This window comes from Brachyhypopomus gauderio, chromosome 1 (assembly GCF_052324685.1).
Source record: "Brachyhypopomus gauderio isolate BG-103 chromosome 1, BGAUD_0.2, whole genome shotgun sequence".
Lineage (NCBI taxonomy): Eukaryota > Metazoa > Chordata > Actinopteri > Gymnotiformes > Hypopomidae > Brachyhypopomus > Brachyhypopomus gauderio.
The window spans coordinates 45,343,482-45,415,570 of NC_135211.1; the positions used below are offsets into that span (position 1 = coordinate 45,343,482).

At 46.3% G+C, this 72,089-nt stretch overlaps 3 protein-coding genes across 3 annotated transcripts in view; 1 reads left to right on the forward strand and 2 right to left on the reverse strand.

Moving 5' to 3' along the window:
- Positions 1 to 10,664, reverse strand: part of smox (spermine oxidase) — a 12,769-nt gene extending 2,105 nt beyond the window's left edge. Inside the window, exons 1-5 of the mRNA XM_077015604.1 lie at positions 10,514 to 10,664; positions 6,382 to 6,616; positions 5,729 to 5,955; positions 4,195 to 4,368; positions 1,831 to 2,536 (exon numbers count right to left, since the gene is read on the reverse strand). Of these exons, the coding sequence (XP_076871719.1) occupies positions 1,831 to 2,536; positions 4,195 to 4,368; positions 5,729 to 5,955; positions 6,382 to 6,589 (1,315 nt within the window). The 5' untranslated portion in view covers positions 6,590 to 6,616; positions 10,514 to 10,664. The remainder of the gene's footprint in view (positions 1 to 1,830; positions 2,537 to 4,194; positions 4,369 to 5,728; positions 5,956 to 6,381; positions 6,617 to 10,513) is intronic.
- Positions 10,665 to 29,452: 18,788 nt separating this feature from the next.
- rnf24 (ring finger protein 24) lies at positions 29,453 to 60,170 on the forward strand. The gene is made up of 6 exons (XM_077015617.1): positions 29,453 to 29,908; positions 41,601 to 41,750; positions 46,765 to 46,807; positions 49,658 to 49,699; positions 53,653 to 53,732; positions 55,141 to 60,170. The coding sequence occupies exons 2-6, from the start codon at positions 41,608 to 41,610 to the stop codon at positions 55,283 to 55,285; spliced, it is 453 nt and encodes a 150-aa protein (XP_076871732.1). The 5' UTR covers positions 29,453 to 29,908; positions 41,601 to 41,607; the 3' UTR covers positions 55,286 to 60,170.
- Positions 60,171 to 65,704: 5,534 nt separating this feature from the next.
- fbxo41 (F-box protein 41) overlaps positions 65,705 to 72,089 on the reverse strand; it is a 46,044-nt gene continuing 39,659 nt past the window's right edge. Inside the window, 1 exon segment of the mRNA XM_077015629.1 lies at positions 65,705 to 70,946. Coding sequence (XP_076871744.1) covers positions 70,884 to 70,946 — 63 coding nt within the window. The 3' untranslated portion in view covers positions 65,705 to 70,883.

A 72,089-nucleotide genomic window follows, 5' to 3' on the forward strand; every position in this document is an offset into this window, starting at 1 on the left:
CCACCATCCACACACACCGTGTAATGACCACCACCATCCACACACATCGTGTAACTAACACCATCACTGATCAGACTACCACCACCATCCACACACACCGTGTAACTAACACCATCATTGATCAGACTACCACCACCATTCACACACACCGTGTAACTAACACCATCACTAATCACGGTCCCCAACACTTCTGTATTTGTGCATAAATGTTGTAATGCCCGAGCGGTTATCAGTCTAGGACTGAAAGATCATTCAGGTTTGAGATTTTGCATGGGAAATTGCGATGACCTAGTCACCTGAAAAGCAACAAAGCAAACATCAAAGCAAACAAATACTCTGAACTCCTCATTACGACACGGCGAGCGCAAATATCCAAGGGGCACTTGAACGCTGCATAAACACTGCGGCGACTGGGCACTGAGCCAGACATCCAAACATCTGGAGTCCTGCTTGTAGTCCCCTTTTCCACATGACTGTTTTCCACGTGAGGGTTTTGCGCTACTGTGTGGAACTCCCTCACTGATGCGTGAGCTGTAAAACTGCCTCTGAACCTTCCAGTCCTATCAGTCAGAAGAATGCCAGGATTAAAACCAATCTGACCTACGTCGACGCGACCACGGCACACGCAGGCTGTGGGAATGAGTGTGTGCAGTGAGGGACCCTTTGAACTGATTGCGTGATCTCTCCGAGAGACACCGTTGATGGAACGCGAGAGGTGTGTACTTGTGAGCCTCGACTGACGGACCTTTTTTCTCTCATTCCAAAATTCGCTCAAGCCGCCTTCATAAAAGACGTTGAGAGATCCAAACATGTGAAGATACGTCTCGTACATAAACCAAGGCTTGCTCCAACCACGTCTCTACAGCAAAGCTCTTCATCTCCGAATGGGTGGCGTTATTCGTGACAAAAGGCGGAGCTCGGTAGTCATTCGTGAAAAGAGGCGGAGCTCTATAGTCATTCATGAACAGAGGCGGAGCTCTATAGTCATTCATGAACAGAGGCGGAGCTCTGTAGTTATTAGTGGAAGACAAAACCTGCAAACACTAGGCACACGCAGGTGAATACTCTTAATATGTGTACGCATGTACAAAACTGCATTTGATGGCTGTCAACTCTGGTCAGCCCAACAGTGCTGTAAGTGTTGCCACTGTAAGCCTAATCAGCCTTTTTAACAGCCTTGAGTAAAGTCTCTTCTACACAGCAGCAGCTCTCAATACCTTCCATTACTGCGCCACTTATGCCCACAAATCACGGCTTATACAACGTATATCAGAGGTGAGCGGTGGGCGGAGCCCTGTGCTGACCGGCCGATGAGAAGATGATCGGGGCCCCGCCCCCTAATACAATGGGTGAGTCACTGTGCAGTAATGGCAGCTCAGGTAAGCGTGAAGGCCCTACAGGGAGTAAACTGTGAGCTCACACCCGCATCACCGGCCAAGGTGAAAGGAGAAGGAGTGACGTGTGGTGAGTCACCGTGTGCTGGCGGGGGAGCGGGGAGTGAAGCGGGGTGATTAGCAGCGGAGTCATATTAATGTAACGCAGTAATGCAGTAATTAACGCTGCCTCATATCTTAATAACGGAGGATGCTCTTCACAGTACATTTATGAATGTGTGCTAAACACTCCACACTCCACTCTAATCCTGACAGACACACACACACCCAAAGACACACACAGCCCAAAGACACACACACCTACACCTATCCCTGTTTTGTGCATAAACACAGCATAAACATTAGATAAAGTGTCCTATAAACACAACACAACACACACACACACACACACACACACACACACACACACACACACACACACACACAGTATTCGGACCTGTGAACTTGCGCAGCAGTTCGGCGCACGTCTCCGCCACGGTCTCGTCGTCGCAGCGCTCCATGTGCAGGGCCTCGTCACCGCAGATCCATCCGCTCAGCACGTGGCCGTAGCGCTCGGGCGGGTACAGCACGTCGAAGCTGCACACCTTGCGGTACCAGAGCTCGCCGGGGTACGCCGGGCTCTCCAGCTGCGCCTCGTCCTCCCACACGAACTGGATGCTGTTGCACTCGGTGCTCCAGAAGGGCTCGGCAAACTCCAGGAAGATCTTGTCGGTGGTGCTGATGCCGAGCTTCTCCACCGCCTGCGCCTTGTCGCGGGGCAGGCCCGGCGAGAACAGGCCCTCGTGCGCCTTCTTCAGCACGCCCAGCGAGGCGGTCACCACCACGTGCTCGGCGGCCAGCCACTCGCCGTCCTCGCACTCCACCCGCACCGGCGCCACCCACCGCCGCTCCTGGTTGTGGTCGGCACGGCGGGGGCCGTTGTCCTCCCCCTCGGCCTCCTGGGAGCTGTAGTTCCAGTGCACCCGGCGCACGGCCTTGCCCAATCGCAGCACGTGCCCGGGCAGGCCCTGTGCCAGCAGCTCCACCACCCTGATGAAGCCCCCCGGGATGATGTGGTGCGCTCCAGGGATCTCCGTCCACTCCCCGAACTCACTCAGGGACACCTCGTCCATGCTGGGAGAGCTACTCTCACAGCTCTCCACCTGAGACCCCCCCCCACACACACACACACACATATGGGTATATACCGATACATTCTGTTACAATGGCACATGTCTACAAGCCGACACCCACACATGGTGAATACAAACACTGGACTGTTTAACTTAGATCTATTAATAATGTCACCACTATTCCTCTGCCATGACTGCAGACAATGGACTACACAGTTGCAGAAAAGCATGAGAAGAACCAGTGGACACAAGTCTGCTTTCCTCTGCCTCTCTTCGCTCTGTCACGGGCACCATCACAAGGCCTTGTCTCCTCTGTTTTACGTCTATTATACATTTCATGAAATCTGTCATGCGTGACAGTTAAATGAATTGGCAAAGCGTACAAAGCAGAGAGGAGTGTTAGGAGAAGAGGAGAAAGATGAGGGAATGGGAGGATGACTGTGTGTGTGTGTGTGTGTGTGTGTGTGTGTGTGTGTGTGTGTGTGTGCATACTCCTGCATGTCTCAGGAATGAGAACAAACTCGTAATATCTCGACAGCCCCGGTGATTTGGCAATTACATTAATTCATAAATGGCCATTAAACAGCTTCAGCAGATCCAGAATACAGCTGTTTTCACATGGAGTCCTTTCACCAGGAGCAGAAGAAACAAACTCAACACCTCCGTTCTTAAACCCACTTACACACTTGACTTCAAGCTATTATTACTAGGCTCTAAATTGTTTAATAGTGTAGAACCAGTGTATGTATCTGGTATGCGATAGTGTTATGGGCCGAACAGAATTCTCAGAGTCCGTAAGTGCAGGCCCCGGTGAAGGGACGGCATTTAGCTAAACCTGATGTCGGAAAATATTAAAAAGGGCACAAATCTAGTTTTTAATTGTAAAGTGTAAGTGTTCTCATTCAGCTCAGTTTAAACCCTGCTCCCGCAGCTCGGCTCTGTTACCTTAAGAGTCCTTGCATTTCTTCATTTTATGCCATTTTTAAATAATATTTGTTTAAATGTATTTTATCCTTATATATATTTAAATTTTCATTGCATTTATTTGAATAGCTTTAGTAATTTTTTTTTTTTTACTTCATTTTAGTGCATTTCTTTATGAGTGTTTTTTTTTCTACAAAAACCCTCCTAAGGTGACAGGAATCAGGATGTAATAACATTTATTATTCTTCTATGACTATTTAAAGAACTTTAGCCTGATGCTGTGTATAAAAAGTGCTACACAAATAAACCGTCTTGCCTTGCCTAGCCTAAAACACAGCAGGAGGTCACATAATTTTATTCTCCCTAAATCAGCCCCAAACCAGTTCAAACCAGTCTGAACCAGTTCAGGCCATAGCCATTTTCTGAGAGCTCGCGGGGAACAGGCAGGAGATGTGAGCTGTGCTTTGCTTCGTTTTAGAGGGCCACTCGGCCTTGTTTTTGCAGCCTCCCCTAAATCATCCATCTTCTGATTTAACGGGTTTGAAACAAAGCCCCCCCCACCCCACCCCCACCCATCAGAACTGTAAATCTAAGCAGTGTCAGCCGAAGGTTAGAAACAAATGTCTTGCAAGTGAAACATCTAAAACAAACGATTAAAGCGTCGTTAGGTGATCAGCCTTTGCTACACGTTCTATTGGAACGTCTTGCGGGCGGCTCCGGTGCCGTCGGGTCGGGCGGTGGTAGCGAGTGTCTGGATGACACACCTTGAGGTACTGCTGCAACATGGAGAGCTTGAGCTTCTTGGTGCTCTCCGAGTCGTCCGGATCCAGCGTGATCTTCTTGCGCACCAGGTCACGCGTGAAGATGCCCACGCTGTTCTTGCTCTCCGCGCCCACGGGCTTCCCGTTCTGGAAAAACTCTTGAGTCAGCTCATACACCTGCAGGCGGCCAGTGGGATCGAGAGAGAGAGAGAGAGAGGGAGAGAGAGGGAGAGGGAGAGAGGGAGGGGGGCAAGAGATAAGTAAATTAATAACATGGTATTTTGTTACATCATCAAGCCAAGGGTCTGTCTAAACTCCAGAAGTGGTCTTGAATTCATTATCCACTATGGATGGAATCCGTTAGCACACAGGCAATCAGCCAATTAAATCCCTAAGGGGTTCGCAGGGGACCACTGTACACTGTGATACGTAGATAATCGCAGACAGATGGAGGGAGAAAGAGAGAAAAACAAAGCGGAGGGATCACGGAGAGGTAACTCGGCAACAGACGTCGCTCGGGCGCAGGGGAGCCGGGTCTGTATGGAAAGACTCACGTGAACGAGCAGGCGCCTCACGTGAGAGCCACGCTGTCATAAGACCGACCGAGCCATACACGCAGCAGAAAAACCCGACCCGGCGCCGCTCCCCACTCTGCTGATCCGGCCGCTTCCTGTAACCGCACATATGTCTGAAGCCCACGAGCCAGCACTGCAGAGCCGTGGCGGAACGCAATCATTGGCCCCGTAAGTTTCCCAAACGAGCAGACCGCAGACTCAAACAAATCACACGGAGATCTCTGGACCCACACAATGACCTAAGATCACGCGATTACCTCACCTCCTGGACGTGAACGCAGGCCTGTGGTGTTACCCAACACGGTGTGTACGCTCACGCAGAAGGGCACTGCTCTCACTGCCTGATAACCTACGTGAACGCTGGTCACCAGGTCCTACAGATATACCGACGACATACGTGCACAGCTGAGCTGATTGCACAGCTCTCTGATGCCACGTTTAAGAGCTCAGAATCCACTTCCAGGTCCCTGCTTCGTAAGTGCCGGGGCTGACCGCTTTGAAGTGCACTATTAATCAAGCAAGGTCTGATGAAGGAAATGTGCGGAGGGGGAAAAAACAGCAGTGGCCAGCAAAACCACGCAGGCTGCCGTCAAACCCTCTGGTGACTAGGCAGGCGAAGAAAAAAACCAATGCCACGCATGTTGTCCAAACACGTATGTAACGCAGTAAAGAGCTACAGATCCCTCTGACACGTCATGGCTCAAGCTGATTTGGGCCTGGTTTGGGATTCATGTTGTACTACCTCATCTAAAAGGCACAGTACAGACTGACCCGCCAGGACTTTAGCAGAATTTCCTGGAACTTATCATGAGAATTAGACTCAGTTACTGGGAGGCACTGGTGAAACTGAATGCCTGTGCAACACCAAACTGGAAATACTGAACGCCGTTTCGACTTGGCTCAGCGTGTCAGGGAAATGGAACCTCCGCCTGAAGACCCCAGCAGATCCACCTCAACCCCACCTCGTTGTACAGGTCACTGAACTCCTCCACCAGGTCTTTGGGGATGCGCTGGCCGCTGTTGGTCTGGTAGTGGGCCACACCGTTCCTGGTGTAGAGGCTGATGCGACCCACGCTGCGCTCCTCCTCCGTGGTCTGCTCCAGGAGACCACTGTCCTCCGCCAAGTGGTAGATAGGGTTACCGTTGGCGCCATGGATCCAGGTAGCTCCAAGCTCTAAGGTGGCTTTACCTGGGGGGGGGGGGGGGGGGGGGGGGGGGGGGGGGGGGGGGGTTGGGGGGATGGGTGAAGAGAAAGGACTATTACATGCAGACAAGGGCTTTCAGACACAATCACCCTCCAAAGTAAGATGCAATCAGAGGGTGTATCAGTGTATTCTCTGAGGATTTTAATTGATCTGTAGTTAAACACCAAACAAATTGATGCAATCACCACAAAACACACAGTCTACAAATTCAGACTGCTTATGTAATAATAAAACACATTCATCATTATAAGTGGCCTCAATACATTAGCTGTGCTAATTTACTAGTTGAATGAATATACGCAAAAAAAATATTTAAACCTAACTAACTTGGATTCATTACAACAACAATAATCCCTTCTGCTGAATGTCTGTGTTGGGTGAACCGGCTGTAGGTGCTGGGGGGGGCTCACCAAACTGGACGCTTTGCACTCTGCCTCCGATGCGATCCGAGGCCTCTAGGACCGTGACATTGGTGAAGCCGTTCTCCAGGAGGGTTTTGGCAGCAGCCAGTCCAGCCAAGCCCGCCCCGATCACTACTATTCGCGGTTGTCCGTGCCTTCGTAAGCCACTACTAAGCGGATCATCAGTGCTGTCTGACGATATTTCACAACTTTGCATGCCGTCCGAGCTCCTCTAGTGTGGGACCTGAGGGAGGAGAGGGTGAGAGAGAGACGCTGACGATGGAGGTTGCTTGGGAGTGCTAAGACAAAGTGAACCGCAGTACGTCCTCACGCCTGCGGTTCAAAACACCCCCCCCCCCCATCCAGGGCCTTTCATGACATCAAGGCATTCCGAGAATAGAAGGTCACATGTCACATCTCTCGTGTTTGGGAAGAGGGTCGTCCTGTTCCGCCGGACGAAGTGGATATCCGAATATTACCTTTGCGTTTCAGATTTTTCAGTTTAGATTTTTTGGTGCGTAACAGAGGACGGGTCTCTTTAAACAAAAAGCTTTCTGCTATTGGTGGTTTATGTGCAGAAGAAAACGCGGTGCGCTCTGGTCATGCTTACTGTATGGAATTCACAAGCGCTCCCTCCAAGATCAGCACTTGCACCGCCGTTACGCTCCCCGAGAAAACCTTTCCACCTGCCCCAAGGCAGCCGAAGGAAGGGAGGTGTCCGCAGTGGAAAGACGAAATGAGAACCATTTTCCTACGGCAGTCTCGCTGAAGGCTGTTATTGTCCAGCAGACTAATCTGAGCTGCAGGCAGAAAACTCCCCTTTCATCAGCAGGCTGGGGCCGAGCAGCAGCCCGTGATACACTCAGCCCGGCACACACACACACACACACACACACACACACACACACACACACACACACACACACACACACACGAGCTTTGCACCCAACTGTGGGAGAGGGCACAGGCGGAGTGTAGCCATTCCCTCCAGGAGCACCACATGGACGAGGGAGATGTAACTACGAGGGCCACTGTAGACCCCTCAGACGGGACGTGAATGGCTCTCAGACGCTGGATCGTACAGGCCGCATGTTTCTGCAGAGAGGCTGAAGCACTAGGGCCCTTGACACACTCGCACAGGACCACACACTCAGGAGTACTGCATCAGCACGTGGGTTACTAACCCACCAATAAAAGATATTATTACTAACCTACCAATAACCCACTTCAGTGCCTTGTTTTAAGTGAAATTTGAGCTTTGTTCTAAGTTTTTTAAAGAAAAATAAGAATTATTACTGTTTAATATATTACTGGCCCGATGCTGGTTACATAAACAGTATTAGAATGCTGTATTAGAATGTAAGGCAACCTTGACTCAGAATAAAACATTAAGATCTTTACAATGTAACTTAGACACACTGCATGCCTACAGCTATAAATATTTTATTAAATCCTTCTTTAACTATACAGAATGAACTGGTGTTAAATGGAGGCCAACCTAAAAATGAAGAAAAAATAAGAAAATAAAAACCGAAATGCTCTTTCATAGCTTGTGGCCCTGACCGACTCTTACAAAACAAACCAATCTGGGAGACCAAAGGCAGCCATTCAGTTACTGTAGAGCTGTACAACCACTATTGTAATAGCGAAGTCTTATCTGTCGTAATAAAGCTTTACTGGGCTTTACGGGGCTTTACACAAAGAGGCCAGCCAGAAATCTCTCAGCAGGTGGCCAACAGCTAACACAACAAATGGATCTGCAAAAAAAGAAATAAATAAGACAAAATTGTCTGTTTTCTACATGTCCACAAAGCCCCACTGCCCAGTGGCAGATCCCGCCGTAACTGTTGCAAGTCACTCTTTTATGTGGTTCTGAGACCAGAGTCTTTCAATGTACAGAAGTTGTAACTGGTATGGAGAACTGATCCCAGATCAAGGGCACTTTTCATTCTGCCCCTGATGGTGGGGCAGCTTCTGGAAGAGGATCTTGGCGTGGCAGGAGGGTGAGACCTCAACAGGGTGTCCGCACCTTTGTTCTGTTCGCCGAACAGCGTTTAGTCGTTTTTTTTTTCTCATTACAGAACGCACGACTTCTAAGTCCATCCCGAGGCGCCTCACGTGAGCACGGGGAAGCGAGGAGACCCGGACTGTGGTCACCATGCGCCCATAACCGGGAGGAAGGAGATCCAGGTGCTTCGGTGGTCCCAGAAGGCACGTGTCTGCGGCACACCCAGACGTGACTGATTACATCAGCACGCGGCACACGCAGGCACCTCGTTCTCATCAGAGACGTCAGAGGATGTGGTTGGAGAGCTACAACACGTTACACACACAGGATGGGGGAAAAAAACCAAACTCATTTACGCTCACACATGTTCTGTCTCCTCTTATGACGCCGGGAAGAGGAAACTCAATATAGAAAACAGCTCTCCCCGATCTTTCACCCTGGACTAGGGTAGGTGGTCCATCCTTGAACAGAGGGCGCGGGGGTGTCACATCATCCCGACCAACATCCTGCGTGCGCTGTCACTACTAGCAGGTGCGGTGAGCTCTTGGGTTCACATCTGCAGTGGTGGGTGCCCACAGACCGAGAAGGGAAGTAAACAGAGAAGTGAAACCGGACTCAACAGGCTGGGCGACCATCTGAGGTCAGGACTGCGTTTTCTATAAACAGGCTGCGTTCCGTGGGGGCCAAGCCGAAACGTCTTGAGAACAATACTTATACAAGGCACCATGTTTAAGGCAAGCGTGCCGATCTCAGATCTGAGATCTTAATCTCAAAGAGTGTTGTTGGAAACACCGTTTCTGTACAACTGCTATTCCTGGATTGTGTCCATGTTCAGTGGTCACAGATTAAGAGACAACTGAGGTGTGTGTGTGTGTGTGTGTGTGTGTGTGTGTGTGTGTGTGTGTGTGTGTGTGTGTGTGTGTGTGTGTGTGTGTGACCTCCCGCATCCTCCACACAGCTGATGCCCTTCCAGGAAGCGGCCGTGGAGAGTCTCATGGGCATTGACACCCACTCACACACCTCCCCACTCTGCTCCTGGGCCCAGGCGAAGACTCCCTCCCCGCGGCAGTTACCAGCACGCCCCGAGGAACCCTTAGTGACAAGCCATTTCCGAACTTTCAAAGCTGCCCAGTGCACTGGGACCCATGCCCACTCTCTCTCTCTCTCTCTCTCTCTCTCTCTCTCTCTCTCTATCTCCATCTCTCACTTGCACACATACACAAACATATTACCTCTGTCTCTACCCAGATGTGTAGAAGAGGAATACAGAATACTCAGTGTAAGAAGAGTGTGTATGTGAGTGAATGAGAGGAGAGAGAGAGAGAGAGAGAGAGAGAGAGAGATAAGTTGTCCTGAATGTGTACTGTGCTCCAGGTCTAGAGAGTAAAAACATGTTTCTGAATGTAATGCAAAAGTGTACAAAAGTCCAAGCAGCCACAGGAGACAGCATCTGATGTGGCTTTCGGGTTGTAATTCATTTCAGTTTATACCGATCTTACTGTACTCAAATGACAAAGAAAAATACTTCTTTTCCGGCAGTAAGACTGTGAGATGATGGGGTGAAATATTTTTGTACGTCTTGTTGGCCCCTCGTGAAACGTTTGGTGTAACTGCGGTACACACCAGTGTGAGTGTGTAGAAGTTTGGTGCTCAGACAAAAGACGCGAGCGCGAGCCCATCCAGTGGAAGTAGCAGTGCCACGTAAGAGTTCTACAGCCTGCACCAAGTGCATTTACATTACAACCAGGGGGAGTACAGGCGGAAAATACAGTACATAGTAACCTTGTTATTTAGACAAATTATATTCTATAGACAAATAGTGCATTTGCTCAAATTACAAAACAGCGCATTTTTACAGCGCACGAGATGCAGGTGAAATAATTGCCCTCAAAGAGAAACATGCACAGCGCAATAAAATTAATCAACCGAATACAACATGAAATAAAACAGTCAAAATAAATAAAAACAGACGCAGTACGGCTGACACTAAAGAACGGGAACGCGAGGACTGAGTGTAAACAGCTGCGAGTCGGTTTTGTTTACTTGTCCGGGTCTTTACCGTCCCCGTTACAGCCCCGTTACGAGGTAAACAGGGACGACACGCCGCATCGTGTGGCTGTAAAATCTCGTTACCTGACTCCGTTCGTCTTCAGCGTTGAACCGAGGAGCGCTCCTCTTTGTGCTGCCCTCGTCTCCGAGTGCGATCGGTGTTTATGTGCCAGAACCAGCAGTAGCCAGTTCCTCCGTGGCGCTGCCTCCTCGCTGAATATATATGAGTGACGGTGACGTAGCAGCGCGAGGCTGCGCGCGCTCAGCCCTGCGCACCAGTGCCCCGCGCGCCTGCAGGCGCTTTCCGTGCAGCGAGGGAGGAGGATGCGGACGCTTTAGAAGCGTGAACTTTGATATGACCAGTCGTATAACGAATGCGTTTAAATACAAAGAGAAACGTTTCTTTTTAAAGTTGCATAGCAGAAATATTATGCATTGTTGTTGGACTGATTTTTAGAAATTCACCAGTCAAACAAGTTATGCTCTTGTCATCTAGAGATATCCCTGGATATTGGTGTTAATCCAGAGGTGCAGCATGTTACTCACGTAATGAACGTGTTGGTCCTGCTGGGGTGTAACGTCTGGTATTTCTGCAATTTTTTATTGTAAGTGCGCGAATAGGCCTATTTTAAAGAGGACTACACGTTATTTGCGAATGGTATGTGAGCTCGCTCTGTGATCTGTTGCGCTTAGCGTCTTTCTTGTGGTGAAAAGGGAGGCTAACTTTATCAGAGCAGCGATTTGTTTTCTGCTGAAACCGCAAACCTACTTGTGAAACCTCTAAGAAGAAACGCCTGAAATCTGCCCCCCCCCCAGTCACATGTTGTAAGATTTAACTAAGGACATGAGGCTTAGTTGCACAGTGCATTTTGACATTATTCTGAGTGAAGAAACGTCTATAAAAATAAATAACAATAAATAAAAAGGCGACTCAAAAAATTTACCAAACCGTGTACTTGAGATATATGCTTATGCTTTTATTTAAAAAAAAATCTATTTTAAGTTAAACACAACAGCAGATCAAATGTATGGATCCAACGTCAGCTGTTCGGACCACAGAGTCTCTTGTGGTCTTCAAACGTAGACTGAAAAATCACATGTGTGTTAAGTACTTATGACCAGAGAGCACTTGTCTTTTTTCTTTAAATTGTATGTTTATTTGCACTTCTATGTATCATTTTTTAATTCCTGTTGTTTACTTGCAATACCGGGTGATGGCATTGGTTCCTGTCGTTTAGTAGTGGTCTGGTTCAAGGGTACGTTGAGTTCTGATCTATCTATGCTACTATCTAGGATACTTTTTGTGAACAGATGGCAAATCCAGAGTGACTTTATAAGTCACTCTGGATAAATGACCAAAATGTAAATTAACAATTTTAATTGGATGGGAAAACATGAGATCAGCACTTTGTAATAAACTCCTTCATTTGAATAAAAACAAGCACCCCCCTGCCCCTGCTTATGATTAGGTTATTGTTTTGCAACCTGGCTCACATTGTTGCCCTGTCGGTCTATAGCTCTGCTCATGTCCAACTCTCCACACTAACGATCAGACATTCAGGGCCCTTGATTGCTGGCTCAGGTGGACTGGGAGTTGGGAGAGAGGGAAAATGTGAACTGGATTTCAGGACCAGGTTGCAGCACCAATGATTACGGTCCTGTGGTCGTGCCTCTATTGCCTTAAGTTCTTTAAATTCCACACAATAAAATTTGATCTCAGTTCCAGTGGAGGTCATCGTTTTTACTAAAAAGGAACTACAGAAAATGTCACACTCCCATGCTGTGATGAAGTCAGCAAGTACTATTTAGCAATCAGGATGTCAACAGGGCTGCGTGTAATTTCAGATATTAGGAAAAGTGCTTGTTCACATGAGCAGAACATTTAAGTAATGTGACTTCTGAGCCAGTTGAGGTGGTACGGGCATCTGGTCCGGATGCCACCTGGGCGCCTCCCTATAGGGAGGGGCATGTCCATCTGGGAGGAGACCCCAGCGAAGACCCAGGACATGCTGGAGAGATTATATCTCTTGGCTGTCCTGGGAACACCTCGGTATTCCCCCAGGAGGTGGCTGGGGAGAGAGAAACCTGGGCCTCTTTGCTTAGACTACTGCCCCAGTGACCCGATCCCGGATAAGCGAATGAGAATGAATGGAATGACCTCTGATATTTGTACTGTGAATAGGCCAATAATTATTTCATAAGGTTCACTGTATGCCTTTACTCATATAAACCACCATCCACCGGCTGGCATCTATCACCAAAAACTCTTCTGCGTATTTTTCTGTGAATATACATGCTGCGTTCACATTGAACTGTTCAAAACCTGAAACTGCATTTTTTACATCGAAAGTCAGTCAATTTCATTGAGATAAATAAATAACAAGTTTAATGACCATTTTGACAGTTTCAAAAAGCTGCCCAAGACTCCAGCATGACCGGTTTGGCAGTGGGTCAGTAATGGTGTGGAGAGGCATTTCTTTGGAGGGCCACACAGACCTCCATGTGCTAGCCAGAGGTTCCCTGACTGCTATTAGGTAAAGGGATGAGATCCTCAGACCCATTGTGAGACCATATGCCGGTGCAGTGGGCCCTGGGTTCCTTCTGATGCATGACAATGCTAGACCTCATGTGGATGAAGTGTGTCAGCAGTTCCTGCATGACGTAAGCATTGATGCTATGGACTGGCCTGCCCGTTCCCCAGACCTGAATCCAATCGAACACATCTGGGACATCATCCACCAATGCCACATAGCACCACAGACTGTCCAGGAATTGACTAATGCTTTAATCCACGTCTGGGAGGAGATTCCTCAGGAGCCTCACCCAGGAGCAAGCCCAGACATTGTAGGGAGGTCATACAGGCACGTGAAGGCCACACACACACTACCAAACCTCATTTTAACTAGTTTTGAGAAATTGTCATTTTGAGTATGACTCCAAATCCAAAATTTAGTTATTTTGTTCTCAAGTATCTAGAGATACTCAGCTGGAATATTTAATTCATTATTCATCTAAGATGTGTTATTTTAGTGCTCCCTTTATTATTTGAGCATATAAATACATTATGTTTTATACTTAAACTTGTACTATGTGTCTGTACATAGAAACCGTGTAAATCTCACACTGTGTTGAATGATTCGTATCCACCTGTTCTACTTGTCATGCTCTATCACCATTCACGAGAGCTTCTGTGGTTTTTCACTGGAACTGATTAAACAAACACTGCAGAGTAGGTTACCAACAATGTCTAGCACCAAACCCCTAATGGGTATGAGGTTGAGTCTAAATCTGAATGAAGGTTGACATTGCCCTCGGCCTGCTGTTCAAGTTCAAATGGGCTATTCACAAACTACTGAGTCATAGACTTCAAAGAGCAATTGTACGCGATTAAATTCACCTGAACATGTGCTCAGCAGGCATTTACGTGAATGGGCTCTCACTAGTACAATGCGCCATGTTCTGGGCCAAGAGGAAGCCCTGTGTGACAACACTCGAACGAGGAAGAAACATTAGTTCACTCTGCTACAGCAAAGCCAAGCGCTGCCTCCCTCAGAGCAGACGACGGGCTAGTCTCAGCCTGCTCCTCCACGCCCATGTTGACTAACAGCGCACCGATTGTTTACAATAAACCTCTGATTGTTTCCATATGACATGACGTGTTGATATGCTCACTCACGGCAAAGGACACGCACGCATACGCACACACGCAGATATGACAACTAGACACAACCTGTGTTTGTGGAGTTTAATAATGGGTTCTGTATTTTGTGAGATTATAAGCCATGTTGAGAAGGTATTATAACACCTACTCCTTTACAGCAAGGAGAACACATTGCTGTGAACCTAAGCTATCAAAGCATCAGTCCCTTTTCTGGACATCTTCAGACCCATGACATCTACAGACCTACAGTCAACCTTCAACATATAGCTCACAAACTGAAAGTTTGGATTCGTACGCACATACACATTCACACACACGGCAAATAAGTTGCGATGCAAACTACACACACAGATTGTGACATGCAATAGGCAGCACGGAAACTCATCACTGAATCAAAAACTGAATAACATGAGTGACAAGTAATTACATGGCAAAGAGTCCCCCCACCAACACAAACATACACACACACACATACACACACACATACCTGCACACACAGATACACATTAGTATACATAGGAACATTACATACATCGTGTATCCATTGTCTAGTTACATCTAACCTCACCAACCAAAAGTAAATGGTTTTCCCTGTGTTTCTGTTCTATAGATAAGCAGAAGGAGGTCTAAGCAGTGGGAGACTATACATTATGTTTCTTTGCAGTTGCAGTGCTCCAAAATGCAGGCCTTACTGACACGCTTAAATGCATGCACACTCACACATCCGCATATCATCACACTAACAGAATGTGAAGCTGTACACATTCACTATACACTGTATGCTAATGAGATGCTAATGTATTGAAATATGAGGTCATAAGTTAAGGCCATGTTGACAGCTTATAATCCTAAAGAGCTCATGTGTTCAGCTCCCAGACGTGGCGTCATTAGTGGTTTGGCTGACGAGCTTAATAATTATGAAGTTTGCAGCGAGCAGCAAAATAATCTAATGTATAATAACGTATGTCCAATGATCCGATCTAATGAAAGGCAACTTGCTTACATCGTGGTTTCGGGAAATATATGTTGTCCGAAAGCAGAGATCGTGCAGGATTCGTTTGGTAGACTCCATAATTGCTCAAGTGTAGATGAGTAGTTTACTGATATCACAACGCCTTCTGTAAACGAATCTCCCTCATTGGCACACATACCCACAACCACAGACATACCCACAGGTGCATGGATATGCAAAGTAATACAGGTCAATGGCACAGAAGAGCTCGGCATGTCTTCAGTGAGGTAACAGGCGTCACCTCCGGCTATGTGCTCTTAACGGCAGAACATAGAGCTGCTATCCTGTAAATGTCCTTATGTTCACAGTGGCTCAGTGAATAGTTCATTCATGGGTGGCCAGTTAATTGGGGGACGTTGTAGTGATTAAACAAAGCCCTGAACTGCTATGGTATTTTAAGATTCAAGGCAGCTATCGGCAGTATCAATGGATTTTGGTCTCCTTTGGCAAGGTTATTCAATCCCCAGCCATCCACATTCTCTTTCTCTATAGTTCTCATCCTGCTGGTCACAATTCACATCCTGACATCTCCGGCATTTATCAGGGTGTCTGGGTAAAAGTGTGTTCACGTGACCTGAACGTGAGCTCTACGGTTGGGCTGGGTGATGCATGTGAGCTCATCGCAGGAGGGGCCTGGTGTGTGTGTGTGTGTGTGTGTGTGTGGGGGGGGGGGAGTTGTGTGTTAGCATTAGCCTCGTGGTGGTCTCTGATGAGAGCTTAATGCTTCCTGTGTCTACTGCTTCAGTCTGAGTCATAGACCGCACATTGTGAAGTCTGCCTGCCCCAGCCCCACTATGCACTCGAGCAGGCGATCAGAGCCAGCCAAGAACCCCCGCCAACACAAAAGAAGGAAGCAAGCACAGGAACTGGACTGGAGAACCCTCACCCAGTTCACATCCACGGTTTTTAACAGAAAGTGCCATTTAGCGCTGATCTCTGAACAGTTCTTCTACTTGTGGCTGCAGAATTTAGGACCGGCCTAAGGGGATGCTGGCCTGATATCAGTGTGAAAAGAGGCAACGTCTGATCCAGAGGGCTTGCATGAGAGCTTACACACTGGAGCTTTAACACCACATGGACAAACTGTGCGACAGCACGCAGGAGAACGAGGCCTCCAAGCTCTATGGGGCGGACTTTGATGACTCTTTAATGTTACGTAACTGGCATTTTGGCTTCAGAGAAAGGAGATAAAGGTGGTTTTGATGCTAACCTACAGCTCTCTGAGCAGACCTATGCTTTTCATAGTTAGCAGTTATACTTAACAAAATTACAAGCCCATGGTTTCTTCTCCAAGCTCTAAGCTTTGAAGTAAATGACACGTCGTAAGCATTCATACCCACAGAGCTTTCTTGAGGAAAATTCAGACTGGTCTGCTTATATTTGGCAGGAGGAGAAAGTTCAAGAATGACATGCATTTGAGCCTAAATTAAATGAGGTTCTTAAATAATGGTGTATCTGAGCACCCTTCAGTCTGAGAACCCTTGCAGAGACAAGAACCTGCTTTGTGATCTATCATTGAACTCCAACTGAACAACAGTTCTAGTGTAAACCTTTCTTTGGGGCTTGGCACCTTCTCTAGTGAAAGGCTCGGTTACAATTCAAAATAAAGTTTGAGGCTTGGGTATCTTATTTGGGGTCAAATGAAGGTGCTCCTGTTCTTTACACAGCCACCTTGTTAAAGTACAGAAAACCCGGTTTCACCTTCATGGACCCTGTGAAGATCCAGCCAGTGGTTCATTTAAGTACAAAAACGAGCTTTTGTTCATTGACGGAGGTATGTTGGCATAACGATGTCCGTCTGATGTAGATATGATGCGAAGGGAACGTCAGAAATGAGCCTCTGTGAGACGGACAGTGCTGTCCACGTGGCAGAACCGCCCGTGGTCCAGACTGACCCGCAGCACACGCACCAAGGGAGATGCGCAGACAGGGTACGGTGTCAGCGATGGACAGAGAGGGTGGGAGAGGCAGAGAGACGCGTGTGTAAGGACCAGCAGCAGAGCGCAAGTGCTCAAATAGGACGGGTCCGTGCACCAGCCTTCAGGGATCCTTCTGCTGTTTATTGCCTTTAGCCTAAACTGGCTGTTTTGTCTTGTAGCTTGTTTAGTGTTTCTTGTGGTGACTGTGTCCTGTGTTTCATGTTTAGGGCTTAAGTACAATTACTCGTGTACATTTGTACAAAAGGCCAGGAAGGAATCTTAACGTTAACCTCATCCTCACCTCAACTGTCATCCTCACCTCGGTCCTGCATTTCTGGACATGATGAGCGAGTCGCACCTGTGTCTTTGTGACTCGCTCTAGAAAACTCTAGAAACTCATTCTAGACACAAGCAGTGGGCGGAGTCATGTCACCCAAAACTGACCCCATCAAGGTTCCCCCCGGTTCTGACCCTGCCCTGATCATCAAACCCCCCCAACTGCCCCCTGCGTTCACTTCCTCTCCCTCTTCCTCTCATTTCCTCTCTCTCCTCATCCTCCTCTCCCTTCGTCTTTTGTGCCGAGGCAATCACACCACTGCTTGCGTAACAGTCCTGGCAGGACGAGGCCCTCTCTCACTGATGGCAACGGGGTGCAGTTGCCTGGCATTCTGTGGGAATCTTGCCCACAAATGCCCAGCTTGGTGCTAGGCTGTAAGTTTCTTATGTAAAGACTTGGCAAGTAAAAAATAAATAAAGAGCCAGCTATCTAATCCTTGAGAGATGTTCTCCATTTCTCCTCTCGTAGCAACACCGACGTGCTCGTGAACAAGTGATTCAGCGTATCATTGGAGCACAATCGTTTCATCTACTCCACAAGACCTCGGCCAAAATCCACCCGCGATTGTTTTAGACGTTTAATCCCAAGCCGTTTGCTCAGGTTGGGGTTTGAACAAATCTGTGAGGGATTTTAAAAATTGTTTGGGGGATTACAGCAGATCGGGTTGAACTGAAACCAAAACCGAGAGCGCTAATCTTCCACGCTGACCTCTCAGACAGGGTGCCCGCTGCAGACATCAAGCTGGGTGTTTTCTGTGAGTCGGACAAAGGTCAGTTATGCACAGAAACTCATAACATGTCTGCAGAAATGTGCAGCTATTTTTCACCCATGGCATGAGCTGTGGTGTTATATGTATATATGTATATATGTGGTGTTGTCATATATATGTATATATGTATATATGTATATATGTATATATGTGGTGTTGTCGTATATATGTATATATGTATATATGTGGTGTTGTCGTATATATGTATATATGTATATATGTGGTGTTGTCATATATATGTATATATGTATATATGTATATATGTATATATGTGGAGTTATATGTATATATGTATATATGTGGTGTTGTCTATATGTATATATGTATATATGTATATATGTATATATGTTGTCTATATGTATATATGTATATATGTGGTGTTGTCGTATATATGTATATATGTATATATGTGGTGTTATATGTATATATGTGGTGTTGTCGTATATATGTATATATGTATATATGTATATATGTGGTGTTGTCGTATATATGTATATATGTATATATGTGGTGTTATATGTATATATGTGGTGTTGTCGTATATATGTATATATGTATATATGTATATATGTGGTGTTGTCGTATATATGTATATATGTATATATGTATATATGTATATATGTGGTGTTGTCTATATGTATATATGTATATATGTATATATGTTGTCTATATGTATATATGTATATATGTGGTGTTGTCGTATATATGTATATATGTATATATGTGGTGTTATATGTATATATGTGGTGTTGTCGTATATATGTATATATGTATATATGTATATATGTATATATGTATATATGTGGTGTTGTCGTATATATGTATATATGTATATATGTATATATGTATATATGTATATATGTGGTGTTGTCTATATGTATATATGTATATATGTATATATGTTGTCTATATGTATATATGTATATATGTATATATGTGGTGTTGTCGTATATATGTATATATGTGGTGTTGTCGTATATATGTATATATGTATATATGTATATATGTATATATGTGGTGTTGTCGTATATATGTATATATGTGGTGTTGTCGTATATATGTATATATGTGGTGTTGTCGTATATATGTATATATGTATATATGTATATATGTATATATGTATATATGTGGTGTTGTCGTATATATGTATATATGTATATATGTATATATGTGGTGTTGTCGTATATATGTATATATGTATATATGTATATATGTATATATGTATATATGTATATATGTGGTGTTGTCGTATATATGTATATATGTATATATGTATATATGTATATATGTATATATGTGGTGTTGTCGTATATATGGCCACAGTGCAGAAGCATAACATGACATTTGGCATGTGAGATGAGTGCCACTTCATGTAATGTCATAAGGAAGATATTTACAAATATGTCTGTAAGTTTTTGAGGTTTTATTGATGTCATTAACCTTTACACCTTCATGCTTTTCACCCCCCTCTCTCTATCTCTCTCTGCCTCTCTCTGCCTCTCTCTGCCTCTCTCTGCCTCTCTCTGTTTCTCTCTGTGTGTCTGTCTCTCCTGTACTATCATGTCACCCCAAAATGACCCCATCACGGTTGGTTGACACATCAAATACAGTGTCATATTATGTAAACTCTCTCTCTGAGTCTTTCTCTGTCTCTCTCTCTCTCTCTCTCTCTATGTCTGTTGCTCACACTGGTATAACTGTGTGGTGCGGCTGATAATTAGAGCAACAATTACTCCTCTCTGAAGAGATGTTAGCACTTAACTAAACAGCAGAGCTCCTCCCACAGCAATTCCATTCATTAAGACAGGAAAGAGCAGCAATCAGAGGAGACAGCTAGCTATTGAGAGTAAGGAAATGCATTACACCCATTAAATCATCACATTAGCTCGCATCGTATGGGTCAGAAAGCACTGGTGGAACCTTGTACCCAAAATAGAAAAGAAAAATCATTTCATATCATGAAAATAAATTCAGCAGCAGCGGTATTGTGAAATGATGTGTGGGCTGGGAAAATGGAACAATATATCAAAACAACTCTGAACTAGTGTTTCACCTTGTAAAACGCACACACAAAATATATACATACAAACAGGCATACATATGATATGTGGACTAGGAGAATGAAAAAAAAACATGAGACAAGAATTCTGTGTTGGTGTTTCACCCTCCAACACACACACACTTTCTGCTACATGGCTGCCAAGTCCCACACAGTGGTTAATTCCTATGAATTATGTTTAAACAAGCCAGCAACAAATTAACCAATATTCCGTAACAGGCAGACTTCAATATCACTTCAAGAGAATAACAGGTCCCAACCTTTACTGTAGATAAATGATGGTGTACAGATGAGGCACTCCTCAAAAAATGTCACAAGAGCCCTCATTTTATTTCAAGGTCACATACACATTGCCTTTTTACATAATGGTTTACCACCATTATGTCCCAATTATATGAGAAATATATGAGTTTGCATTCCAGTCATTGATATTCATTATGTGATTTTGACATCCTTGTTACTTCATCTGGAACTTTACCAAATATTGTTTGTGGGGTCAACCTACATCCATAATTCCTCTGGTAGCTTGTAGAAAGGTCCGTCTCCATTAGATACTTGTGATATAATGGTTGTACATGTTATCTCTGAATTCTCAGAATTCACACACACACACACACACACACACACACACACACACACACACACACACACACACACACACACACACACACACACACACGCACACACACACACACACAGACACACACCACAGTTCTAATACATTGTCCACATGTACAATTTTACACTCTTCCCCTTCTATTCTGAGCAGTACTCCACAGTGAGACATCAGGCAGACATCCTGCCCCTAGGCGTGCCCGCAGTAACCGGGGCCACGCATCCTTCCCGCCGGGTCCCGGGAAGGAAGTCTCCAGCAGGGGATGAGCACAAACAATCAGCCCACCTCCCTTCTCTCTCCCGGTTCCTCCCTCTGGAGGCGCAGTGATGGGAAGACCTCGCGGAAGAGAGCGGATCCGATAACCTTCCCGGCTACCTCGGCCACTCGTGAGGATCTGGTGCTGGTGGCCACGCCCCTTCCCTGGCCGGGCTGAGCCCCATGGTGTAAACGTCACCCGCTAAAGGGGCATCACAGCACCGTGTTCTTGTGCATTGTCAACTAACTTCACTACATATATCTCTAGTGTCTGCACTACACTTCAGGGTTCATTATATTAGTGACTCATGACATTTAATGCCAAACCACACACTCGAGGACATTTAGGCCAAAGCCCATGATGTAGGTATTAGCTCTGTGCCAGCTTAAGTGTTTGCTAAACAGAGAGGGAACACAAATGGTGATTCTTCAAATTCTCGCAGATGAATCTGTTTGAAGTAACCAGGTTGCCTCAAAATGTACACTTCACTGAAACTTGTTCAACAAGCAAAACCATTTTGTTTGTTTTCATGAAAATAAGAGTAAAATTTACAAAAAAAATATGTGACACAACTTATGGCAATTTATTTAGAGGCAGGATTTGTTTGCTGTGAATCAGTGTACTTGGAACAAACTTAAACCATAACATGTCTTGATTATGTCCAAGGCAGTTCTGGGGAAGCTAATGCAGTCTGTATTTGAGCTCCATGTGAGACGTACCCTTAACTAGATCTATTTCCCTCACAACAGCAGGAGAGCTGTAGCTGAGATTACAGCTGAGTGTGAGCCTGTCCGAGCTGAGAATGAGACGAGGTGGTAAACGCTTTGAGTTACGCTTCTCCCATATCCTGGTGTCCTCATTCTACGAGACACACTGGAGACGAAGACAACACATGGACTTGTTAGTAGTATACAGCCAGGAATGTGTGTGTGTGTGTGTGTGTGTGTGTGTGTGTGTGTGTGTGTGTGTGTGTATATGTGTGTGTGCGCGCGCATGTGTGCGTGTGTGTGTGTGTGTGTGCGCGCGCATGTGTGCGCGTGTGTGTGTGTGTTCTCAATCTCCTCCTGCTGTAAGCGCCCTGTAAACAGACACTATAAATACTAGTCTGTTAGCTGGATCAGGCACAACGGCTGTACTGCCAGATGGACAGGTCTGCCCTGAGACATACAGTGCAGGTCGTATTACACACACACACACACACACACACACACACACACACACACACACACACACACACACACACACACACACACACACAGAGGCAAAGCAAATGAAAGACCTGTGCAAAAGTGACAACCGTGTCAGACATGGCCCGTGCTGCTGATCTCAGGCCTGCACAGTTTATTCCTGCTTTATGGACAAAGCCACTCTCTGCACAAGGAGAGCTGCTTTGAAATCAGAACGTGCACGGGTTTCTGAGACCCAGTCAAGGTCTCAGAACACAACATGCAAAGGAAAAGACAGAGCTAGGAGATTCTCCACCGCCTTCTGATGAAGGCCAGAGGTTTTTAAAAGTCACAACTACACCTTCATCTCAGTCTGTAGATTACTTTAAGTACAGTAAAACATCATTGATCACAGTTATTGCTGCACTGACTTGAAATAATATATTTTTACAAAACTTTTTCAAAACATACAGAATGTAAACATTCCATGACACACAGCCCCAGGAGGAGGGTGAAAGCTAAGGAAGTGGAAGGTTTCCAACGACTTTGAAAGATGTGGAAGGACAACACTGGAGCCAGTGAGGCAGGGTGTTCCCTGGGGTACGGGGTACTGGGTACTGGGTACGGGGTACAAGGTATGGGGTACAGGGTATGGGGTATGGGATACAGGGTACTGGGTACTGAGTACGGGTTATGGGATACGGGTTACTGGGTATGGGGTACTGGGTACGGGGTACAGGGTACAAGGTATGGGGTATGGGTTACTGGGTACTGGGTATGGTGTACTGGGTATGGGGTACAAGGTACTGGGTATGGGGTACAGGGTATGGGGAACTGGGTATGGGGTACAGGGTATGGGTATGAGGTACTGGATATGGGGTACAGGGTACTGGGTACATTGTATGGGGTACAGGGTACGAGGTATGGGATACGGGTTACTGGTACAGGGTACTGGGTATGGTGTACTGGGTATGGGGTACATGGTATGGAGTACGAGGTACTAGGTATGGGTTACAGGGTATGGGGTACTGGGTATGGGGCACATAGTATGGGGTACGAGGTACTGGGTATGAGCAGTGTTGCGAATAACGCCGTTAAAAATAACGGCGTTAGGTAACGGCGTCATTTTGTCAGTAACAGGATAATATAATTAGTTACCTTTCCTGTCGTTACAACACCGTTTACGTTACTGGTCATTAAAAGCGGTGCGTTACTATATATTGATATACTAACAGTAATGCGAGCGGACCGCTGCCCAGGCTAGTGAGGAATAACAGATCCTGATAGGTCAGTTCTCGGTGTAACACCTGTTTAACTTAACAAGTCAGTAAGCAAGCGATTGGCTAAGGCAGCGTTATGATAGCCAATCAGAGCCAGTATTTTTACATGCGCATTGAAGCACGCGAGTGACACACGACACAAACGGAGAAGAGGCCGAAATGGCGTCAGGTGCAAGCCGAAGAAAATTTAGCTGTAACGTATTGACCAGACAGAGAGGGATCCAACTGCGGAAGTACACCGCTTTTATTCAAATGAGTTACGTTTACAAGAAACGGCACGAGTATCACTAGCGCTAGGTGCAGTAATAACAGCAGCGTTTTCGTGGGATGGTCAGGACGGTCCAGGGTCATAACGGGGGGGCAGAATCCGGGAGGTACAGGAGGGCTAGGCAGGAGGCGAGGTCTGGAGAGAAAGCAAGGGTCAAAGCACAGGAGATCGAACAGGCAATGGAAACGCTTGGTATGCTGCATGGGAACGGCAATACTTCGCGACGAGGAAGTGGTGGGAAGGTGTATATATGTGACTGAAAAGGGGGCGTGGTAATTAGTAGCAGGTGTAGCTGAGAGGGACATATCAGACGGCATTCCTTACATTACCATTTTCAAGGCGATATAAACATTATTTAAGAAACTACTTGAAGTTCCTGAATGTCTACCAGACTGGGTATTTGATTGATTTAATTAAGAATAGAGGTTTTATTGTTAAGTTTACTTCTGTTGTGAACAAACCAGTTGTCTCAGGTTGAGAGAATTTAATTTAATTTCATAGATGTAAATGCACTTTATATAGTGAAACTGTTTACTTTTGCTTTTTTTCCCCAAAAGATTTGGGATTTTAAAGGAATTTATCCTGCACTGGTCTGTGGATGTGCAATAAATATCAAAAGTTAAACAACTTTCTGATCTACTCATTTCAACTGACTGTGAAAACTGCTTAAAAAAAAACTTAATTAATTGGCATATAACCTTTTTTTAACTGTAACGCAAATAGTTACTTTCCCGGGTAACGAGTTACTTTTATTATAGAGTAATTCAGTTACTAACTCAGTTACTTTTTTGAACAAGTAGTGAGTAACTATAACTAATTACTTTTTTAAAGTAATGTTCCCAACACTGGGTATGAGGTACTGGGTATGAGGTACAGGGTATGAGATACAAGGTACTGGATATGGGGTACAGGGTACTGGGTGCAGGGTATTAGGTACAGGGTACGGGGTATGGGTTATGGGGTGCAAAGCACAGGGTGTGACCTCCATGGTGGACAGACTGAACTTGGAACCACACAGGTGACCTTAGTGAGAGGTACCTAACATTACGTTCTGTAGCTAACGTCACGTTATACCACCACTGTTACACTGTAACTGTGCCATTTATTACATTGTAATATACTGAGTAGCAACACGTAACAGCTTGATACACCTTGATAACATTTAACCTGTAATAATATTTATTGACTGTTATGTAGGTACAAAGCATCAGTTTGTGTGTACACACCATTACAGAAACCTGTCACTTTACTGTCTTTGGTACAGATCAAAATGATTTGATCTCCATTTTTGCATGAGGGGTCACATTTTTGAACATTCAGGTTTGTGTTTCACGCCTGTTTGGTCACATTCTCTGCTGGATGTCAGTTTATTGTTTGACATATGGCTTGGCTATGTGTTCCTCATTCGGTGTTGGAATGACCGTTAATAACGTATGATGCATCGTCGACAAATATCACAACTGATCAAGCACAGATTGACGCTAGCGTGCTGTATTGTTAAGCTCATGATGATATCCTGCTCAGATTGCTTATTTCACTGAAGATGAGGCCTGCAGCTTTGGGGTTCTGCGTTGGGGAGGACTGGACACACATCTGTAATGTAATCCCTTTAGCATCCAGACAAACAGCAACCCCTGGCAAGAGAACTCCACGACCATTAGAGAGCGCTGTCAGCAGGCAGAAGGTTATGAAACCTCTCTCTCTCTCTCTCTCTCTCTCTCTCCCAGTACAGCAGGCTCAGAGGCTCTTAAAGGTCAGGAGTGTTTAGCCAGACTGCAGCAGTGGAAGGACTACCATGGCCTTCTCCAGTTATCATTTCTTTTAAGAGAACTCTCCATAGATGTTCGGTGTTGGCAAGGCTTTAATTTAATGCAGTGACATCCTAAATGTTAGGTACACACACACACACACACACACACACCAAAAACTGTTACTCTGATTCTCTGGTGTGTGTGTGTGTGTGTGTGTGTGTGTGTGTGTGTGTGTGTGTGTGTGTGTGTGTGTGTGTGTGTGTGTGTGTGTGTGTGTGTGTGTGTGTGTGTGCGTGCGTGCGTGCGAGTGTGTGTGTGTGAGAGAGAGAGAGAGAGAGAGAGAGAGAGAGAGAGAATTGTGTTGTAAATTATATTTATATTGGAATTTAGATTTGACACATTAGATTCTAATGTGTTTAGAATCGAATATGTTCGAAATCGAGGAATAATTTCGCGTTTAATAGGTCTATAGCCTCCAAAAGAGGACAAGAGGTGACGGATGGTTTCTGGATCACGTCCAGACTGCACCGAGCTGCTGAGGTCTGAGGTACAAGGCAGCCCGTCCTTCTCTCCCGCGGTCATGAGAAAAGCCAGCGCGCGTCTCAGAATAGCGCAAATGGGGCCACGTCCTGCGCTGAGCGCTAGCGGAAAATGCACTCCTGGAAGAGACAGTGCTGGATCCATCTGGGGCCTCGCGCTGGCACGTGGGGACACGTGAGACGCAGAGCCGTGGAAGAGCCGCTCTGCTTCTGCTCCATCGGACACCAGAGCAACCCAGTTTAATGGCAGGCACGGATATACAGTACGCTGTTTTCTCCCGTGGATTTGAACAGTGTCACAGGGTCGTCGCGTACGGGGCAGCTGGAGTCATGAAGCAGTGGAGAGGTACTTCACATAGGTTAAACATTTGCGAGAAGAGAATCAGTAATGAGGTGCATATATTGTTCTTAAGGCATGGATTTATTATAGTGAATTATTAACTTTTTTATAACCAAGTTAATAAATACAAACACGATCTAATGATCCCATAGTACCATTAATTTTTAAATCGAGAATAAGTCGGAAGACCTAAAAATGTATGAAAGGTGCTATACAAATAAAGATTATTATTATTATTATTATTATTATTATTATTATTATTATTATAATAAACAGCATAATTGAGTTCCAAAATAAAGGAGAAAATGTGGCCATGCTAGTATATTTGCTGCCATCTAGAGGATGCTTTGGCTTACTGCTACTCATTGACATTTATGTTTACGTTTTCAGAATTTGGCAGACGCTCTTATCCAAAACGACTTACTTATATCACTATGTCAGTATGTGGCAAAAAAACTGATAAGAATATATCATTCTGATTTTACATCAGTGTGACCATATCACACCACTTGCAGTAATTATTCATGAAATGTATTGTTTACAAAACAATACAAATAGACAACACATGTCCCTTCTAATCTTCCATTAGTCCAAATATGGTAGGTTTTCTAAATGCATGGGCTAATCGAATAACTTGACATTAAAAACACTGATTTGAAATAGCGTATTTAATTACAGAAATTGGTATTCAGCAACATAATTTTAAAAGCTAATTATGTCAGTAGGTCCTATAGCTTGTATAGATCAGAGCAGTGTGCATGTGAGAGATGTCTACAGTCCCCTCTAACATTACAGTGTTTGAATTGTTTCACACACAAATTCGATTGATTATACGTCTATTCTTTTATTTTAGGTTCGATTTGGTATTATGATATTTTTGTACGGAAGTAAAAGTTTGTGTAATGTTGTCTTTCGAACACTAGAGGGAGATAAGACGTAGAACTCGACCCAAATCCGGCTGCGTTTCTCATACCTGAACGGTGGAGTTCATGCTGCATTATCACCATGGAGATGCACCTTAGATGCGTCTCTCCTTCTGTCTCGCCATTTCCGGTGTTCTTGTGAATCAGATTAGGAAATTATCCATAAACGCACACCTACACTTCCGTTCACCCTTAAATAAAACCTTCGTCACAACTCTAATCATGCATCTAATCTTAGAAAAGACGTAAAATGACAATACATAGTTGCTATCAAAGTCAACACTTTGTATTCATAAATGCTTAAATCTGGTGCAAATACCCACGTCCGGGCTTCCAAGTCCTCTGAACCACGATGATTTATTTTTGCAGTTTTACGCGCTTGACTGACACGTTTTGGTGAACTGGTGTGTTTCATCACATAGACAGAGACAGGGTTTTTTTTTTAATCAAAGGTGTGTTATGTCAAAACAGGCTGCATACTGACATTATGTTACTGTCTGCAGTACACTATGATCTGAGAGAGAGCTTACAGTTGAGTAATATTGAGTGAACTGACCTATAAGAAGCTGGGAGAAAAGCTTTATTTTTATTATTATTATTATTATTATTATTATTATTATTATTATTATTATTATTGGGGGAGACATCAATTCATCTCCAAGGATACATAGAATGAGCTTTCAGAAAGAGGTTTTGAGCTTAGCCACAGATGTTAGTGACTCATAGCATCAGAAGACCATGAGACTCTCAGTAATTCCTCAATGATCACAGACAGCAGCTACAGAATCAACTGACATTAAAGTTCAATGTGACATTGAAGGGGCAACTGTTTACAGTAAACTTCATGGTAAAGGGGTGGAAAGGCTGATGTGTGTACACTTCAGACCCAGGCTCTGTGGGTTCATAAACACTGCATGTTTGCCAAGTTTCTGAGAAACTGCAAGTGATGTTAACTCCGCCGTGGGCATTCTTCAGGCCCTCATCACTTCACATCAGATTCTTCATTTGAACTGTTTGACAAAAAGTGACACAGAGACACAGGAGATCGTTTTAATCGCGTATCCGGGACACGTTGGAGAACACTCAACCAAACTGGTGCTTAATGTGCTTAATTGAAACAATTTAGTGCGCTCACGCCACAGCACGTTTCATGACACTAGGGCTCACGCTCCCACTCTTCGTAGAGGAGCCCGGTTTGTACCAGGCGCACCGCTGTGTGTGTGTGTGTGTGTGTGTGTGTGTGTGTGTGTGCCCCCCTCGTATCTGCAGAGTGAGTGGCACTCTCATGCTCTGTGTCTCTGCCTCAAAGGGCTTTTGTGGCCCCTGGCATCATCGTCCCCCAGTCTTGTTTGCACCCACCTATTCACCGGGTCACATGATACCACCCACGTGGGCCTGGCACAATGTGTGTCTGTCATTGCTAGCTCATTGGCATGCAGTGGCACATGCGGGCACGCCGCAGACGTGCGCACCCTCTGACACCCCCCAAATCGGGAGGGTTAGAATGCACTTCCTGCTACAGTTACACTGAAGCCCTCAAGGACTATGGGGAGTTTTTCACTGTTACAGCTTGAGGGTGACACATCTAGAGCATACTGATACACATTAGAGTATACTGATACACATTAGAGTATATTGATACACATCTAGAGCATACTGATACACATCTAGAGCATACTGATACACATTAGAGTATACTGATACACATTAGAGTATACTGATACACATCTAGAGCATACTGATACACATTAGAGTATACTGATACACATTAGAGTATACTGATACACATTAGAGCATACTGATACACATTAGAGTATACTGATACACATTAGAGTATACTGAGTCACTTTACAGTACGCTGATTCAAGGTTTGATGCCAGTGTTACAGTTCAGAAACATTCCGATAGTAAATCCAATCCATGTGTTTTGTAACAAGGATGCCACCAGTCTCATGTCTGAATCCATATGAAGGTATCTCGCGGTCTTGTGCTCTTTATCATTCTTATTAAAGAATGCTGGGACAATCCGGTGGCTGATATCGTGAAGCTTGCACGGTGTGACGGGTACTCGAGCGTGCACCAGTCAGATTCACACGAGCCCCCCCTCCCAGCGCGCGCGCAGCCTCCTCACTCCTCGCGCGAGCGCTACACTCGCCTGCATCTGTGCCCGAGCGGCAGGGAGGAGGGACCTCGTGAGCTACGTGCACAATTGTTACAATCGTTCACCAAAAAACGTGTTCGTCGGCCTGCCTCCTTTATTAAGCGCAGTAGTCGAACCTTCTCCACACCCTGAGCCCATCGGAGCGAGCGTGGAGCCGTTTAACTGCCGTACTACGAGCGTTTAAGTTAAGGGAGAATCCGCGATGCTGGCGCTGTGGTCTTTAGATCGGTGAACGGCGATACTTTCACAGCACTAATCGATCGATGTGTAAAATCGATCCCAAGTGTATCGCGTCCTATACAGTTACGCCCGCCGCGAAGAATCGTTCATCGTTTCCTGCCTGGCTTAAAATAGCCTCGTTTCATAATAATAATTGTGGTTCGTACGAGAAAGAAGAGGGAAAACGACTAAAAAGATAGGTTGGTAAGTACTCCCCCCTCATACTTCCTTGTACAGCAAGCACATTTAAATTTGTGTTAAAATGAAGCAGATTTTCACTCGTGTTGCATAATATGCAGGGTGTTACATTAATGCACGTTTGTGCTTTGCCTTTATGGTTTGCATGATTATGTTTTGACACACATTTGTTAGTTGCATGTGCTTCTACGCCCCCTAATGCTACCAGACTACAGTTAGCCCTCAGTTCTGTGCATAGAGGACATATTATGGATGGCAAACATGAAGTTGGATCGTATAACGTGACGGAGAATTATAGCGTCTCTTCTTACATGTTCTGTTTTATCAGCGATTTCAATATCGGGAACGTTTGCTTGCTCGCCAGCTAAGTAGAATCCAATGTAAAAATGGCTGGCATCTTAACATCTGACCACACGCATCATGCACGCTGCTGGTCGTGTTGTCTCCACGAGCTGGGACCCAGTTCGGAAAGGTTCGGTGAACTGGTTCTGGTGTAACGGCGCGTGCGTGGGCTGATCCGCCCTTTTCTGCACCATGCGGGAAGGGCGTTTATCTAACGTTAGTGTTTACACAGCTCCAGCATCGGTTTGGGATCTGATCCTCCAAACAGTCCGATCTCCTCGCGCTTAGTACCATGTTTTGGTTTGGGTTTTACCACCATGTGTATATTACACAATATAAACACAAGGAGAGGCGACTTCCTGCATGGTATCTGTCAGAAATTGAAAGTATGCCCGGGGTCAGAGAGAGAACACGTAGCAGTATACCTGGGCTATTTTAGGAGCCTCATTAAACATATTTAGATGTGGATGTTTAATTCTCTGGCTCGGCTGGTTAAGTCCATTTACTCAGATATTTGTTTAACCTGATTCTTCCTGCAGATATCGGCCTTGTGCGTCTTACGAGTGGCACTTTTACGATCGGCGTGATTAAAACGTGCTGCGTCCTGCAGATTTACGGTGTGACGCTACAGCGTCTTATTAAAGCAGCCCGTTTATTAACCACGGCCAATTACACCCAATAACGCATCATCTGGCCCAGGTTCAGTAAGGAGAACATCCCTGTCAGATGTTTCTCTTGCATCTCCAGAACTGGCCGAGCGGACTTAATTGTTGACATTAGCTGAACAATATTCAAGGCTCGTGCGTGCACGACGTGTACACTCGTGTTCCCCTGCACAGGGACGTCCATTAAGAACTAATCACGGCTTCCCCAAGAGTATCGCTACACAAACGACCCTACACCGAGCACACGTCCTCGTTGACGCTGATCTTCTCCGGGTACACGCGCCCAGATTCAGTCGCACGCGCTGCGTTCAAAGCGCGTCGGGAGGGCTCGTGCCACGGTGGAGCTGCGCGCGAGAACGGCAGATCTCTCGGTCTACCGTCGCACTTGAGCAACGGATACTCGTACCTCGGTCCAAACACCTGCTTTCAAACGCTTCCAGCCTGCAGTATCACGTCCACCTTCATATAACACTGGGCAGAACCGCAGGAGACACTCATTTAGTTCAAACTCAAGCAGCCTATTCATACACGATGGATAATTTAGTCACCACGAGTGTGGTGATAATGTCTATAAAACGTCTTGGTTATCTAGCAAAAAAAAAATGTCCACGTGCTTCCTTAACCATGCAAGATGACGAGCATGAGAAGAGAGCATCATAATGCGTAGTATTACACTGAGGTGTTCATAGACCAATGCAGTGTTGTAGGTTGGGGAGGGAGCGAGTTGTGTCCCACAACTCATTAGTCTTATATGTTAAATAAAACTGCCACACAGGGGACGACATTTATAACGCAATAAAGTAAAGTAATAATTTTACATTACACGGTGGGCCACATGCGTTTTCCTATACTGCATTTCAGGTGTTCAAAACAGGCCAGTTATGAAAAATTGTGCCCATGTCTCAGTTCACGAGTAGCCCTCAAGTTCTCGGCCCTTGGGTCTCTTGCACAATGATCCAAACACATTTTTACTTATTCGTTTAAGTACTTAACCGGACTCCTTTTAAAAACACTACGATTTAAGAACAGTGATTTGGCTGTGCCAAACAGCCAAAACAAACCATATCACATTGTTATAAAGTGAAATCACAGTGATGCTGTAAAGGGGAATTAAGTAGGAAATACTCCCTGCAGGCATTTGGGAGGGGCCCTGTCCCCTCAAAACCTGCGGCTATGATATTACGTAACGTTACATCTGTGCAAATGCGAGAATTGGGCTTTTAAAGGCTGTTGCTTCTCGCAGGGAGAACAAACCTGACTTTTAGACATGGGTGTGCTGGCTTGGTGAGAACTCCACCCAGTGTCCTGGAAACTCAGTGGAGATGAGTCCCTGGAACAGTCCCTCTGCTCTCTGCTCTTTCTGTCATCTGCTTAAGTTTCTAACAGCGAGCTTTCAGTGCTGGAAAGGTTTCAGTCAGCCCAGACAAATGGGAGTAACTTTTAACGTCCCCTTGGAAAACATAAACCATCTGGGTTGAACCATTGTTTGGGTGGCTTTTCCCTTTTGGACTACATAGCTGTGTTTGTGGTGTAAGGTTATATTTATAATACACACACACACACACACACACACACATATTATGACTCCATCCTTTAATAATGCTTTGGGATGGAACCAGTCCATCTGAGTCACAGTGCAGCCATCTCACAGCTAAGGAGAGGTCCATCTGTCCAGACCAAATCTATCAATGACCGATCAGCTCCACTGCAAAAGGCAACTTATTTCCAGGTTTCCTAATGTCTACCCTTCCTTTCATTACTCACCTTTGATACCGTATGTAGTTGATAAAAGAGGTAGGAAAGTGTATGGTGTATGGCACTGAGTTTGTTTTATTGGCATCGGGTGGATGTTTGTGTTCTGATTTTGTAACAGAGTAAATGATTTTATTGAACAGGCCGGGGAATAGGGCACTACTTTAGAGATGAGTTACCATGGCAAACTCCAGGCAGGGAGTCACACGGAGTGACCAGTCGATGTCTGCTGAGCGCGGCAGGCTTTTCTCTGCCAGCGTCTTGAAAATCCAGCTCTTCAACTTCATCATCAGATCTTCATTGCCTGAGAGCGCTGTCCTCCACAAGCAAAGTCTCATCTGTGGCTTTACTGTCATGTTGGCGTAATGAAGTAACTTCGGCGGGTAAATAAAGTAACCTTTGCGAGCCCCATGGTGATCAAATTACCCCTCCTGGCCCCTTAGAGTGCAAACGGTGCTGTCGTACGGTGTGTGGTGTAACACGGCTCACACCGAACACAAAGCTCAACTCTTCCCCTCACGACCTCACGCTCTCCCACGACGGTCGTTGCAGCCCGGCTTTCTCTGACAGACAAGCGAGCGTGCGGTCACACGTCGGCCCTCCTTTACCGCCACATGCTACCGGCGTGCGCTCTCCTCCACCGTCCCCCTCTCCTCGGGTCAGGCGGGCTGTATTGCTGTATTTTAATACACTGGGAAACATGAGCGGACCGTTCGGTGCAGGAACGTGGTGGTGGTGGTGGGGGGGGGCACAACACGCTTACTCGAAGATTTTGCCACGTGTGCTCAGGTAATTGGCTAATTTTGTTCGGGCGAATTTCCAGCTGTCTATAGTTTACAGCTGACAGTGGTGCCTGTCTGAGGGGTCATCTGGTGGCAGGTCCTGTTTACAGTGAAGGTCGTGCCGGTCCAAGAGCGCACGCGCTGATCTCACACAGGGCCCTTCTCCGTTCTGATCTGTCGGACGTCTGGCGTGTATTCGGCCTGACCAGAGCTAGCCGAGGCGTTTCTGCAGGATGTAATGGGAGTAGTTGAGTGCAGTAGTAATGGCTGATCAGAATAGTTGCAGACATAATTTTTTGGACCAAACTGCAGCAGCGCCAGGATCTGTGCATGTTTAGACGACACTAAAGACGCTGTATTTACAGAAAGGTCGTTTCAGGGGAGAAGTGCGCGATTAGGGTCATATGTGAACTATTTGAGTGACCGGATCTGTAAACGCTGAAAATATCTAGGGCAATGTGTTATGTTTTTAGTGATAGTTAGCAAGTGATAGTTAAAAAGTAAGTGTGTGTGTGTGTGTGTGTGTGTGTGTGTGTGTGTGTGTGTGTGTGTGTGTGTGTGTGTGAGTGTGTGATTGTAAAAGGTGGCACGGTGAGAGGCAGTGGATAATTTATGAATGCACATGACCTGAGGAGAGGTTAGGGTAAATCCATGCGGTGAATCTAGGCTGAGGAGCAGCTGAGGGGGGCTGTTGGTGGGGGGATGGGCGACCCGGCTGAGGGGCTGTTGGTGGGGGGATGGGCGACCCGGCTGGGGGGCTGTTGGTGGGGGTGGGATGGGCAACCCAGCTGCCTGTGCCACTTCTGACAGCTTGTTTGTTTCATCTTGTGTTACTGTTGGAGCCCAGGATCTCTGTGAAGATGCCTGCCTTTGCTGTTCTAGGGCCAAGTTCCCCATATCCGAACCCTGACAGCAAACACACAAACAAAGCTCCCTTTCACCTGCACGAAAACAAGGTGGTCCACTGTAACAAAAAATCCACAAGTGAACTGCGTCTTATATATACTGAGTATTAACTCAAATGCACTCTGTACTAAGACCAGTGTTGCATGAAGGGACGTGTTCCTGTTGTGTGACCGCACCTCTGTACCCTTCGTCGCGTTTAACCTCACACTTGCGCCGCGTAAGTGTCGGTTAAGTTGTGCGCCAGTCACTCTCCCTCACACTCCGGTAATCCCAAACGGTGACCCGGCCAATGCGGTCGAGATCCGACCAGTCAGGATGGAGCAACTCGCTCGGTTCTCTCAGGCTGGTGCACTGATACATCACACTGAATACCTCCTGCATTTCGCCCAATCCACAGGAGAGTCGGGCTCTAACCTACTTCTACCGTGGCTCGGTGCAAGCGTGTAAAAACACGACCCATGGCGTTGGATATTTTGAAACCTGGAGGCCTTTCCAGTTCGTTTTGTACAGAAAATCGGCCTACACAGTGGGCTCATGTGTGTCGCCATGTTTGGAAGCAGCAAACGCCTCAATGGAGTAAAGGACAAATGATGGAGAGTTCACAGAATGTGAGAACACTTCAGCGCTCGGTGGGACACTCCTCTCTGTGTGGGCCATCAGAGCAACTGGATAGGCCTAAGCATTAGTAACGTTTACACTTCACCAAAATAATTTTATATCGCCTTCCATGATTCCATGTACGATGTTGAGCCTTCGGTGAACATTAGCAGGCCTACGGTTGTAAGGATAGGAGCTCCCGCCAGCTTGTCCGTATTACGAAAGCTTCCTAAAGGGCTGTAGTGTAAGGACCCCGTGCCTTGGTGTGGTCTTCCTAAAAGGCTGTAGTGTAAGGACCCCGTGCCTTGGTGTGGTCTTCCTAAAGGGCTGTAGTGTAAGGACCCCGTGCCTTGGTGTGGTCTTCCTAAAGGACTGTAGTGTAAGGACCCCGTGCCTTGGTGTGGTCTTCCTAAAGGGCTGTAGTGTAAGGACCCCATGCCTTGGTGTGGTATTCCTAAAGGGCTGTAGTGTAAGGACCCCGTGCCTTGGTGCGGTCTTCCTAAGAGGCTGGAGTGTAAGGACCCCGTGCCTTGGTGCGGTCTTCCTAAGAGGCTGGAGTGTAAGGACCCCGTGCCTTGGTGTGGTCTTCCTAAAGGGCTGTAGTGTAAGGACCCCGTGCCTTGGTGTGGTCTTCCTAAAGGGCTGTAGTGTATTAAAGGCATTAAAGGCCTCAGATGTGTGGCTGGCTTTTGGGCAGTCGGGGCTGCCAGTGGAAATTTCCACTGGCGAATGTGGGAGCAGTCTTTGTTCTGCACACGGACCTCACGAGGAGACCCTGGGCCAGACTTGCGCAATAGCACAAACAGGCAGCTATTCCAGGTCGAGAGAGAGGGGGGAGAGAGAAACTGAGAGAAAGAGAAAAAGGGAGAAAGGGAGGGGGGAGAGAGAGGGAACGGGGTAGAGAGAGATAGAGAAACTAAGAGAGAGGAGAGAAACGAAGAGAAACTGGGAGAGAGGGGGAGAGAGAAAGGGGGAGAGAGTGAAACTAAGAGGGGAGAGAAATGGAGAGAAAAAGAAACTGAGAGAGAGGGGAGAGAAGGAAAGGAGAGAGAAAGAGAGAGAAAGTGAAAGAAAAATGAGAGGAGGGAGAGAGAGAGGGGGAGAGATATATAAATGAAAGAGAGAAGAGATGGCAAATGAATTTGCAGCCAGGCTCCGTGTGTCAGTGGCTTCTTGCGTCCCTGCGTGGCCTGGTTGGACAGTGGGAACGTGTCGGGCTCGGGAGAGCCTGCACCCATCACGTTGGGGAGCACCTGTGTCATGTCGGCGAACTCGGGTTTTTAAAAGCGCATGATAAAAAGTGTGTGACAAGGCTGACCACACCGGACGACTTCTCTCTTTAGTGGCACTCTGAGTGGGTATTTTTAGTGGCATCTTGGCACTTTTCAGCCTGTGACCGGAGGAAAGGAGGGAAATAACAGTACAGCTCAAATGAAATTCCTGTGCGGTCATCAGCCAACAACACATCATGAACTTGTGACCGGACAAAGAGTTGCACATCAGACCGATCGCTTCCTGGTCAGCGTAGTCGCGTTGTCAAATATGTCCATATGACACGAGGCTCACAGACAGCGTGTACTTAGAATTCCCAAGTACTGTTGCGGGTTGATTGCAGTGTGTAGGTCGTAGTGTACAGACGGGACTTTTGGGGAAGTGAAAAGGTTCATGAATCAGTTCAGTCGGTTTTGGTCTGGGTGTCGGGGGTTTTTTTGCGAAACAGCATGCGATTGTAAACAGAGTCGTAGATTCACACCTCCGAGTGATGGCAGACTTATTTTGGGAATAACCCTCTGTGGATTCCCCAAGAATCAGAGCCGGGGCGGAATATCACAGGAACAGCCCGCTGGCGTCTGTCCTTTCTGGACTGGGTGGGAGATCTTGGCTAAACCTGTGTGCTAATCCCGAGAGGGAGGTTATGGGCATCTGGACCTCTTCATGGAGGCCTACTGCTCTATGTGGGGGTCCAGTGCTCTTTACATGAATATCAGGAGAACCAGTGTTTGCGTTTGGAAAGGGAGCCCGTCTATGTGAAACCGCATTTCAGTGTGATTTGAGAAGGCTGTTGGGTTATGCAAGACCATAACTGGGACATGTCACTCTTCTGTTCAGCAGAAATAGCGTGTACTATATAAACTCTCCCCAAGTTGTAAGCATGTGAGATGATGCCAGTGGAATGAACCAAAGGTGTCGTTGCCAGTCCCAGTGTAATAAAGACGAGCACGACACTGGATCAGATTCACAAGCGAGAAATAGATTCCCTGCAGCATTCGGGGGAAAAAATACATCTGCGTGATATAAGGCTCACAGAAACACGTATCTTGGATCCTTTGGCCTGTCTTTAACCTTTCACCTGCAGGTCACGTCGACTCTTTAGCCAGAAGAGATGCTTGTGCACGTAAAAACTGCGTGCAGCTGCCTGTAAATTAACGAGGAGGCCATATGCATGCGCAGGTGTCCAGCGTGTGCACGGGCTGCTGTAGTGACAGGAATTGTGAGCATTTGTGCAAGCTGTCTGGGGTTATCCCGAGTGACGTGATACCGTGCTGTAGTATACAGTAGTATACAGTATATGAGTTTTTCAGTGTATTCCATCGCACTAGTGAAGCCTTCACAAAACACTTTCACTTTCCAATTGTCGTACTCAACGTCAGGATGCCTGCGGGACGTGGTGAAAAACGTGACTTCCTGGTGAGTTCACGAGAGCACTGTACCCGCACCCTCTCCGGTGGGCCGGTGCCGCGATGATGACACGGGCTTCTCAGGAAGACGAGGGAAGAACCGGGTCGATAGAGGAGGCCTCTGAAAACAGCTTGGAGCTGACCCACGGCTGCCAGGCTCGGAGAGAGAGCGGTCCTCATAAACCTGTGTGCCCATCGCACGCCTGACCGACCAGGCAAACACTTCAGTGGTCCGTGCGAATCCAGCCCGCTGTGCCGCTGTAGGGTTTCCTCACGAGGTGCAGCCGGCTGAAATCGTCGCGGAGAGGTGCCGCGATGCGTGGCCTGTGAGCACATGGCGCTTCAGTCTAATAACCAGAGCTGGACGAGGGGTCGCTGGCTGCCTTCTCATTGGCTGTGACCTCTGTCAGCAGTTTGTAGCACTCGAGGTTTAGCTTGTCTGTCATGGAAAGGAATGTTAACAGCAGAAGTGCTTATAGAATTTTTTTGAAGACACAAAGCAAACAATCCAAAAAAAAAAAAAAAAAACAGCCCTGCGTCACATACACTTGGGGAGTTTCCTGAGGTTTTTAAAAACCTCCTACAGCTTCTGCACCACCGCCGTCGAAATGTTAAATGAAGTCAACAAGTCAGAACAACCAGACGTTTTCGATTGCGCCCAAATACTGTGCCCTCCCTCCTCTTAAACAAGAGCTGTGAAGACCACAGATTGAAGTCGGAGAACTTAGCAGCGTCTTCTCACCCAGCTACGAAAATAACCCAGCGGTTCCTCCACAGTGCGGTGCTGATTGAGCCTTATATAATCCTCCCTAAACAGACCGTGTGACTTCACAAGCTTCCATTTGAGAAGAGCAGCAGTTGCTTGGCCTTACGTACTGACTGAAGGACCGGTATCAACCCAGGCGCTTCTGCCTCGTGAAGGCTTTGGCTGGCAGGGACGGGGAGGTCCCCTTGCCCCTTGTGCCTCGTCCGCACCGCCGGGTGCCCAGACCCCCCCCCGGTCCTCGTCCGCAGGCCGGACAGGGGTGGGAGGGGCCGTGTTAATGAGGCTCATCCTGCTGGGGTTTGTCCACACACGCCAACAGCGGAGGCTTTGAAATGTGAGGCCCCACTTTGTAGATAACACACACGCGCTGGAATGTGGTAGTGCTGTTGCCCCAATAGCAGTTATATAACAGAGGAAGGGGGGGGGGGGGGGGGGGGGGGGGTGAGCACAGACCACAGCAGACACATCTGCGGCATGTCTGTGTCCTTCTGCCGCAGGGACAGGTCGTCCACGCTCGGGCCTGGTGGTGCGTCCAGCTCGGCACTCTGATCACCTGCTGCCTTTTGTTTTGGGTTGTCGTTGTTGTTTTTTCTTTGTTTGAGCGTCAGTCGCACCCATTTCCTGACGCCCTGGAGAAATCACTCTGTACATTTTGATTTTCATTTCACAGCAGGGAACATCCAGTCATCTCTCTCTCACTCCCTCCCTCTCCCTCACTGTCTCTCTCTCTCTCTCTCTCTCTCTCACACACACACACACTGTCAGTACCTTCTCATACCCGTTGCTCATTGACTCTGGTGTATTGTCAAAGGAATTAAAGGACGAAACGGTGCAAAATGAATCTTTGTGCTTCAAGCATCCTGCAGCCCTAATCATAAACTGAGAGCACAGGAGTCGTGAATGAAGCTCAAAATTCTGAATGGCATTTCTCACTCCTGATCCTGTATGGCTTTTAAGGAAGGTCACATGAAACTCACTGTCTCTGAGTTACGTAAAGTGTAAAGTGACTTAAGGCTTGTGAAAGATAGAGAGAGATGCAGGGATCGCTGCAAATTTCTTCTCGTGGGGCCATCAGCCCTAGAGCTGAAACGCTGGTGGTGAGAGTGACAGACGGCCCTGTAGCAGAGAGTCCATGATTGAACAAGAGCCGAGCAGAAGGAAGGAGTTGAGCTTCAGAGGTGCTACCTGCTACCTCCTTCCTCCTCACACACCACGTCCAGCCAGATGGAGCCCCCCACCCTGGCAGAAAGGAGCAAGATTAGTTCTCAGCTGCCACTTTACTGGACGTTGAGGTGCTTCAGCGTGACGTCTCCTTGCTGGTGTACCTGCTGTGGTCTTTGAGGTTCCTTCATCTGACCCTGTCTCGCTCCTTCATAATGGCCACTCTCATGGACCGACGTTAGTGCCTGGAGCTTATTAGCCAATCAAAGCAGTGTTCTGTTAGCACTGTTAGCATGAACCTGACTTTGAGTCGACGTTGAGTGGTTATTAATGCGCTCCTGCAGTGTGCCAGCCTTTAAAAGAGAAAGGGGCGGAGTTGTGATGCAGGAAGTGGAACATGGAAATGTGGAAACTGGAAATGATGGGGTATGAAAGCCGAAACCTTTGGCTTTAATCCAGACGAACGTCGCCAGGTTGCATTAGTCTTGTTATCAGTGCAACAGTACAGCAGACGGGACACTTCTCCAGCGGGACCGTGAGATCATGGAGACGAGGTTAGATTCATCGTGCTGACACCTCGCTATCGGTTCAGTCCAACTTTAGACATTTGCGAAGGCAGAGATCCAATAAGAACCGCTGGACGGGCGATGGGCGGCCGGTCCTGGGGCGGAGCCAGCCAAGCGGCCCCCAGGTCTCCCAACAGCCGTCACACCGATTGGCTGTCGCTGCCTGTCAGGAGAGTGAGGACACGTTGGTGGGCGTCAGCGACAGCTGCCATGGCCACATACCAGCTCGGTGCCCTTAGGCATAGCTCTGACCTCTTGACTGGAACAAAGCTTTATCTTTTAACCTTTTAACCTTTGACATCTCCTGGTAGCTTTGAGCTTTCCGAGCTTTTCTTACCTCTCCTTGCCTGTATTTGTTAAAATGCTGCGTCTTGTGTCTGCAGGACTGGCTTCATTACGCATGTATGTTCTGGTGGTGTTATTTTACTGGTATTCCTGTCACATTTCTGGGTTCGTTTGGACTGGTCTGTCTGTAAGCTGGTGGTCTGTGATGGACCCCAAAGAGCTTTCCTGTGTCTAAGGCCTCGGTCAGGTTCACAGACAGTGGGCAGGGGTTTCTTCATGAAGGCAAACGAAAGTGAGAACTGTACAACTCACACACTCACATTTTCTTTTTCACCTTTGTGTTTAAAACGGCCCAGACGTGTCCGTGCTTTAGGTGTAAGATGGATGTTCATCATGTAACGTTCATCTATAAACACACGAACACACACTCACACAAACTCACTTTCACATTCACATAATCTGTCTCCTTTACCTCTTTTTAGGCAAGTCCAAACATGTCTGTGCTGGAGGTGTAAGGTGGGTCTTCATTGAGCAGTTCTGTTTACCTGTGTTGGCTCCTCAAACAGTAACACACACACACAGCACATTTCAGACAGAGAAGAAACAAACTTTCAAAGGTTTCATTTCATATGCTTTTGAAAGCAAAAATTTCAAAGCTCTAAATATTCCAAAGTTTAACTTTCAAGGTTGACATGAAGGTTCAAGTCCACTTGTGAAGGTCAGATGGTATCGCTGATCTTTCTGAGAGAGAGGTAGTCCGGGCTGACTGAAGTCTCTACACATCACTTAAGCATCATTTTCTCCCAGTGAAAGCCCCTGCAGCGACTGTGTTCCCTGCTCCATTTTCCCACTTAACCCCAGACTGCTGCGCTGTCTGGTCACCTTGCGCTCGCCCTGTCTGGCAGTAATCGGCGGGCTGTTTGTTCATTAACGAGCGAGGGAGGTGGGGGGGGGGGGGGGGGCATTAATGGTTGTCATAGAAACAGTTTCAGGGGAAATCGGATTGTGGGTGGGGGGGTAGGTTGAATGTGAGCCATGGTGCATCTGTGGTGTCACACGAGTCATCCAGGCGCGGGTGATGGGCATGATTTTTTTACCCTGTTGCCCCACTCTTCTTAACCATCTTCGCCATCTTCTTCCTCTCCTCCCTCCCCCTCCCCCTTCCTCTCATCCCTTCTCTCCTCCCCGCCCTCTCTAGGACATCCATGACCTCCGACCTCCAGCACGACAGTTTCAGGATGCCGAACATTGGGTTCCAGAACCTCCCCCTCAACATCTACATCGTGGTCTTTGGCACCGCCATCTTCGTCTTCATCCTCAGCCTCCTCTTCTGTTGCTACCTGATCAGGTAGGGCCCGCCCCCGTTCTCTCTGCCTTGGGCACGCCTGCTGCCTCATTTCACTGTGAGAGCCCGTACAGGTGTGCAGCACTGCCAGGTCAGCTTCTAGGCCCGCACGAGGGTGGGGACACCAGGGCGGATTAGACTCTGGTGCCTGGGGTTTATTTGCTATGCCTGCAGTTCTGAAGCTAATAGATCAAAGCGATGGAACACAGAGAGGGGAGTCCGGAAAGCCGGACCCTGGTTCCGCACGGCAGCGTCTGCGATGTGTGCACGCTCGCTGTGGGGAGCTGAAACACACGAGCGATAAACGCAGCTCGTAAACTGTTGGGAGGGAGTGTGAATGACTCAGTGACGGTAAACAGTGGAAAGTTAAGCTCATCGCCTCATTGTTTTTCCTTGTAAAAAGGTAGAGTGGTTTCCATTGTGAAAGTCTAGCTGTGGGACAGAAGTGCACATTGTGTGTGTGTGTGTGTGTGTGTGTGTGTGTGTGTGTGTGTGTGTGTGTGTGTGTGTGTGTGTATGTGTATTTGAATACGTGTGCATGCTTTCATGCAAACATTGAATGTCCCGCAAATCGTTCAGCATTGTTGACTGGGCTTTCAGCGGGAACTCGCTGTGCCAGCCAGTGGGTGTGTCTTGGCTGTCAGAGCAGAGGAACCCTGCATGGAATCTCACACTTCTCCTCGCTGCAGAAATCAACCTGCAGAAGGGAAGAAGAAAGAGTGTGGGTGTGTGTGTGTGTGTGTGTGTGTGTGTGTGTGTCTGTGTGTGTAAGCCGTGAGGAGAAAGAACTGTGCGTTAAACAGGACAGGGAGCACTGGCAGATGTTGCTGCTTGGGAGGGACGCCTTTCAGCCAGGAGCACGCCAGTCCACCTCTCCACACGCAGGAGTTGTGTCTCCTACCACTAATTCACAAGCACTTTGTTTGAATAGCTGACTAAGGATCTCTGAAACTTCCAGTTTCTCTGGACAGATTATAGGTTGGCTCTTCGTGCAAGTTGTATCTGCAGTTACATCTTACAGCTAGTGCCCAGTCAGACTCACTTAGGTGTAAGTGGAGTTTCAGATCCTTTTTTCCACTCTCATCCCTCTTCTGTTTGTCATTCGCATCGCTCCGGTCCCGCAGCTGTGGTCTTTAAATTGCCTCTTCCGATTTACGGTCCGCCGCGAAGGCGTAAGATGGTCAGACGGTGCCGTTCAGAGAAAGCCGCTACGTAGCCCCTGCCTCGCTAATCTGATGCGAAACGACCCCCCCAACCAACCCCCACGACTCGAGCTTCTCCCGGTCCTTGGCCTTGAGGACACCGTACCTTCAGGTCCTGCCGTGGACACAACCGCTCGTGTTCGTCCTCGGCGGTTTCCTTTCATAATGGAACCCAAGGGCAGCTCATACACTGACTCTTAGGAATGGATCTATTTTTAACTGCAATGTCACCCAAAGTCCAGGCACATTGTGAGCTGAACAGCTGACATAACAAAGACTACTGCACCACCGTTGTCCATCCCGTGCAATGTAGATCTGCAGTATGACTGTAAGCCATCAGAACTGCTAGCCAATCGCATTTGTACTTGGTGCTGTTGTCATGGAGCCGGGCAGCTTTAGATTTAACGTATACTTCTCTGTAATTCCTAAGACAAATACTGCAGTGATAAACTACAACCACAATGCTTGTAAAGATGTTGCCAGTTGATACAAAAATGACGCTCATTGTATATGACCTATGGAAGCATCTAGAGGGTCATTTTTGTCCGTAAAACCAAGCATTGAAACCTTTATAAAGTACTCTGATTGGTGTGGAGGTGTAGTGTGGAGTATTCCCTTAAGAGAATAAATTCTGCTGGGGAAGTCTAATTTCAACAGACCTGATCCTTAAATGGACAAGACATGGTCATATTACCCATTCACGGATGAGGGAATGTTGCATTTAAATGAGACTTCAGGAAAAGCAGAGTTCCTCACTGCTGGGTCGGCCAATCACGTGCTACCAAAGTGCCTGTGTCTCCGCCCCTCGTCACCTCCCCCGACCCTGCTCACTGCTGTATGCTCTGGCCTCCTTTGCACCTCAAACCCAGCTCTGAAATATTCATACGCCGCCAGAGCGCAATCAGCATGACGACAGTTGCAGATTTAGCGGCGGACTGAAATAGCAGCCTCCAAACTCGGCCTCCACCACCACCCTGTTTTTTCTTGTCAGCGCTGTATTCGCTATTCATCATAACCAAAACAATGATCGGGGGTGGCGGGTAGGCTTGGAGGTGGCGTGTTCCTCACAGCTTCTGTTTTGGAACAGGTTTGAAGTACGTAGACTCACTTTAAGTGCCCTAAATGGCGTCTATGCAGGACGTGTCCTTTGCTACGCAGACTTGGGAATGGAATGGCAAAACTTGAAGAAGAGGGAAAAATTAAACCGCTAACACAGGGGAAATGGGAGCGGTGTCCTTAAGGTAGTAAGTAACCGGAAGGTTGCTAGTTCAAGCCCCACCGGTGCTAATGTTGGGCCCTCAAGACCCTTAACTCTGGATCGTTTAAATTGTATTCAGGTGTGTCCGTAAGCTGCTTTGGGTAAAAGTGGCAGCTAAATGCTAAAAATGAGCTAACTGCGCAGCCCTGTGAACACACGCGATAGTCACAGGGCCGGGGAGCCGCACCCGGTCTGCCACGCGGCCGAATGTAACGCGCCCTTGCCAGAGACGACGTGTACGCGTGAAGTGCGTCCGGGCCTGGCGAGCGTGTGCGGCGGAGTGGTGCTAGCCACGTTCATCTGGTGTCCCTCTCTCTCCCAGCTGGAAGACTATCTCAGACTTCACACCTGCGCCTGGCATTTTCAGCGCTTGCGTGTCAAGCCCCTCGTTCCGCCATTTCGTGGTGGGGGGGGGGGGGGGGACATCGATTTTCCGAGCAGCCAGTTGCAACGTTACGTTTAAAGTTCAAGCTAAAGGTCTTATCTCACTCCCCCCCCCCCCCCCCCAAACTACCCCCTCCACCCCCCCGTCCATCCCTTCCACTGTATCTCTATCTGCTAGTGTACTTCAGAATGTTAGCATCTTTCTTTTAAGGCATGCTGCACGTTTTACCGATCCCTGTCACTCTGCTTCAAGAGATCAACATTCCTGAGATTGAAGTAAATCTGACAGGCTTATTTTTGCTGGGGCTTTTTTTGTTGTTGTTGCTTTTTTCTTTCACGAAAGTCACTGCCTGTTATGATGTTCGGCTCGACTGACACTAACATTTTGTTTTGTGTGTCATGGTTTGACACATAATCCCCCCCTGCAGAATGCAATGTGCTTGTTGTTTTAGTGTCATTCTCGTGAGGTAAGATGTTACTTTTTGCCAGGACCCATAAAGCGTCCCAGCTAGATGGCCTGACAGTAATTGTCTACTAGTAATTATACATTAACACAAGGTGTGAACAGTGGCCAAACAACAGTAAACAGACTCATGACAGCAGTTGATCAAATAACACTTCTACACAGCTGCTCTTAGAATTGTGGCATTCCAGTAAGTTTCCACAGTACGGCTCACTCTCCCTAACACTCTGACACACTCGTACGCACAAACACACACATTTACACACTCAGACACACACACACATCTCCTTGACAAACACAGTGGTGGCTGAGAGTCTTAATCATAGGAGCGGGTTTGAGCGGGCTTGCTGGTACTAGCTGAAGTCAACCAGTCTGCTGCCCATCCCCCACAGTCTGAGTGCTGTAGCGAGGCTCTGAATGCTCAGTGGTATCGCTGTGGTCGGTTTTCTCCCATAACCCCCCCACAAGGTGCCACTTCAGCCAGTGTCCTGGGGGTCAAGGAGAAGGACAGCGTAGGGTCTGGCGACGGGGACCATGGCCTCACAGGCCAGACGACACCCTGACTGTCCTAGCTGACTCCGGCTGATTCTCACTGGTTCTAGTGTAACTAAACGTTGAAGTTTTGAAGCTAGCAGTAAATTCACAAGACCTAGGTTTGGGGAAAGCTGGTCCATACATCAGATCTGAGCTGAGATGGAAAAAAATCGTAATGTTAAACCAACAAGTTTAAAAGGGCGTTTAATGAGAGGGCATTACTTGACTTGCTTGGTGATGGCATCGGTAAGACATGATGGCATAAAATGTGAGATGTATCAAAAATCGATTAACAATTAAAGTCTTTCTTATGTGCTTTTTTTAACGGGGCTTTTTTATACGGTCGTATTTGACAAATGAATAACAGTCACTAGCTGTAGGAGCTGCTTTTTATGCAGTGACCTTAAAAATACAGTTTAGGCTACAGTACCTGACCGTGCAGCCTGTATCTATAACCTGTTTCAACTGAAACTGGCTTTCATGCTTTGTGAGAAGCCAATCATAGGATAAAAGGTTTTCATTGGCATTTTTGGTGTGCCATTCACCAGTATAACTGCAATTCATTTTCCTTTGCTGTCACACCCAGGCGTCAGTGGCAAAATAGGGTTTTGCCGTCTTAAGCAGTTGCTGCCTTCATCTCAAATGTCATTGAGCTTGGATCAGATGACGTTGGCTTGACTTACAGCAATACTCATTCACCGGCTGCTTTATTAGAACAACGTACAGAAAACGTTTACCGCCTCTCTGTTGCTGTGTGAAACGCACGGTTTGCCGCGTTTTTGGACTGCAGACCTCTTGCTGAGGTGTGTAAAAGCACACTGCCTATAATAGTGTGTCAGCCCAAAACACCAGAGCTGGATCACTAGCACGTCATTACTGACACCATGTTCAGATTGGACCACCGCTATTTTATGTGCACCACCATATTATGTGCTCATGGCTGAACAGGGCAGTGGGCGGCTAATGATTTGCCAATGCCAACAGATAGGAGTACGTGTTATGGTATACTGGGGAAAAAGCATCTATACACCAGACAGGTTTACCTAATAATGTTGCGAGTTGGGTGTTTTGGATGCGGTGGCGGGTACATCGTGACCTTATCCTTATGAAGAGTTGTGTGAAAAATGCTCTTATCTCCAGTTCTGTAACTGAAGCTTTCTTCCCACACTGTTTCAGGTTGAGGCATCAGGCCCACAAGGAGCTGTATGCATACAAACAGGTGAGCGCCTGACCCGTCCATCTTGAAAGTTTGCATCGTCACTGTCCACCCCCATGAAACGTGTCCGTGTAATCTTAGCCTGATTATGAGACCGGAGACCCTCTGCTGTGTCTTCATTACCACTACGGTCGTATCAGTAGGCAGCTGGGCCTGTGGGCGGTGTGGGGCCAGTGGGCGTGGCTTCCTTCTCCCAGCCAAGAAAGCTCCAACCACCAAGGCCTCGACTGGGTGTGTATTGAGTGGCATTGTTTCTCCCCCAGAGCAAAGCTCTTGTGTTTGGGAGGCGTGGTCACATGTGTACTAATTATTCTAGTACAAACCGCCCAGATCATCGTGTGATAGAGGCTAATTATATAAACAAGGAGGGTGGTGAGGTGTATGTGTCTGAAGTACTTTTGTAAGTCACTCTGGATAAGAGCATCTAATTGTAATTATAGATGGGATAAGATGTCAAGGATCCTATGCCGAACTGTTAGACCTTCATATAGGGCCCTGCCCACACACTTCATACCCGAAACTACAACATTGCACGCTCTTCACAGGGGTCATTGGGTATCCACCTCCCTTTGTCTCTGATTGGCTGAATTAAGCCCGCTATGCCTCCCAGAATGCTCAACATTGAGTGCTGGTGTCCTGACTAAACTTTAACTTAAGCCACACCTCTTTAACCATAAAGACATCCCGAGTGCCCAAGACTACACCCAGCTCCACCGGCACCTACAATACAGACTCCACCGGTTCCATTGACCTCCATGTACCAAAGACGCTGTACCAAACGCCTCAGCCATTTCACCTTTATACTGCACTTCCCCAGAGAATATGTCCTTCAACCCGGGGTTTCTTCATATCTCACACTCATACTTGCTTTTATTAAAACAAACTGAATATCTTCAAAATAAGCCTTAACCGGCCCCGTGATCTTTTCTGGTATCTGGAAGAACCCAAATGCTTTCTATAAAAGTCCATGTGGCACCGAACCAAATGCATTAAAATAAATGGAAAGCCACAAGTAGATCCATGCCCTCTTTCTCTGCTCTCTGAATCTGTAAAGAAGTTTTTTGCACTCGAGTATTGATTATCTTACGCACTTTGAAATATGAGCATGATCATTAAGAAAACCTTACCCTCCACATAGGCTTATAGGCTGTAACTGATCTAAACCCCCAGAATTCTTCTCTTTTGGAATAAGGATTACACCCTCACCCCCACCATCCCCCCCCCCAGTTCCTCTCCACTCCTGCAGGGTGATCGCCAGACTGCAGCCATCAACGTCCATAAGAACTTTAAGACCTTGGTTGAGGTCCTTTACCCTCAGTATGAGACCCTATTAGACCCTGCTGGGGAAGGAGGTCTTTACACAAGCACCAGATCTTGAACCACCCTCTACTCTGATGGCCTGGCAACCATTTGACATCCTATATCACCCACTGGTGAAACATCTTGTGGCTCCAGTCACTTTGGGTTTACCATGATGAGAATACACACCATGAAAATGTTCCTCTCATGCCCTGTTCTCCAACTTTGAATCTCCCACATTTCACCATATTAAATGGGCCTTAACAGCATTAAAATTATTCTTACAGAAGGCTTCTCCAGCACAATCCTTCTTATTTCTCCTTTTCTTCCAGACCTCTTCTCTCCTCAACCCCTCCTCCATCAGCTCTTCTTGCTGTGTATTAATACCTTCTCTCTCCTCCTCTTCCACTGGTTTCTAAGTTACCTTAACTCCTGCAGTAGTCTATTTATATTTGCCATGTTGATTTCATTATGCCTTATGTTCCATTTCCAAACCTTGCTCTCTGACATTCAGAAGTAAACGTTCCTAAGCTGTTTGGTTTATTCTCTGCTGGTCCCTTCAAACGACCACTTTGCCTTTCAGATCCTCATAAACACTCCTTCAACCTTCAGGTCATTAACACCCGTCCAGCCCACCTTACCTGCTGTGTCTGGCCGTCTTCCCTTCTCTCTCTGCCCAGTTCCCTTTCGTCATATTGTTTCACCCTCTCCTGCCCTCACAGTTCCCCAGGCTCACATCAGTTTCTCCCTCCTGTGCACCTGGGCCGAAGTTCTCCTCGCTCGTAGCAGAATGATCCTTGTCCTGTGAACCAAAACATTTCAGCTGAATGATTTGAACAAGTCAGTAACGAGTGTTGTTCCACGCGGGACCCCTGCGGGACCCCTGCGGGACCCCTGCGCTCCCCTTCCCAAGACGGCTCCTTTCTCCTTGATGAATCCACACTCCTCTTCGCCAACGTCACCATTTTCCATTCCCCAGCCTCCCTCCATTCTCCCGCCAGCCCAGCTGCCCCCAGCTGCCCCCAGCTGCCTCCAGCTGCCTCCGTGTTTAACTCCTTCCTCATAGTCAAAACTCCTCTTTACTCGTCTTCCTCCCCTGCACACTGGATGGCTGTCTCGTTGGTCAGCTTCACCGTAGCTCTGATCGCCTGTTTGAGCAAACCATGGGTGCTGCTACCATGAGTCGCTATAGCCCACATCAGACCCACTACGGCCAGTTCCACCATGTCGTTTGTCTACCCTCACGGTCTTTCCCATTACATGCTACGGACCATAAATGTGGATGTATAAATATAAATATTGCTGCACATGTTAAGATTAGGAACAACCTGCTGCTGATTTTTAAATCCTTTTGATGTACGGTTTGAAAGCTCTCAGTTTATGATGTAACCACTCTAACTTGAAATCTTAAAGAATTTTAAAAGCTGTTTATTGTAAACTGGTGGACATAAGCACATAGGCACAGGAAAGAGATTAGAATATGTGCACATGTGTAATGTACGTTGATTCTGGGCTAAATTGTTGATCAGCACACCTCTGTTTTCTATTCCACAGGTTATTCAGAAGGAAAAAGTTAAAGAACTGAACTTACATGAGGTAAGAATAAAAAAATATAAAAATGAAAGAATGAATGAACTAATGATTGAATGAATGATCTTTACTTTCCAGCCAATGCTGGACATTTTTCTTTGGTTACGCCTCACTTCTATAATTAAAATACCCAGAATTAACACAAACAACAAATGCAGTTGGATGCACCACAAGACCCCACACTTGGCTGGTTTTGATCACCAGTTTCTAATGGACTAAAAGATCTGTCCGCTGGTACTAGGCAGGACCAGAGGGGAGAGATTCACACTCTTTCCAAAGTGGATGGCTGGCGTCACACAGTGTAGCTGCAGTCTTTCTGTTAACAGCTCTGTCAGACATTCTATCAGGTATTTTTCCAGCTACTTTAAACAACTCTGGCTAACTAGATCAAAAACATACAGTAATATTAAAAATAAAGATTGCTGTCTGCCAGACTAATATAGACTCTTTGTAATGTGTCCATAAATGACAAATAGTGTTTAGGGAGTGTATAATTGCGCATGGCATTTCGCTATTCAGTATTTGCATTAATTAAAACTGAAAAGCAGAAAATGTGCCTTTGATACATAAACATGGGAAAATAAAATAATATGTGATTAAGAATTAGTAATGTCAGCATGTCTCTAAGAAGTACCAGTAGTAGCTGTGGTGTAAACAGGTGTTGTGTCTCGTGACTTGTTCTAGGTTAGGTTAGGAGCTGGGATGCTGTCTGTCCAGTTCAGTAGTTTCCCTGTCTGGGTAGTCTGAGGGTCTGGGAGTAGATGGTTCTGGTTTTGTGTTGACCAGATGGTAAAAGGGTGAACAGATTGTGGCAGGGGTGTGTGGGTTTACTGGCATATGTGAGTTGTCTTTTTGTGTGTTCTGTATGTGTCGATGTGATGAGACAGTTGTGTCTGATGATTCTGGGAACAGTTTACCAATATACACAGAATACACAGGGTGACTGCTTCTATAAATATTAAGCTTCAGGCTTGCTGGCTTCCAGATGGCTGATCTTTCTGACACTCTAAAGAGGAGACATGGATCTTGTAATGGAGTGTTAGGGATATTAATTTCAGAGGAGGTGGGAGTGCTTTGACAGCTCTTTGAGACCTCTAGGCTATCCAGGCCTATGTGCAAGGTGGTGTGAAGTCAGTGCGAAGGTTTTAGTCATGTATGGCTCTGCACCAGGACTTCAGAAGTGATGGAACATCTCGAATCCAACACACACATTCCTCATCTAAACCTTGAGGTTTTCCATGCCCCCCACCAAGACATTAGAAGACATAGTGCTCTTTGTAGAACACTGAAAACATTTTGGAGCTCTCAAAACACTTACAAGGAAGATTCTTTTTGCAATAAAGTGAAAAAGATTAGGATATTATCAAGGACATTAAACATAAGCCCCAGGCACTAGCAGAAAGTATGGATGGACCCTTTGAGAGGTGGTGAATGTCAGTTCTCACGTGAAGACCTGCACAGCTTACACAAGCAATCTCTTATCTTACCTTCAGACACCCTGTGACAGCTAGATAGGAGAAACACATGGCCAGTAAAGCTCTTCCAGAGACAGTAGTAGACCGATTTTTGCCATTCGGCTGCACAGTTGAATTCAGTCTGCTACTTTTATCAGAATCTCACCAACTTTATTCTATTTGTTTGTTTGTTGAGGCTTGGATGGTTTGGACCAGAGGTCATAAATCGGGACTTGAAGGAGTCTACATGTTATAAGCTACATGGACCAAGTATGAGGAGTACTTGGAATACTATTGATTTATCATTGTTCTTGAAGTTGTGTGTATGTTGTACAGAAGATTGTAGAAAAATATCGGCCATACAATCGATCTTTTCTAGGGCTTTAGCAGCTGGAGAGCACCATAGGAAGGGAGGAGTTTGTTAAGCCACTCATCTCTGAACATAGTATGGGGATGGAGAGACTAACTAGCAACCAGAGATCTCTTATAAGTTGAGTACTGGGCAGGAGCTGTGAAACATGACGTCATGCCCATAGACATGTTGTTTGTGAAACAAGAACACGCTTCTCTACACCCCCCCTCCCCCCATTGCAACACCGTGTAAGAGAACATACGTGCTTAAGTACTGTTGTAAAGTCATTTGACCGGTCAAATGGGCCAGTAAAAATGTACATATAAAACACATTAGAGTCACAATAAAACATTAGAAACATGATAAAAGGTGAAACTACAGGTGCATGTGTGTAGAGCTCCTTGTTCAGGTCTCTTTAGAAAAGCCGTTCCTTAAAAAGGAGAATAGGGACGTGGGCAGGAGTCACAGAAAGCTGGAAAATCTGCAAGTTGTTGGGTGTTAAGAAGAGATTGTGTAAGACAAATGTACTGAGAGACAGAGAGACAGAGAGGGGGGAGAGAGAGAATACTGAAATAGAGAATGATTTCCCTTTAGTGAAGATCACAATGATGAATCACCCTAGAACTGCAATGAATAAGGGGATGAGAGAGAGAGAGAGAGAAAGAGAGAGAGAGAGAGAGAGAGAGAGAGGGTACTGTTCCACTTGGGGCCTGGGCACAACTGTGGCTTGAGCGTTTCGGCTGGATTTGGATTAGCTTGCGATGGAAACCTGCTAACGCAGAGATGTAGATGCAGTCTCTACACTAACACCCCCCCTCCACACCCCACACACACACACACTGTCACAAATGCCCACTGTTCCACATCCATTTACTGCCTTAAGCATTGTTCATTTTGCATGGCCCGTGTTCCTCGTACTTCTGCTGACAATGAAGAGCACACAGCTACAACCCGGTCAAACACCACAGAACAACAAAACATTGTGAAAAGCTGCCAAATATCTTAAAGTCCTCTGACATAGCTGTATTTCAGGCAGAAGGCACTTGATCATTTAGCCTAGAGTCGATCACGAAAGAGTTTCAAGAAAGAATTTCAAGAAAGTCCACAGTGTGTCCACGTTGAGAGAAAACAACATTAATGTTACGTCCGTACAAAAGCCATGAAATAACGTTCGCCATCGTGCTTACTCAGACAGCTTACTGAGAAATAGCCGGCGTGAGTCAGCTGATTCATCCCTCTACCTCTCCGATGAGCCCTTTGACGTCAATGCACTGCGATGTCCTCGTAAGCGATCTCCGCCTCTGCTCTGGTCATCCCCCCCGTCCAGGTGAACAGGGTTATTAAATGAGCTTCTGGACCAGAGGGGTTTTTGCAGTTCCGTCCATGTTTTCAATTCTGTCCTGGCTGATAATGGATGCAATTTTTTGCCAATAAGCCATAGTTTTTTGTCACTGATGGGAAATTTAGATGAACGACAATTTATGTATAGATTTAGGAGAAAACTGTCTACATTTAGAAGGTTAAAGCATTTTCATTTGTGTCCCATTAACTTCCATTAGAAGTCTCAGAAGTGTTGTTTTTGGGTTTTGTTCTTGTTTGGATTGATTGATGGTGCTGGGAGGAAAAGTCATTTAACAGAATAATATCGACCTTGTCCTGTGATTAAACTACTGCAGGACTAAAGTCAAACCTCCCGAGTTAAATAAGATTCATCTTTAACTCTGACCCAGTTATATCACCAGTGCAGGTTTTAGTGGTTAATCCTACAGTAGAGACTCCAGATGGCAGACGAGTGTACACAACACAGATCTGCATTGAGAAGTGTGTTTTTGTCTTTAGTGAATGTGCACTGTTAATATTATTGTCTTGAGTGAATTGTGCATTGCTGACATGGGTTTTGTCTTTAGTGAACGGTGTATTGTTCGTATTGTTATGAGTAAATAAAGAGTAACGTCCAGCTCGACTCCGTGGATCCACCCTACTGTGTACGCGAAGCGTCTGTCCTACCGAACCGTCTCGGTGACCTGCCGTGCCAACTGGAGTCTGAAGGCTGGGTGTAGTCTGGAGAAGAGGCGTGTGTGTGCTGAGTTGTGTGGGCCGCTCGCTGGCTGGAGCTTCTGTCTGATGGTTCCTGCCTCTTCCTCCTCCCCCAGATTTGCGCCGTGTGCTTGGAGGAGTTCAAACAGAAGGACGAGCTGGGGATTTGCCCGTGCAAACACGCCTTCCACAGAAAGTGAGTATACGGCGTGGGGATGTTACACCGCTGGACACCATACACAGGCCCACCGAACGTTTGACACATAGAAGCACCGAACAGTCATCACACAGAATCGGTGGACAGCCACCATGTAGACCCACTGAAGACGTAATGGACACTGAACCCATAGAAATAATAAACACAAAGCACATGCATGTGGGAGACGGGAGTGACGTGCTGCCTTTCTTCCTGTGAACTTAGAAAGTACAGGCTTGTATACAGCTGTGTGTGTTTGGGGAGGAGGGGTTTGTGTTGTGTTGACCTGACCTGACGTAGGCTGTGACCATTACCTGCCCCCACCCCTGCTGTGGGTAAACAGACTGTCAGCAGGGGGCGTGACTGGGAGGTGTGAGGGACAGAACCTCGGGGCCTCGGGAACACGTCCCAGCACAGATACATCCAGCAGACGTGCATGCAGACATTCACGCACACACACACACACACACACACACACACACACACAATACATAACCCACTATGACAGATATAACCCATGCTCACATACCTCCAGTTTGGTTGCCATACAAAAAAAAAAAAAAAAAAAGCCCATGATACCTGCCCACTCTGTATTTGGTGTGGGCCGTACAGGACACCGAGACCTGGAAACACACCAGCGGCCATAGTGATTAATTCACCAGTGCGTTTCACACCGTACCTCACGGCTGCTGACTCTAGATCAGCTTGTCTGTAACTCCCGCTGTCCTTCCTACGAGAGCCAGATAGCAGCTAGCTCTGTCATGACAGAGATAACGTTAATAGAACATTAAATGAACTCACTAGGTGAGCTGTGTTGATTCCTTAATTTACATCTGAATGAATATGGTGTAGCGTTAATAATCACCAGCTTCAAGCTGGATCTGTATTTGAGATTGGAAGCGGTTGCAGGTGCAGTAGGCTTAGGGGGTTGCATCTGGAGGGTGTGTGTGTGTGTGTGTGTGTGTGTGTGTGTGTGTGTGTGTGTGTGTTTATGTGTGGGTGTGATATTGACAGTAGCAGCGCGACTCGCATGGCCAGATGTTTCTGCACCTGTCAAAACGCTCACATCACACACCAAGCACTGTGTTCAGTACTTGGGTGGAGTGGGGAGTTACGGGGGCTGAGGCAACCCGTGACGGGGAACATGATGTCCAGTACAGTTGGAGAGTTTCCCATCACTGCACCCCCCCACTGGGGAGGGTTTGATTGTTCTGCGAGCCCAGAGCGAGGCTGTGGAATGTTCTGCTGTAACACGTTTCTCCTCTTCCCCACCCTCTCTGTGTCCAACCTCCACCCCACCATTTCTCACTTTCTCTCTATCCCTTATCCTCCCTCGTTCTCCGTCTTTCTTTCCACAACTGCCCCCCCCCACCCCCCTTTCTTTGCCCTCTCTGTCTCCCTCTCCCAGGTGCCTCATCAAGTGGTTGGAGGTGAGGAAGGTGTGTCCCCTCTGTAACATGCCCGTGCTCCAGATGGCCCAGCAGCAGGGCGGGGCCGAGGTGCCACCAGCCCTCACGCAGCAGCCCCTGCCTGGGGTGGAGAACATTGTATAGCTCCCCCACCACCCCCTAAACCTCCTTCTTCTGCTCCTGCTTCTACCTCCACCCATCTCCCCCGCTAGCTCTGCTGTACAGGTACGCCCACCATCCAATAGTCCCCCCACCCCCCCCACGCGCCGTGAGAACCTGGTGGGTTCACCACAGATTCTATCACCGCTACGATGATTTCCGAGCCCCAAGTTTGTTTGTTTTTTTGTTTGTTTGTTTGGATTTTTCGGGACAATGAAGAATCGTCTCCATGGCTATGATGTCATGGTGGTTCAGACTGTTCCACACCAAAGCACTTTCATGGGGACACCAGCACAAGAGGGGACTGAAACCACAAACGACAAATTGATTACAAAAACAGACTACAAAATGATCACAAAAACAGACTACAACAAGAAGAAGAAAACAGAAATAGCTGCATTTTTGTTAACAAGAGTTTCTTTCTTTTTATTTTAACAAGCACTTTACATGGACTCCAACTTATTGGCTTGTGAAGACAGTAACAAGGTCATATTTTGTATTTTAATTAACTGTATTATTTTTACCTTTTGTTTTAGTAACGTATCCAGAGCCACATTATTTTGATTGGTCTTAAAGGGGTTAAGTTTGGTTAAGTTGAAACTCTTAAAAGAAGGGATGACTACAGAATTTAAGATGAAGCTGTGGAGATCGCACTGGTCTGAGATCAGCTTCGCCTTTTGTCGTATTATGATTAAGGTTCTTGTGGTGGTCAGCTGGTGTCGGTCAGCACGGTATAGGGTAATGTCTCCTCAACTGGACTTGTGTCTCGGATCTGGCCAACCAAGGAACCGATGAAGGAGAGAACAGCGGAGGTGAAACCACGTGTCTTTTGTCTTTGGCTGCCGTTTGTGTGTAATGTGCACACACCCCCTGTCCTTCAATATCCCATGTGAACCTCTGTCATCCAGAGCCTACAAACACAGCAGTATTCCTGAGAGACCCGATGCTCCTTAAAGGGAGAGAAAATGCAGCGTTACATCAGTGCCATGACTGCTTCTGTGCCATCATTTTACACGTTGGTTGTCCTGCGAGTTCCCCTCCAACCTGACTGCCAAGGGACCCGAGCTTGTGTGTTAGCAATGTGGCTGTTGTACATGTTCCAGAGTGGCTGTGAGACCCAGGGAGAGTGACCCCCACAGTCTCTCTCTCTCTCTCTCTCTCTCTCTCTCTCTCTCTCTCTCTCTCTCTCTCTCTCTCTCTCTCTCTCTCTCTCTCTCTCTCTCTCTCTCTCTCTCATGGGTCAAGACCAGGCTGTCTCCAGGTCTAAAACAACACACCCACCACATCCACCACTCTTGGCACTACTCCCCAGTCTAAAACTTTGTCTTATTTACAAAGCTGTGACAGAAGGACCTTGTTTATGGTCAGCTGTGCGCTCCGTGAACGGGATGTGTTTCATTTGAAGACCGAGCAGGTCTCAGAGCACCCTTTTTTTTTTTTTTTTTTTGTAGTAAATGTATGTAAAATACATACCTTTTTGACTTAATACCGCAAATGTTTGGACAGGGCTAAATTAGATGTACACAGACTCACTCCTTTTAAAGGGTCTAGTCTTGAGTCTTCAAGTGGCTTCTCTTGCATGGGATTATTCTTCTTAAGGGGGGGGGGGGGGGCAGCATTTTGCATGTGTGGCACTCCCAAGCCCTGGGGGCTGGGTGCATGAGCAGGGCTTATGTAAGCTAGGCCGGTCGTAACTTCCTAGGGCATAACGATGACTGCCACACCGACTGGTCGTGGTTTCCCTGGAGACCTGCCATGCGACCCCCACCTGGCCAGCTGCTTGTGTAAAGACAAAAAGCCGTTTCTATGTTAAACTTTTTTTAACTGGAGCTCTGTGTTGGCCATGTGCATTCTTTTAGATGAGAGATTAACTAGAGATTGTAGCAGTTTTTTGTGTATTTATGACCTCTTATTAGCATTATATCACATAAACTTATTAACAGTTGTAAATAACAAAGACCATGTTGCGGTAGTTTTTCGAATGGGTCAGAGATCGTTTGTTGAGCAGGGAACTGCCACACCTTCCTGAACATTACTGGACTGGGAGGGTTAAGGGAACACGGTCCCAGCCAATGAGGATCACCGCTGTCATCCCACGGCATTCCTCGCCAAACACATGCGCCATGATATCGCTAGAAACTGAGAGATCAGCTATTGTTTTCCAAGTTTGTTTTTTATGTATAATTGCTGTTTCACTGTATGTGAAATATGTAAATAATAATAATAATGGGGGTGTGAGTTGCGATTTTGCTAAGTGACGCAAGTTGCTTAAGTAACCGTCAGTGTTACATTTCACATGGTTGTCTTCATTGCACCTGTGTGTGACTTGGTGCAACAGGTGTAAACTCCTCTCAGAAAAATGTTACAACCAGTTTAACAGTTATGGCCGTCTTACTTAAGCCCTGGTCGTGCAACTGGCTTCTGGTGCAGAAAAGGTCATGAATGCACAAGGCTTGTTTCCCACAATGCATTGCGCTGGACAGGCCTCGATGGTGTCCAAAACTGTGTCCTATTCACTGTCCCCTACACATGAAAACCTGCATCGACTACACAGAGCACTATTAAATAGAGAAAAGAATTCATAAACGTCACCATTTTGGATTCTGTCACGTAAACAATCTGGATATCTATATCAGAGTCACAGAACTTTGACAACATCCAAGACCGGTCGATCACCACGTCTTTTGTTTCTTGAGGTAAAGTGAACAAGCAGTTCGCTCAGTAGCTAACTGTCTAGCTAGCATTAAAAAAAAGAACAATACAAAATTAATTGGCCAGATTGTTGTCAAATGTAGATTAAACTATAAGCTCAACCAGTTTGATCAAAGAAAACAATACATCACAATGCATTATGGGATTATTATAGTGCACTGGATAGATAGCACTGTGTTTTCAGACACTACTACAAGATGGCGGTACTCCAGTGCGCTATAATAGCAATAGTGAATAGGGCACTCAGCTCTTCAGTTCAAGTGCACAACTCAAATGGCCTCTCATTGTGCCTGGCGTAACAACGCTGGCTTTTCCAGAAGCTGCGTTCTGGCAGCGGCTCCATCCCCCGGTGAATTGTTCGTGGGGAATCCCCGGACCTGTCGTACCACATCTGTTCGTTTGTGCCATCCAGGTGAAAGTGCTGCGTAGTGCTTTTCTGCTGGAGCACAGGAGTTTCAAACGAGACTCCCATGAAAGCAGAAGGCGTCTGAGGGCTATAATAACAGTGATGTGGTCCGGCCCGGTGAGCCATGCCAGTGCTGTAAACATCCGCTCATTTGAGTGCCACTCAAACGGACCCAGCTCAGCCATTACCCTTCTACTCACTCACACAACCTCAGTGCACCGCTGCTGTCTACACCGAGGCCAATGACAAACTCCTCCCATTCAGCGGGTTTGTGCACTGTTCACACTTATGTTGGGCTGTATATTTAAATGGTGGTTATTTATATCTCTGCGCTGCTACACGTGAGTGTATTTGAGTAAAATGGTGCCAGAATTTGCAGAAAAACCTTTTAACAAGAGGCATCTAATTTAGCTGTTGCGATTCTAGTCAGTTTTGCTCTGCTACGTAATATACGGCTCCTCATATGCTCACCATTACTTCGTTTTCGTGATTTTGACTTTGAGATTTTCGAGGTCTGTAGTTTCATGATGAATGTAAGGCCCCGGGTGGCTGTTTACTGGCTAATGTGAATTCTAATATGAGCTTAGTAGTTGGTGTCCAAGTCTCCTGCGTGTTCCACTAACCAGTTTATACAAGCTAGCATCGATATTGCTGCACGTCCCCGGCAGCAGAAAGTCCCTGCAGATTAATAGGGTTCTGACTTCAACCCCAATTTCCTTCCTTGTAAGAGATCTGTAATCTTCTTCAGAATAACCGTGAAGAGGTTTAAAACCCACAAGACAAATATAGCGAAACCAAAAAGGAATTTGTCCTTGAGCTCTGCACAATTTATTTATTAACACAGTTAGATAGGCTATGAAACATTATATATACTGGACATATTCTGGATATTCATATCTTAATGTGACTTCTCGGACAAGAACCTTATCTTGGAGCACCTGGACCTTCAGCTTGTACAGACAGAACTGAAGTAGCACTTGAAGCTCACTTGTTCTTCACCTTTGTCAGGGTGTCAAGTTCGTATTAGACGTGAACCAGTTTGCCCCTGAATACAGTAAGCAGGTGGTAAAGTGGCCGGACACACTGCGGCGGTCAGGCTCACGCGTTGCCCCTAACGACCAAAGTGCCCTTTTCATTGGCCACGAGGTCTAGTCCATAGCCAAGTCAACAAAACCATCACTTCTGTTTTTGAAACTTGCTGTTTGCCTAATGCTATACATAAATAACAGTTTTTCAGTCATAGACGTAGGGCCTTGATATTACAGATACTGCTTCATGTAGGATCCTCCGCCCCAGCCGCACCAGGCTTCTCTGTGGTTCTCTACGGTGAGAGTGTTTTTCCAGCGTCAATCTGAGGCCTATATTGTCCAGCCCTCCAGGGCCCCATGTCAACTCCCCCCCACCCCAAAATCTTGCACACACACACACACACATACTCACCTGTGTCTAAGTAGCGTAACCCTTAAACACTCTAACCCTAACCCCCTGTGTTGAACACTGAGAATGTTTGTGACGCTCACAGACATGTTTGTAAAACTAAGAATTCTGCAGCAGAATATTTTTGGAGACATTTGCTGTACAGTATTTGTAAGCTCTATTTTTGTATATTTAATTGACATTTTGGAGAAAATAAAGAGAAAACAAAGAAACGTTTTTTTGTTTGTTTGTTGTTTTGCTAATTTTGTGTTCTTTTAAAAAGTGTTGCATGTGATTGACTTGAACTGTAAATAAAATTACCAAGTTTTGGAGAAAATGAAAGTAGATCCTAGCGTCATTCTTCTGCGTGACAACGCGCTTTCTGGAGCTCCGCCGTGCTCGGTAGATCACAGCCCCGACATCCCACAAGCAGCAACAGAACCCGCCTGTTCAAAACTCATCTGCCCATTCATTTTCTTGGTACTGTCCCCAAGAAACTGGGAGGTGACGTCTGACAGACGTGTGAGCTGCAAGCTGTTCTAACGCCTCCATGGTCAGTAGCTGCACCCTGACCCATGTAAGAATTCACCATCGGTGGTGAGTTTGTGTCTGACACTACACACAGACACACACACAGACACACACCATTTGAGGTGTTAAAGGTGCCATGGACTATAAACAGACAACTATTTACTTTGGCATAGCTGAATAAGGAATATTTGGTATTTACACAGACCAAACCACCTTACAATGAAGTTTGGTTTATTCCCCTGTGTCTCATTCATAGGAAATGTCACGGGAAGCTGGTCCCAGCCTGTAAAGGAGACGTTCATACACACACACACACACACACTCATTCTAATGCAGCTGGATTCTCTGTACGCTGCCCTCCCGCCGTTCTTTAAGGACCCTGCTGGACATTCGGGTGCTACTGCACTGTTCTTTGTTAGCTGCTCTAATGTGCTGCCCTCTTGATTTTGTGTGCGTTATTTTGTGCTGTGGATATTAAAGAATTGACGTTCCCATCTCCCTCGCTGCCTCCCTCGCTTCCCTCACCACAGGAAATGTTCTCCGATAAATCTACAATATATGATGCATTTTGTTTCATACTATAGTTAGGTACATTTCAATTTTTATTTCATAAAGGAGACATAAACCAGAGTAATTCCACTCCTTAGAGATATCCGCTCTATAATGAGCTTCTTCTAGCTAACATTGGCTTCACCACTTCAGCAGGAGTGATTGTCACCGGAAAAGACATGTAGTCAACGAGTTAAAATCCATTTTCTTTGAGAGCTGACGTAGCTGTGGCTTCTTTGCACGTCTGCATTTTAGAGTGCGTTATATCAGCTCCGGATAAGTGAAGCAGGCTGCCAAACCCGTACGCCCCTGGTAGTACCACCCCGGGGAATCGCGCTGTCCTCATTCCGAAGATTCACTTCCGTTCTCGGAGAAGCTGGCTATTCCTTGGCATGTTTGATCTTCCACTGCTGCAGACGTGTATGGTTGGAAGACGATGCACCCAATGCGTCTCGCTGTAAACAAGCCAGTCAGAGCAGAGCTTGTTGAATTATTCATGAGCCCACCGAGAAAGGTACAGCATGATGACTGAATGTTTGTTTGTGTTTTACCCATGAAGCTGACATCACCAGAGGTCCATTCTAATGAGCAGAATTCAACATTCAAATCGCTTCATCATTGTTCTGCACATCTCAGCAACGATAGAGAGCAAAGCGTGGAACAATTAAAATGTGCAAGATATTTAATATGCAATAATCATACAGCTCAAGTCAGTTGATGAATTGATGTCACACCCCCTGCTTGCTGGCCACGCCCTTCACATGGATCATTGGCCACGCCCCCTCTCCACTGGGCCGAGCCCCCCACACCTGTTTTATATCTGTGCTCCCTATTTAAACTCTGGCTACATCTAGTGACTTTTTACATCTAGTAAGTCTTCTGTGTCGTGGTTTTTGAGTACAGTTTGGAGGGCTCCATGTCATTTTGTCCTTCCCTTAAGCACAACTTCAGCCAGCCGTGTGATCCATGCCAACGTATCAGGTGTTCAATAAAAACATGATGGGTACAGCCAAACGCTTTTTGATGAGCGAAAACACGAAGGGATGAAGGTGAGCAGGTGACGGAGGAGCTGAAGTGGGGACACCTCCGCGCATGCTCTAATAACACACACTCACACACACTCTCTCTCTCTCTCTCTCACACACACACACGCACACACACTCTCTCTCTCTCACACACACACTCACACACAGTCTCTCTCTCTCTCTCACACACACACACACACACTCTCTCTCTCTCACTCTCTCACACACACACACTCACACACACTCTCTCTCACACACACACTCTCTCTCTCTCTCTCTCTCTCTCTCTCACACACACACACACACACACGCACGCACACACACACACACACACTCTCTCTCTCTCACACACACACACTCTCTCTCTCTCACACACACGCACGCACACACACGCACACACACACACACATACACACACACACACACACACACACACACACACACACACACACACACACACACACACACACACACACACACACACACATCCCTGCTGCCCAGTCCAGCACTCACAAATAGGGTGCAAATAGGATTCGGATGTAAGACCGTCACAGGAGTGCAGGAGTGTGAGACTCAGTCCTGTTAGGGATTGCTGATCTCTCTCTCTCTCTCTCTCTCTCTCCTGTCTATTTCACTTTTGTTAAACTTCTTCCCTGGTCATTTCACTGCTAGTGTGAGGCCAGTTTGCCTCTTGCACTTCAGTGTAGTGAGTGATGAGTCATGGCTCGAGGTTTTCTGCCACGCTCCTGGAAGACCTTTCTAGTATAACACATAGAGGACCTGCTGTGGACTGGGTTTATATCCTGGAAGACCTTTCTAGTATAACACATAGAGGACCTGCTGTGGACTGGGTTTATATCCTGGAAGACCTTTCTAGTATAACACACAGAGGACCTGCTGTGGACTGGGTTTATATCCTGGAAGACCTTTCTAGTATAACACACAGAGGACCTGCTGTGGACTGGGTTTATATCCTGGAAGACCTTTCTAGTATAACACATAGAGGACCTGCTGTGGACTGGGTTTATATCCTGGAAGACCTTTCTAGTATAACACATAGAGGACCTGCTGTGGACTGGGTTTATATCCTGGAAGACCTTTCTAGTATAACACATAGAGGACCTGCTGTGGACTGGGTTTATATCCTGGAAGACCTTTCTAGTATAACACATAGAGGACCTGCTGTGGACTGGGTTTATATCCTGGAAGACCTTTCTAGTATAACACATAGAGGACCTGCTGTGGACTGGGTTTATATCCTGGAAGACCTTTCTAGTATAACACATAGAGGACCTGCTGTGGACTGGGTTTATATCCTGGAAGACCTTTCTAGTATAACACATAGAGGACCTGCTGTGGACTGGGTTTATATCCTGGAAGACCTTTCTAGTATAACACATAGAGGACCTGCTGTGGACTGGGTTTATATCCTGGAAGACCTTTCTAGTATAACACATAGAGGACCTGCTGTGGAGTGTGGACAGGGTTTATATCCTGTGTTTAGTTTTTAAGAAGGTTGATACTCCAGCTTATTTGTATTATAACTTGAATGGAATTAACTGAATCAGAATACGTAAACCATATGCAAACAGGATATGCAGATCTATTTACATTTCAAATGAATGTTTCTCAGAGTTAATTGTTCTCATTTGTTTTAAAGGATGTTTTCTTGGAGTGTAAGTACCATTTATCAGTGTGTGTGTGAGTGTGTACTCTTCTGAATCCACAGACCACTCCACACTTATATAAGTCCTTGTCAAGCACAAGACCAGCAGGAGGTGGGAACAGTGTGATTTCTAGACAGACAATGTTCATGAAAGAAGTGCCAGCCATCAAGAGTGGAGGAGCGAGAGAGAGAGAGAGAGAGAGAGAGAGAGAGAGACCTATGGCAGTCCTCTGTATGTCTCTGGATGTGAGATGCGCCCACAGCACAGTGAGCCAGCCCGGGTGGAGGGGTGGTGATGGTGGGGGGTGGAGGAGTGAGAGCTCCCACAGGAGACGGCGTGAAGCCTTTCTCAAGCCCCGCCCCACTTACACGCCGTGCCTCGCCGGGCTCCGCGCGCACTTGACAGAATCCAAGGACTCTTCTCCTGCATCTGTCTCCCCCACCGCTGGGGAAGTGGTGCACGTGAGACCCAGTCAGCCGCGGTGCTGTCTGTAGTAAGCTGCTGCACTGGGTGGTGCTTGGGTGGTGCTTGAACAGCTTATACCTTTACTTACTGCATGTACTGTAGTGTCATGTGCAAGACAAACAACATAAAAAAACGAACAGGTTTGTCGTACTGTATGTGTTGCTGAGACACTATATCAGTTATAACACCCTATGATAACAGTTATAACCCTCCTGCGCAGTGGACTTGCAGCATCATACAGTTTTCATGCTAAGACCACCTCAGTTTGTATAGACAGGTTAATTTGCACAAACATACGTGATACAGTACTCGCCCAAAGACATCACATTCGTGTTGTAATCTCCTTCACACCAATGTTATTAATACACATGGAGTTATTCCAAGAAAACGTGGTTATCTGTGTATTCTGTCTAGTGCTTTCATACAGTAAATCTACACTGACACCATGTGTGTTCACGCTCCATCTCATCTGCTGTAGAAAGTGCCTTTCGTAGCTGATTTAATATCAGCTTCTTGAATTTCTTATGATTCATATTTATGTCATGGAGACTGATCCCAGATCAGCAGCCATCATCATAACCATCATATCTCCTGTGACATTATATCATGTAGTGTTCTACGTTCTGCTAAACTTCACGCCCTTGGCAGTCGACCAGCAGTGGGAAAGACTCCTGTTTCAGAGCCAGTTCCCAAAACCCATTTTACTCTTTCTATTTTAATCTTGGTTATTAAAGAAGACCACCTACCTCTAGTAGTTATGTTTTTCACGCTCGGTATAATAGTTAGTAGCATAATGTGTATGGTGTAGCAGAGCCCGGAATAAATAGCGTGTTTCTGTTTTTGGAGATAAGTGAAAGCAACATTAGGGATGCTTTTTCCTGAATGTTCTGTGGTAATGGGTCACGAGCGGAGAACACGTGTCTGCACAGGGCCGCTGTCTGTGTCCGCTTCACACGGACCACGTCACTGCTTCAAAAGTGCATCCTACCACATCGTGGACCGGGCCGAGAGTGCGACCGAGCCTCCTGTCGCGTCTCAGCTCCGATTGTGCCTGTCGCACGTCTGACCCAACGCTATAATGGCGAGATAATGGCGTCCCTCTAGCCTGGGCTTAGGGTTTACATGGAGGATGCTCAGAGCGAGGAGGTCCAGCATATCAGGGCACTGGTGTTTCGGTATCATGTCAAAGACACACACGTTACCACCTCTCCGGGGCTGGGGGTGTGAAAAGTGATATCAGTCAAAACATATTTCTAACCAAGTACCAAACAGGTCACATTATTAGTATTATCATATTATATATGATTTTAAATGTTTTTTTTTTTAATGTGCTGCATGTATGAACACGCAATACATTGCCCCACAGTAAAAAGCACATAAAACTTGACGCTATTTAATAAGTAGTGCAATACTGCCACCTTGTGGCCACTGTGGTCATCCAAAAACCAGAAAGCTGTACAAATATTTTTGGAAATTGCTACTGTGGTCAGTTCATGCGCATTAACTAAAGCTTATGTGTGTGAACCAGTTCTTCTCGTGATTAATCAAAATGGCGAATTCACTTAAGTGAGTAAAATTCACTTTTAAAGTAACAAACAAAAAACACTCCCAATTCAGAGATACACAAACAAGCTACGTTTCATGTATTTTTATTTTATTTATTTTGTTTCATTGGCTGTGCCCAGAATAAAATTGCATGAAATTCGGAATGTAAACGGTTGGTTCGTTTAACGCATCGCAAACTGATAAAGAGACACTTGCAGATAATTAAATCAGAAGCAGGCTAATCTACTGTACCGAATCATGTCTTCCGCAGCCATGAACAAGGCCAAAGCAATAACGGGTGTAAACGGAGAGACGAACATGAGAACATGAGTTTTTGTCTGCGTTTGACAGAGAAGAGGCGGTCTGCATGAAGACCTGTACAGGATCCATGGAATGGCATGCTCTCTTTATCACAGTCTGTATAAAACAAGGTGCCACGTAGTCCTTCACACAGTTTGTTCTAACGGAACCTAAAGGTCGAGGTAATGAACTCACAACACTGACGGATGAGCACCAAGAACAAGCGTCCACGTCAAGAACGTGTGCAGACCACGTGTGCAGACCACGTGTGCGTCCAAGTTTTTGCCTGGGAAAAGTAACATATCAGAGGGGTCTGGGACACAAAGGCAACACACAATCCAGAAGAAGAGATACACAAATGAATTGTCAAAGAACAGGACATTCTGAACAGAGGATTCAATGGACAACAAACAAAAAAACTAAATAAACAAACAAACAAAATAAAAAAACAGCATGTGATCATTATCAAAGCCGGACAGCTGATCAGTCCAGAAACAGGTAATGTACAGCATAAATTGTTGTGTAGCAGTCCAGGAATGTGCACTTCCACAATTGAGTTTTTTGTTGTTTTTTTGTTTTTTTATGTGAGCAACATCTCTTTCACACACAGTTTGTCATAAATATAGCAGTGTTATTCCACTTACACATCTCACTTGCAATGAATATAAATGGTACATCAGATGTCACGTCAGCCTTGTTGACTCATGTCCTTTTGACATACTGTAAATAGTAGCTCGTCATAACATAGTGCATTATGGGTACAAGTCTTCACAGAACAGCCACATGGGAAAGATCACAATACCTGGCACTTTAACAGCTCACACCACTATAACGGAGTGTATCTATGATGGCCTGCTTAACTGCTGAGGAAGGCGTGTTTGCACAAGTGCAGGTTCTGCTAATGTTCTGCAAACGTCCTCCGAAACAACACCAAATGATGAAAAAGAAACCGTCTGTGATCTTTTTTTTTTTTTTACTTAGTAGAATCCACAGAAATTCTTTGATTTCTGATTTATTTTCACTACATACTGGAGATGATACTGAGTCCAGTCATTTTCAGTGGTAGTTAAGTCCTCAGCTAGGCCTAAGCTACATCTGAAAATCACCTCGTTGTTTTGACTGGCCAATCAATCATCTATTCTGACCAGAACGAACCGTTTAACAAGTCCAGTACTATAACTAGGAAGATTTGTCAACGTTACAGAATCTCATCCTGTATTGTGCAATGGTTTTTACATGTTCCTTCAAATGGACTTCTACAATCATCAGCCTGTCATCTAGGACCAAGGGCTCAAGCACTACAGCCTTGTCCTACAGCGTGTGTAGTTTTCCCACTGAAACTCTAAGTCCAGTGCTTTTTGTCACAGTATAGTGATAAATGTGGCCTGAAAAGCTTGTTTACAAAGAAAATGTCTTTTTGGCTTGAGAGACTGAAGCTCGGTGAACGACGGCGTGGGCGTAGCCGTACAGAAAGGGCTTTGTTGCAGCCTCCCAGAACTAGCAGTCACTGACCTTGGAAAGCGTTGATGGAAAAGTGCATTATATGGGCAAATACTGCAAAACTCTCAACATTAAACAAAGTGACATCAAATAACACCCTAATACTAAACAGTAGCATTTTTCTTTCTTTTTTTTTATAATACGGTGCAAAGTTTGCTCTGTCTAAAAATGAAATGTCGCAAGCAATAGGGCTCTTACATACAAAGCTGTAATATTCTAGCAACTATTGAACAGCTCGAACAGTTAAGAAGGCAACATGATGTCTTATGCTTTAACACAAACATGCCATCATTATAGACATTTGTTAAAGAAATAAATAGCTCAAATAAACTTTATGCTCTGTTTTTAAATAATTTCCATCTCTATAGGACTCTGATACACATTCAATATATAAAGCATCTATGATACACAACATACTGCAAATTCCACACTACTCTTTGAAAGATATATTTCATGTGGTCAACTCAGGCACCACAGAAGAAACTTTGGAAAGAAAAATAAAAAGGAATGTAGAATGGAGGACCTTGGACAATGCTTCAGAACTCCAGAACTTCTGAACTCCAGAACTTCAGAATTCCAGAACTTCAGAATTCCAGAACTCCAGGCATTTTGTTTTCACCTCCACCACAGAATACTAACATAACGTTAAGTGCATAAATGTTCTGCATAAAACATATGTACAACTTTTAAAGTCTTGGGGAGACGGATTGTCAGGAAACTGAAAGTGTACACTAGGCGTGCTGGAGCAGCGCGCGCGACTCCCCCGTTACGTTTCAAGCTCACATCCTGCAAGGAGAACCAAAGGAATGTTGGGTCGTCTGCCGGGTCCTGCCATCCACGAGGTTGCACGGCGCCTCTCGTGCTTGAAGAGGAATGTGGTGCGAATGGACACGGGTCACAACGCGTCACCAAGCATCAGTACCATCCCACTAGAAAACGCAACCCTTCTGGGAACCTGTAGAAGATCTAGAGCACTCACTACAGGGCACGTGGTAGAGGGCCTCAAGCCCAGTAGGGACTTTTAAGGCAGGAAGTTCCAGCATTGTACTATGGGACTGATCTCCCCTCGACTAAAGCACTTGGAGTAAACAGAACAGAGTCCGGCTGGACTGAGGGGTACACCAATGCCTGATGGTTAACTAGTACAGTACTGAGAGTCCCGAACAAAGCGTTAGAAATCTTCGCTTGCATCACCTTTATTGCATCAGCAGGTTTCAGAAGGAGCAGCGGTGCTATGGCATACTGTAAGATCTCCCGAGGTTACTGAGTCTTGGTGGGAATTGGTTTTAATCAAAATCATCTCAAGCCCTACTCGCTGATCTCAAAATGACTGCGAAAGATCAACTCTCCTCTAGTAAACAGAGCTAAACAGATCTCGGCAACAAAAAAAAACAACCAAATAGAAAGCCTACATTTCGAGTGCGGTGATGTCTTCAGTAGGTGTCTGCTCAGAAGTATTGCCTTTGAGACTCACAGGCACCTCTAATGAAGACAGAATAAAATGTCTTTTATGCTGATGACAAAAAGGCTGTTTATAGGTTTGATCATACACGGAAGCCAAACAAGTTTTAAAAGTGCATGTTTGAGCAACCTTTTATGAAGATTTTCCTCATTGAATGGCTGTTTTTTTCTCTTATATATGATTAAGCTGATTAACAACTTCACACTAACCCTAATCTTACCCTTTGTTATTCATTGTTACCAAGGAAACCCGACAAATCTAGAAGACCCAGCGGACACCTGCCTTCTTCCAGCATCTACAAGTGAACTTGTCTGCTCAGGAGACCAGCTCACACAGCCAAACATACACAAAAAAGGCTTCTTGTAGAATGGAGAAGAGAACTGAAAGTTGTAATTTGTAGACACAATTCCTCTGGCAATCGAGTGAACGCACCTTGTTAACCAAATCTGAATGACGCCCTTTTAATGGAATCAGTGCTTTGTCTTAGACCAGCGTTGATGTTTCCACGATAAATGCATGGAATAAGGTGTCTCATGAACGGCGTGAATCTATAAATCTGTTTCATAGGGATATGAAGCAACATCCCTGAATATCAATAATAATAATGGTAACAAACTTTTTTTTTACCAATGCCGCATTTTCAAAGAGAGGGCACCATAAACCGCCATTCACCCCAGTTTAAGGGTATGTCTCTCACATGGCGTGTCAGAGGAATGACCCTTAACGATCTGGGGTCTGGTGGATTCAGACTGCAGCTGGAACACTGCTGGATGTGGGGCTAGCTGGGCGCTAGCTGGATGCGGACGCTAGCTGGATGGGGACGCTAGCTGGGCGCTAGCTGGATGTGGGCACTAGCTGGATGGGGACCCTAGCTGGGCGCTAGCTGGATGCGGACGCTAGCTGGATGGGGACGCTAGCTGGATGGGGACGCTAGCTGGATGGGGACCCTAGCTGGGCGCTAGCTGGATGCGGACGCTAGCTGGATGGGGATGCTAGCTGGATGGGGACGCTAGCTGGGCGCTAGCTGGATGCGGACACTAGCTGGATGGGGACCCTAGCTGGGCGCTAGCTGGATGTGGGCACTAGCTGGGCACTGGCTGGATGGGGATGCTAGCTGGACGCTAGCTGGATGGGAACGCTAGCTGGATGCTAGTTGGACGCTAGCAGCTTGTTCTCCCCAGGGGAGGTGGACACTGCAGAGGAATATCTGAGCTCTTAACGCACACCCTGCCCTTCCCCGCAGCCTGGGGAACGTTCTACTGCAGACGGAGAACGTTGGCCAATCGCAGGGCCTCGCTGGGCCAGACAGGAAGCTGGTGTTATTTGTGCAGGAAGGTCCTCAGGAGTGCGGCCACTGGACTGCTGATCCAAGTCATGGTTGGTGTTGACTTGCACTGAGTTTCATGACTTGTTTCTTCACATGTCTTTGTTTAGTAATCAGGGAATAATACTGTGAAACGCAAACACACACACACATGCGCGCACACACACACACACATAAATATATATCCATAGTCTATTCTTTCTGTAACTATACACCTCATGTCTATGCTGTGTGCGTGTTGCCTGCTTTACCACCTTAGCCACTGTCACTGTCTCTGGCTGGAAAAAGAGACCAGTGAACATGGCAGCTCTGTGCTATGAGGACAAAGATATGGTCGGAGACATATTAGGCAAAGTCCTGTTCGAGAACCAGTCTGGACAAGTCCAAGAACAGGACAAATGCACTGCAGTTTCTTCCGCCATGGGAATCAACTTCGGCTTGAATCCCACACCCTACGGCGGGGGGCGTCAGCCGCTCCGCCCCTCTGAAGATCGCCACTCCAGGCCCAACGAGGCAAGACAGTGCCGTCGCCTCTGTAGTCCCGCAGTGTGGAGTTTCATGTTTGTCAGTGACGTGAGACCAAAGATGGTGGATCAGCCTGTTTGACGGAGGAGGAGTTTGCTCAATCGGGTCGGAGAGGGCGGCGCGGGCCACAGCTGCGTCCCCGCCCAGTCGGCGGGGCTAGCACAGGCCGTCAGCCTTCACATGGAGGATTTTGGAGAAACCCGGTCTCTTCTTCAGTGCCTGGATGGAAAGAGGAACGCAAACGCAGGGATTACCAGGGGTTACTCGTCCCAGCTGTCATGGCATACCAGCTCGACCTGTAGCAGTTCTTCTCAACTTCTTCTGATAATTAATCAAGGTCAGTTTAACAGGGTCATTAAAAAGCATCAGGTATGAGGTTGCATTATGAAAATAAAATGATATAGCTACAATATCGGTATATTCATATATGAATATATGAGTTTATTATTACAAGCACTGTGAGGAACCCTTGATGTAGCATGGTTTAAGGTTGCATAGCAACACCAAAATTATTTGAGGTTGTTAGATCATGACATAACAGTCACTGGTGTAGTGCATTAGAACAGCCATGGAACACTCCCCTGAATCATCAGAGATTGGTCAGGAAAAATATAAAATCTCCTTATAAGGGCGCTCATTTGCATACTCCAACTTTCAGCCCTATCAGACACTGGATGCTTTTGTGACTCCCCCAATCAAACCCACACCTGGTCAGCTCAGCTCAGCTCCTCATTCAGATCCTCTCTACCGCACACTGCACATTCACAACGGGTCCACAAGAGGGCATCCACATTATACCCGAGCTACATAAATTACCCATCAACGCAAAGCAAATATTTATCTTCATACTTGAAAGAAATAAATATACGCTGGCATACAGGGAGCAATTTTAGCTGGTCCTCAAAGTACTAGAAGATTTGTGGAAATCAAAACCACACAGAGTAAATGAAGATAAAGGTGTTGGTTTGGTGAGTTGGGCTGCCCAAAACAAACACCAATCGAGTTAGTATGTAGTCAGAGCAATATAAATAGAACATGACTGATACCTTTAAGAAAATACCAGTGCCAGAAGGTTCTTTCATAACTCTTACAGGCGGCAAATCGATAAGACGGATGGATTGGAGCTCAGTGTTCTTATACCATGTGCTAGACCTTTGAGGAACACTGTTAGCACCTCTGCAGAGCTTCACTTTTGGCTTGAAGTCTCTTCACTCCTCAGAAGTTCTCACATGCTGAGTCACCTTCTGCTGAGTCACCGTTCGCCGACGTCGCCATGGCAGCCGGGCTCCCCTAATGTCACTGATTCATCCCCGCCAGCCGGGAGACAGGAAACCCCCGCGGCCCCCCAGTTAATATTATCCT

What these genes read in the sequence shown, in the direction of transcription:
- rnf24 (XM_077015617.1), top strand. Translation starts at nt 41,608, where the DNA reads ATGACCTCCGACCTCCAGCACGACAGTTTCAGGATGCCGAACATTGGG. An exon ending in AGCTGTATGCATACAAACAG is followed by an intron (nt 46,808 to 49,657) that starts GTGAGCGCCTGA and finishes TCTATTCCACAG; the next exon opens with GTTATTCAGAAGGAAAAAGT. An exon ending in AAGAACTGAACTTACATGAG is followed by an intron (nt 49,700 to 53,652) that starts GTAAGAATAAAA and finishes CTCCTCCCCCAG; the next exon opens with ATTTGCGCCGTGTGCTTGGA.